Source organism: Benincasa hispida, chromosome 1 (assembly GCF_027475165.1).
Source record: "Benincasa hispida cultivar pf3 chromosome 1, pf3_genome.v1.1, whole genome shotgun sequence".
Taxonomy (NCBI): domain Eukaryota; kingdom Viridiplantae; phylum Streptophyta; class Magnoliopsida; order Cucurbitales; family Cucurbitaceae; genus Benincasa; species Benincasa hispida.
This window is the reverse complement of record NC_143478.1, coordinates 67,609,746-67,681,834: the sequence shown is the minus strand read 5'-3', so window position 1 is coordinate 67,681,834 and position 72,089 is coordinate 67,609,746. Positions and strand designations below refer to the sequence as shown.

The 72,089-nt window shown below is 34.1% G+C and overlaps 1 protein-coding gene, 1 long non-coding RNA gene and 1 pseudogene across 3 annotated transcripts; all 3 read left to right on the top strand.

Moving 5' to 3' along the window:
- The first annotated feature begins 32,991 nt into the window (after positions 1-32,991).
- On the top strand, positions 32,992-33,658 carry LOC120078435 (uncharacterized; annotated as a pseudogene).
- Positions 33,659-40,001: 6,343 nt separating this feature from the next.
- LOC120090846 (uncharacterized) lies at positions 40,002-42,972 on the top strand. Of its 2 annotated transcripts, XR_005485602.2 has the most exons (3): positions 40,002-40,189; positions 40,661-40,770; positions 40,902-42,972. It is a non-coding gene; the product is annotated as an uncharacterized LOC120090846 (long non-coding RNA). The 2 variants fall into 2 exon arrangements; XR_016528426.1 differs by lacking the exon at positions 40,002-40,189 and having other exon boundaries at positions 40,351-40,770.
- A 22,445-nt stretch (positions 42,973-65,417) lies between these two features.
- Positions 65,418-68,805, top strand: LOC120073463 (receptor-like protein EIX2). The gene is given in 2 exon segments (XM_090310968.1): positions 65,418-66,087; positions 66,090-68,805. Coding segments are annotated over 2 exon segments (3,018 nt in total). The 5' UTR covers positions 65,418-65,512; the 3' UTR covers positions 68,533-68,805.
- The last annotated feature ends 3,284 nt before the right edge of the window (positions 68,806-72,089 follow it).

Below are 72,089 nucleotides of genomic sequence, written 5' to 3'. Positions count from 1 at the left end.
TTTATTCGTGAGTTTTTGACCTCTAAAGGCATCGTCCACTAGGATTTCTATGCTTATACCCCTTAGCAGAATGAGGTGGTTGAGCAAAAAAACCGCCACCTCATTGAAGTAGCATGATCTCTCATGATACCTGTGTTCTTACCCTCGTATCTATGGGGAGATGCTGTACTTATTGTAGCTCATCTCATCAATCGGATGCCCTCCCGTGTGCTTAAATTCCAAACACTTCTAGAGTGTTTTAAAGAGTCTTTCTCGTCCACTCGCCTTTTCCTTGATGTTCCTTTAGGGTGTTTGGCTATACCGTTTTTGTTTATGAGGTCCTCACCAGAGTAAGCTTGCTCATCGGACCCAAAAGTGTGTATTTGTTAGATATCCACTTCATCAATGGGGCTATAAGTGTTTTCAGCCTTCCTCTCGAAAGTATTTTGTCACCATGGACGCTATCTTCCTTGAGGACAAACCCTTTTTTCCTGTTAGTCCTCTTCAAGGGGAGACTGCTAGTGAAGAGGCTAACACATCCACTTATTTTGTTTCTATAGATCTGTTTCCTGAGCCTATCCCTAAGACAAATGACCCTATCCTTCCTACGAAACAAGTGCCCTGGATAACCAACTATAGGAAGAATCTCCAAAAGGAAATAGTTCCCGAAATAGTTCCCCTTATTGCTCCACCGGAAGTTGTCCAAAAGTCAGAATCGGAACCAGCTCAAGGTGCCTCTATTCTTGATGATAATGAATATGTTGAAGGTGATATAGTGAACTCTGACAAAATCAGGATCGATGGTGGTAGTGAGTTATTAAGTGATACACAGGAAACTGAAAACGTGCAACAGTCGAGTATAGATAAATAGGTGAAAAAGAGTGGTGAGTTTGATGCTGGATTTGCCAATTACCTTACGGAAAGGTACTAGAAGTTCCTAAATGGGAGCCAGAGGAAATGCGTGCACTTGAGACAAACAAAACGTGGGATCTGGTCACTTTTCCCAAAGGTCACAAAACAGTCGGGTGCAAGTGGGTATTCACTATTAAATACAAGTTTGATGGGACTCTCGATAGATACAAAACCAGGTTGGTTGCAAAAGGGTTTACTCAGACATATGGGGTAGATTACTTAGAAACTTTCTTTCTAGTGGAAAAACTTAACACGATTCGAGTTCTTCTCGAAGTTGCTGTTAATCAAGACTAGCCCTTACATCAATTGGATGTAAAAAATGCATTTCTGAATGGTGAGTTAGAAGAAGAGGTCTATATGAACCCAACTTCAAGTTTTGAAGCACAGTTTAGTAATCAGGTTTACAAATTAAAGAAATCTCTGTATGACCTAAAGCAGTCTCCTAGACCCTGGTTCGATAGGTTCACTACTTTTGTTAAGTCCCGGAGGTTTGTTCAAGGGCGTTCTGATCACACCTTGTTCACTAAGAGGTCGACACAAGGGAAAGTGATTGTTCTTATTGTCTATGTTGATGATATCATCTTGTCAGGGGATGATTCAGCTAAGATTGGCAAGTTTAAACGAAGAATGGCAGATGAGTTCGAGATCAAAGACCTTGGTGACTTGAGATATTTCCTTGGAATGGAAGTAGCAAGATCAAAGGAAGGGATCTCCGTGTCTCAGATGAAGTATACACTAGACTTGTTGAAAGAAACTGGAATGACTAGGTGTAAACATGCAGATACACTGGTGGAAGTTAATAGCAATCTGGTAGAATTTGTAGAAGATGTTCATGTTAACAAGGAAAGGTATCAACGTCTTGTGGGGAAGCTGATTTATCTTTCGCATACCAGGCCTGATATATCATATGTAGTTAGTTTGTTCAACCAGTTTATGCAAGCTACCTCTGAGAAACGCATGGAGGCTGTTACATGGATTCTAGGACATTTAAAGTCTACTCTTGGAAAAGGCTTGATGTTCAGAAAACATGACAAAAGATGCATTGAGGCCTACACAAATTTAGATTGGGCATGTTATGTTACTGATAGAAAGTCCACCTCGGGGTATTGTACGTTTGTATGGAGGAAATTTAGTTACCTGGCAGAGTAAGAAGCAAGGTGTCATTGCTAGAAGCAGCGCCAAAGCTGAATACAGAGCTATGAGCCTAGGAATTTGTGAAGAAATTTGGTTGAAAAAAGTTCTAGTAGATCTTCATTAGGAAAGTCATGATCCCATGAGATTTTATTGCGATAATAAGGATGCTATTAATATCACTAACAATCCTGTCCAACACGACAGAACCAAATATGTAGAGATCGATCAATACTTCATCAAAGAGAAACTGGATAACGGTAGTATCTGCATTCCTTATGTTCCGTCGAGTCAACATATTGCTGATGTCTTCACCAAAGGGTTATCGAGATAGATTTTTGACACTGTGTTATCAAGTTGGGTCTTATTGATATCTACGCCTCAACTTGATAGGGAGTGTTGCAAAACGTTGTTTAGCCCTAAGGGCATTTTAGTCTTTTACTTGGTGTCTACAGTCTAGGGTTTCTAACCCATGACTATTTATATATGTTCTTGTACTGTGTAGTGCGTATAAAAAATTAATAAAAACTCTTATCGTGGTTCTTTCTCCCTGGCCTAGGGTTTTCTACGTAACTTTGGTTTTCTTTCTTCTACTCTTTATTTTCAATAAACTTGATCTCAATTTTGAGCTAACTATGAACTTCTGTTTATTTGGGATCATCCTTTAATCTACATGGGTGAGAATGGCCCAACAACGCCGCTTAATAAGCCTCCCATTTTAGGGGTAAGACCAGGTAGATAACTGGGGACATAGTCCTACAAAATGAAACTCACTCTTACTCGTTTTAGGGTTAGTAGATAGATAATTCTCTTAAGTAGTGACTCTTAGTCTTGAACAAAGGAGCCCCACTCTCTCTATGACTGAGAGAGATTTGGTTTATTGGTAGGATCATAAACCAATTGTTCATCCGTGGATCAGTGGAGACTTAAGGAGCAATATGTATTATAGGGGTAACGATAATTTTGATCTAGTTGTTAATACGAACAACTTGTGAAGGATCGACTTATTGATCATGGTTAATTTTGATCTATGATTGAGAGTGCAACTACTGGATTTTAATGGAGTGACTCGATAATTAACGAATGTTGATTAATTCGGTTAAAAGAGTTTAGCCAATTAATCTTGGATCGTTGGAGCTCATGATCTGTAGGTCCATTAGGTCTCTTTACTAGCTCACAAACAGACTAAACCTTAGAATAGCATTATGTGAAAACTTGAAACATTCAAATTCGATTTAAAGGAATTATTGATTATATGCAATATAATTAAACGTTTAATTATCGAATTAAATGTTAATTATCGAAGTAAACGAAATTGGAGAGTCAGAAATATTTAATATGATTTAAATATTTTACATGAATAAGGATTCATGATTAGGAATTGGTGGTTTAATAATTTGATATTTGATATTAAACTATTTTAATTAACTAAAAAATAATTATTAGAATTAATTTTGTTTAATATTAATTAATATTAACTATTGAATTAATATTTTAAAAAATTTAATTTAATTTTTATTTTTGAAATGTGAAATTTCAAAATTGAGTTTTAAAGAAAATCCAATTGAAAAATGGGATTTCCCACTATGTAAACCACCTCACTATTCCATCCAGATTAGAATGATTTAGATATCTTCCTTTAATGCAATCTGATTGCATGAGCATTTTCTTGATACATAGAAGAGAAATTTGCTGGAATTGATTGATGCATTTTGAGTTTTGATGAGAGAAGGGTTCTCTCTACCACTACACGCCAAAAACCAAAAATTTTATCCAATTGCTCCATGTATTCAACCTCATTTTAGATTTCACCATCCAATCTAAGGTCCCAGATAATAGTAGGGAAAATCAAGTACTACTCTTCAAGCATTGGAATGGAGAATTGCAGCTGGATTTGGTGAATTCAAAGGTAATATCTTGAAACCCTATTTTTTTGAAAATTGAGCTTGCATGCTTGTTTACTCAAATTTATGTAATTAGAGTGCTTAATGATTTTGTTTGCTTCCAGTTATTGCATACTAACTCTATCATAAAAAGTTTTGATTTCTTTTTTATTCCCATTTCATTCAACTATAATCTTGCAAGAAATGTAGTGGGTTAATTGTTGTTCATTACCCAAAAAGAAAGAAAGAAAGAAATATAGAAAGAAAAAAAGAAAGAAAAAAAACTTTAAAAATTAAAAGAAAAAATTGCAATCCATATTTTATTCAATACAAAGATGGGTAGAGTTATTGAATAAAAAAGTTTCAAAACGAAAATAACTATCATAAAAGCAGATTATTTAGAGTTCAAAAAACTGCACAAGATATCTCAGACATATGAACTCAACCCTACACTCCAAACACAAATATATGAACTCAAACCAAATAACTCTGCATCCCAAACACAGACATATGAACTCCATAGATATATGAACTCCATAGACATATGAACTTTAGACATCATATCTCAACTCAGCATTCCAAACAATATCTTAAAAAGTTAATATAAACAGTTGGTAGCTTAGAAGGGAATTAGATGATTTGTGATTCATAGAGATTGACTTTCTAAGTACTTAAAAACTTCTTCTGGGACACTTGCATATACAACAATCAGATCCAAAATATTAGTAGATATAGAATTTTCAAATATAGAAAAAGTTAGATTCAACTCTCAAGTCTATCTATGATAGGCTATATTACTTGTAGGAGTTTATCAACGATAGAATCTCATTAATAGGAGTCTATCAGTGGTAGATTTTATCATTATTAAATTTTATCACATTTACAATTCTTTTAGAAATATTGCTATGTACTTAATTATTAACCCTTAAAATAATATCCGTTGTAATTATTTTTTTTTTTCAATTTAAAATACTTAATTAACCTTCCATATGTCTTGGCCAACAAGGCGAAATGGGAATACCAACCAAACAAAACCATTTCTTATTTTCAATTCCCTTGTTTGCTTCATCTTTCAACATCTAGTTTACAATTTTTCAGCCCCCGACTTTCCTCATCATCATTCTCAACATACATTCAATTGTTCCCATTTATTTTCAATCTGGTTGAATAATTAAATAAGGCCCACATGAAAGTACATAAAATATCACTTGTTATGGACGACCTTTTTAAAATAAATTATTATTTATTATTTTTTAAATAAAAAATAATTGCACGATCTAGTGTGTATACAATTCCAAGATATTTGGTAATTAAGTACTAGGTGAGCTCAAGGTCGAAGCTTGGAGTGAGGCTAGATGCTATCAAGTGGGTCATTGCTTAATAAGACATTAATCCATAAAAACCAATAAACTAAGTACCAGGGGTGTCTTCTGTAACTTAAACATGCATGTGGAGAATTATAGGTGGATCATGTTTAAGTGATAATCTAAACGGTCTGTAGTAGATGGACAAGGCTGGGTAACTAATCGTTGTAACACTATGAATACGACTCGTATTGTAGTTGTTGCAATTGTTGTAAAGTGCTACAAATAATCTGATCCTGATCATTCATATGAAGAAATATGATTAGGGGTATTCTATACAAAATGTTTGTATAAGATTGGACCATGAAATGAATAGTTTCTCTATATATAATACCGTTGCTAGAAGAGACTTATATTTCACCAAGATGACCATAGGTGACTTAATCAAAATCTTGAGCGGGTTGTGAACTCCTGAGTATGAAGGCGGTCCTTTGATCTGCATGTGTGAGAGTGCCCAGTTTCATCGACTCGATAAGCCTACCATTTTGGGGTTTCTACTGATTAGGGAGCTGGGAACACAACTATATAATAAGGAATTCACTCATTCCCTAATGTCAGGGTAAGTAGAAAAGTTGTTCCCTTTAAAGGTTGATTCTGGGACTTGAACAATGTGACAACACACTCTCTCTTGGCTCGAGAGAGGTTTAGTTATAGGTGGACTATAACTTATTGTTCATTAGAGGGATTAATGATATATAAGTAGTTATATGTAATTATAGGGGCAAGTTTTGGCCCAGCTGTATTGACGAGCAATTTGTGGAGGGTTACCGCGTTGTTGTTTGATTATGTTCAATGGACACAAGAATATATCTATAGTACGATAATGCAGGTATCAATCTTTAGTGGAGTGACCGACAATTAATGAAAGTTGGTTAATTTAACTAACGAGTTTAATTAATTAACAAGTACCATTGGAGCTTCAATCTATAGGTCGATAAGGTCCCTTCGTTAGATCAATTCGGATTAATAAGAATCAAATTAATTTTGGATTAATTTGAATTTTCAAATTAATAAAGGAAATTAATTATATGAGATATAATTAATATAAAATTAATTATATGAGATATAATTAATATAAAATTAATTATATGAGATATAACTAATATAATATATATGATATATTATAATATGATATTTTATTTCAGAGAAAATAAATATTTGAATATGATTGAAATATTAATTATATGAATGTGATTCATATAAAAACTATAGGCTAAAATTAATATGAATATGATTCGTATTAAACACTATAGGTTAAATGAGAGAATATTAAACTATAGGTTACATTGTATGTGATATAATACAAACTAGAGGTTATTGTTATATTAGATATAACATATAGTTTTAACATACGATATATATGTTAAATTGTGTGTGTGTATGTGTGTTATTAAAATTTTATTTTAATAATAATTCAATTACTTTAGGAGTTATTGGATAACCTCCCCCCCAAATCTCTCATTTACTTATAACTCCCCCTCAAATCTCTCATCTACGTGGAGTGAGGCAGAGAGAGATAAAACTGCTTCTTCTTTTTGTGTTGCATTAGATGACCAAAAGAAGAAGAATAAGAAGAAGAAGAAGAAGAAGAAGAAGAAGGAGAAGAAGAAGAAGGAGAAGAAGAAGAAGGAGAAGAAGAAGAAGGAGAAGAAGAAGAAGGAGAAGATGAAGAAGAAGAAGAGAAGAAGAAGAAGAAGAAGAAGAAGAAGAAGAAGAAGAAGAAGAAGAAGAAGAAGAAGAGAAGATGAAGAAGAAGAAGAAGAAGAAGATGAAGAAGAAGAAGAAGAAGAAGAAGAAGATGAAGAAGAAGAAGAAGAAGAAGAAGAATTATCAATCTCTCTGAAATTTCTCTATAATTTAATCTAAAAAAAGAAAAAAAAACTCCCTTTCTCCCTTCCAAGAATAATACCTGAATCCCACATAACTCTCAAAGATTCTCTACCCTTTGAGAATAACAAGGTTTTCGTGTGGTAGTATCCAATTTTGGGTTCTATGTTGCTGTGTTCATGAGTTTGAAGGGAAATCGAAGAGTTCATGACTTGGAGGGGAAATGTGAAGAATTCGATCTTCAAAGGTAAGTGATCTTTTGATCTTTTATTCCTCTTCAAATTATGTATAAAGCATACTTGTTTAAAATATTGATTTTGTGTTTTGTCCTCTGTATTTTTAGAAGTTTTGTAAAATAAAAATTGAGACATGATTCTTCCGCAATGTGTATTCACATACTCTTTCAAAGGTACCCAACTTTATCCATTATCTAATAAAATAAGAGGTATTTTATTCGATATTTAGTTGCATTAATCCACAAAAAGAAATAAACTGAAATCAAAGATTATATTTTATAACTTAAACACGCATGTGGAGACATTCAGGTGGATTATGTTTAAGTGATAACCTAAACGGTGTATAGTAACTAGATAAGGCTAGGTACCTTATCCTAGTGACACTACGACCCGACTTGCTTTGTAGTTGTTGCAATTGTTGTAGAGTGTTACAAATAATCTGATCCTTGAAGGAAACGAGATATAAGATTTCCATGAGAAGTGGAAGAAAGATAATTCCAAATCACAATCATGAATGAACAATACATTTACAGTCGACTTCAAACAAACGGTTATACAAATAATACAGAAATTACAGCATGAAAAACTCAAATGAACAAAGAGAGAAACTTTACGAACATTTGAAGTTACGTCTCTACGCTCCGTTGCGCACGACCACTCGAACTACAGCAACCTCAAACACTCAATCTACACGACCTCAACACCACACAACCACAGCATGAACACTTCGTGCTTGTCCTACACGATCATTTTGACTATGAACTTCTCAGCAACACAAACAGCCTCCACAGAAAACCTCGACGGTGTCGAGTTGAGTCTGACACCACCAACAAGGCTATCTTGGTACTCTCGGTGTTAGAATCTAGAGGGTGGGCTCTGTTCGGATTTGGTATGAGGCAGATGAAGGAGGAAACACCGATCGCATACACGATTGGGCAAGTGGGAGATGGTGGAAACCTATCGTATAGGTCGATGCCCAATCGTTTAGATAAAGTTAAAAGATCGTCTAGCAAAAGCTATACGATCATTTAGCTTATCGTTTAGCTCGGTCTGTCACCTACAGACACTACACGATCATTTACTTTGGGCAAGCGATTGTCTAGCAAAACTATGCGATCGTTTAGTAAATACTGCACGATCGTTTAGCTCACCACTGCAAGATCGATTAGCTCCCCCAACCGTCGTTTAGTAAATCCATATTTACTTGACGACTACCATGAGATCCCTTTTTTTCGCCGAGAGAAATCTCAAAAACTTTTATAACCTTTTGTAAAAAAAAAAAACTTCTTTTCAAAATAGAAAAACCACTTTTCTTTTAAACTCACGGTTACCATGAATTCAATAACCATCCACTAATTTAGTTATTAAAGAAAAAGAATTAATTATCCAATAATTAATATTATTATAAATATAAATGATAACCAACTTATCATACTATATTTATAACCTATAGTTTTAATATTTTATCTCATGAAAAATATAAACCATAGTTCTTTTTCTATTCCATGATACTTAATGTAAATCTCATTTACATCAATCCTCCATTAGATGTATCTCATAATCATATCGATTATATCATATATAATCAAAATACCTCTTGTCAATTTGAACATTTCAAATCAACACCAAGAACTGATCCTTAACTTAATCCATTGAGCTACTAAGGAGACCTTATGAACCTATAGCTTGAAGCTCCAACGGTACGTGAATAACTGACTAAACTCTTTAGTCACAGGATCCACCATCCGTTAATTGCCAGAAACTCCACTAAAGACCAACAGCTGAACTCTCCTTACCACAGATATATTATGTATCCATCTTAACCAATCAACAGTGCGGCAACCCTTCACAGATCGCTCGTAAGTACAACTGGGCCAATAACCTTTATGCCCCTGTAGTTACATCTAACTCCTTAAGTACCACTGATCCCTCTAATGAACATAAGTCATAGTTCTACTATGACTGAGTCTTCTCTTCCAAAGAAAAGTTGTGGCCATTATTTTCAAGCCCCGGAATCAGCCCTTAAGGGAGCAATATCTCTACTTATCCTTTCGGGAAAGGAGTGCATTCCATCTTGTGGATTGAGTTCCACACTCCTATATCAGATAAGTCCCTAAAAAGGTAGGCATGTTGAGTTGGAAATCTGACCACTCTCACCCATACTAATCAAAGGACCGCCCTCAAAGGTAGAAGTTTCCAAAACACTCAGGATTGAGGTCGTGTCACCTATGGTCATTTAGGTGAGATGTAAGTCTCTAGTATCAACGTCGTTATATACAGAGTCTAATCATCTCGTGGTCTAGGTCTTATACAAACTCTTTGTATAGGACACCCCCGCTCACACGTCTACACATGAATGGTCAGGATCTACCATTTGTAGTAGTTTACAACACTTGCAAACCTCTACAAAGCGGGCCGTATCCGTAGTGTCACCAGGATTAGGTCTTTTATTAGTCCATTTAATCCTATTAAACTGATTAAAAGATTAAACTTACGTTTTAATCTCATTAGAACCGTGATCTTAGGTCTATCTCAGTCAAATTTTAAAACTCTTTTAAAACCTGGTTAAAGCTAAGTTTGCATGCATGTATTTCTTATTAATTTTAGTTATTATAACTCGTATAAAACAAACATCTAAAACCATCCATATTGCTTGGCTAGACTAGGTTTTTATAACTCTTATAAATTAACTTTTGTGTCATGGTTCATGCAATGTCCATTCATGACTATATATAACTCTTATATAAAATGTAATGAACTAAGCATACATGCTTCCATACACCCTTATACTATAACATTTATAATATAAAGAAGATACATGAATATGCTTAATGCATGCATACATATAATTCTTATATTATATGATGTATGAGCATGCTCTTATGTAATTTAATCATGCAAGCTACTATATCATAACTCTTACAATATAGAGATAATGCATGACAAATGTATAACCTATGGTGGGATTCAAAACTATATGGCATACTATATGACATAATTTAAACATACATCTCATGTACATTGATACAAAATTAATGGACCGGGATGATTAGCCTAGAAAACTGGAAATAAAAACTATCTATTACATAAACCATCGAGTAAATCGGTTCAAACAGGCGAACCGAGTCTTGAACCGCCTGGGAAAAGCCTCGCTCCCTAATCGTGTAGCTTTTCCTTATGATTGTCTAGTAAAGTTTGTCGAGTAACCATGATCGAGTACCTTTGACTATATGATGAAGCATGAAGGCCATTCGATCGTGCAGCGCACCAAATATAACACTTGCCTAAACGATCGAGTAGACGACAACTATGCGATAAAGCATGATCGTCTAGGCGATCGAGGAGCAAATGCCATGTAACACTTACCGAGTGATCGAGTAGCCAGTGACTATGTGATGAAGCATGCTGGCCTACACAATCGTTTAGTGTGCGCGCCGACCATGCAACAAGTATCTCATACTCAATGATCTTTTACCCCCATCTTTTACATGATCGAGTAGCCAACACGAACCGATTGAGTAAACATTTTACTCGTTCGTTTAGCATCAGCCATATGATCATTTTGTAAATTCTACACGATTGAGTTAGAACTTCTCTACTCGATCGTTTAACGAAATCTAAACGATCGTTTAGCCTTGGCTACACAATCTGACCAACCTTTGGTCTTCTTCTTCCTCGAAGTAAACTGCATCTCCATGCCTTGAGGCTTCATCACGAGCGACTCTTACGTACTCAAAGTCTTTGAATACAGACTCGATAGCAAGTTAATATGTCCAAAAACACAGGGGCCCTTACAATTAAATTCTAAATGTTAAAAAAAAAAAGGGCAGTAAACAGAGACAAACATCCCAGAAACTCCATTAAAGCACATCCACAAATCATTTAACACTTAAACATAATGTAGACATGCTTAAAATCCACCAAGAATGTAAATGCAATTCAATACATCGTGATCCAGTATTATACAAACTCTTTTGTATACGATACCCCTGCTCGCATGTCTCCACATGAATGATCAGGATCATATCATCTATAGCACTTTACAACGGTTGTACCATCTACAAAGCGAGTCGTATCCGTAATATCACATGTCACCAGGATAAGGTTTCGCTCCTTTATCCATATACTACTGACCATTTAGGTTACCACTTAAGACATAATCCATATATATGTCTCCACATAAATGCTTAAGTTACAATGATAACCAGGGACCTTAGTTAATTGGTTTGTGGTTAATGCAAGTAAAATATCTTATATTTCATAGACAATACTGAAGAAAAAATATTTCATATTATTACATCACAAATGTTTGTTCATACATGTGTTTACAATTATAGCACCCTACGAGACTTAGAGCATCAACCCCAATACTTGTAGATCAATCAGAAGGGGTAAAACCCATTAGTTGTAAGTGAATCTACAAGACAAAACGAGACCAAGCTGCAAAGGTAAAAACCTACAAAGCTAGGCTTGTGGCAAAAGGGTTTACTCAAAGAGAGAGGATGGACTATGAAGAAACTTTCTCTCTGGTTTCCATGATAAAGTCAATTAGAATACTCTTGTCTATAGCTGGATTTTATGATTATAAAATCTTGCAAATGGATGTCAAGAAAGCCGAGAATGACTATCTTGAGAAGAGTATCATACAGCTCAACTAAAAGGATTTATTGAATGGGGTCAAGAGCAAAAGGTTTGCAAGTCTAATTGATCCATTTATGGATTGAAACAAACGTCTCGATCCTGGAATATAAAATTTGACACTACGATCAAATCTTATGACTTTGACCAAAATGTTAACGAACCTTGTGTTTATAAGAAAATCGTTAACAAAACTGTCACTTTTCTGGTTCTATATATTGATGATATTCTACTCATAGGAAATGAAGTAAAATTTCTTGCTGACGTTAAGAGATAACTTGCTACGAAGTTCAAAATGAAATATTTGAGTGAAACACAAGATGTTCTTGGGATCCAAATAGTTTAGAACTGAAAGAACAAAATTTTAGCATTATATCAGATATCTTATATAGACAAGATGTTGTCTAGATATCAAATGTAAAATTCCAAGAAAGGAATGTTGTCTTTCAAACATGGAATTCATTTGTATAAGGAACAAAGTCCTAAGACACCTCAAGATGTTAAGGTTATGAATCGAATTCCATATGCATCAACAGTAGCGAGCTTAATGTATGCTATGTTGTGTACTCGTTCCGACATATGCTATGCAGTCAGAATAGTCTGTAGATTTTAGCCCAACCAAGGATATGATCATTGGACTGTCGTTAAGAACATCCTCAAGTATCTTCGGAGAACGAGGAATCATATGCTCATGTATGATGCTAGGGATCTGATCCTTATTGGATACATTAATTCTGACTTCCAGACCAATCTTGATTCAAGGAAATCAATTTCGGGGTCAGTATTCACTCTGAATAGAGGAGGAGTAGTGTGAAGGAGTATCAAGCAACGTTGTATTACTGACTCCACAATGGAAGCTGGGTATGTAGTTGCAAGTGAAGTAGCAAAAGAAGCAGTATGGTTTAGAAAGTTCCTAACTGATTTAGAAGTGGTTCCAAATATACACCTGCCAATCACCCTATATTGTGATAACAGTGGAGCAGTTGCAAACTCAACGAAACCTCGAAGCCATAAATGTGGAAAGCACATCAAGCGGAAGTACCATCTTATCAGAGAGATTGTGCACAGAGGAGACGTAATTATCACATAGATAGCTTCATAAGACAACTTAGCTGATCCATTTACGAAAGCCCTCTCGGCTAAAATGTTCGAGGGTCACCTAGTAGGACTAGGTCTATGAGATACTTATAACTAGAGCAAGTGGGAGAATTTAGGGATATCTGATGACCTAGTTTATTGTATTTATACTTTTGTTTTTATTCTCTCATTGTACTCAACATTGTATATATATATATTTATCAACTGGATTTTAGTCCAAGTGGGAGTATTGTTGGGTTTTATGTCCTAAAACTCGCAGTTTTAAAGTTAAACATATTTTTTTATCAATAGAGATGTTATTCGAAATTACTTCAATAAAGTTGTTATTGAATCTATAAATTGAACTTATAAAGTCTAAATCCAATAAACTAAGATTCATGGCTATTATATGAATACTTGAACTTTATGTGGAGACATAAAAGTGGATTAGGTTCAAGTAAATAGTCAAAATGATCTATAGTATACGAATAAGATTGGGTGCCTTATTCTAGTAACACTGGATGCGTCCCATTATGTAGTTGTTATGAGTTGTTGTAAAGGTGCTACAAACGAAGTGATCCTGATTCGTTCATGTATTGATATGAGGAGTAGGAGCGTTCTATGCAATGAGTTTGCGTAAGATCGAATTAAGAAATAAGTCACTCTTACTTTATAATGTTGTTTACTATCTAAAATTGATTATTTTCGTTAGATGACCTAGGTAACTCAATTTTAATCCTCAGCTAATTATGGACTCTTGTTTATTCGGGATTATCCTTAGATTTGCATAGATGAAGATTGACTCAACAATGCCGGCTCAATAAGCCTCCCATTGCAAGGTAAGACCGGGTAGATAAATAAGGACATAGGGTGCAATAAGGAATTCACGCCTACCCGATTGATGGATAGAAGAAATATTGTACAGTGGTGCGACTTGATAGTTAATACTGATTAATTTGGTCTAAAAAGTTTTAGTCAAATAATCTTAAATCGTTAGAGCTCATGATCTGTAGGTTTCCTCTACTAGCTCGTAAAACATGAACACCTTGAATAAATAAATTGAGGGAATTTGAAATGATATCAATTTGAAGTGTTCAAATTGAATTTGAAATTGAAGTGTTCAAATTGAAAATAGGGTTTGAATTTGAATAAATTCAAATTCTGATTAGGGTTTGTATAATTATATTTGATAAAATTAATTAACGTTTAATTGATTAAAGTTGAACGAAATTGGAGAGTTTATAATATTTCAATGTTGATTTAAATATTAATTACATGAATAGGATTCATGTTTAAAATTAGGTGTGTGATTAATTTAATATTTGATATTAAGTTTTTATTTAATTAATTAAAAATGTTTAATGAATTAAAAATTAAATTAAATTTTAATTCAATTTGAGAAATTGAATTTTGATGGTTTGAATTTAATTAATTATGAATTGATTAAAATAAATTTTAGTTAATTTTGGAATTAATAAAAATTAGTTTTTGAAAAACAAAATTGGAAATTTATAATTTAGTGGGATTTTCCCACAAAATCACTTTGGAGAAGTTGTTTCCTCCTAATCACACCACCTATCCACTTGAACAATCAATTTTAGTGCTGGCATTTAGATGGTCCATCAATGGTTCAATGTAGACAGCTGATAAAAAGCTCTCCATTTTTGCTGAAGAATGGTGAATGTTGCTGGAAATTGGTTTCTGCTACAACTATCATCTTCACTTGAAAACTCATCCAATTCCCTTTACAAATACACTCCAATCTGAGTTCCACCACTCATATTCAATACTAAGAATATGAGAGAAGATTTCTTGGTGGTTCACTGTTGAATTAGAGCTGGAATCACGTGAAGAGCAGTTTGGATTTTTGAGAATTCGTCAAAGGTATGTATTTTAGAAACCCTCTTATGAAGTTTCTGTTTAAGCATACTTTTAGAACTCAAATTGAATGTAATTAGAGTGCTTGATTTTGTTTCCTTCTGTTGCATGCTAGTATTTTCTAACAAACCGTACTTAAGGTCCCGACGCTTTTCTAAATCCAATAGTGACATCGCTTCTCACCCGACTTTCCTTTATGAACATAGAACTCAAACCTCCTTTTTACACTATTTTTCACCCAAAATGCATGAATTTTGTAACATACGTCTAAACCATGCCTTATGCCAAAACGATATGATAATTTTAACTTTAAACATATGTATATATACAAACATCTTAGCAACCGCAAGCTTGTGTTCACATAAACACATAAAAGCCTCAACATATTATAGATTATTCAGGTTAATGGAAGAGCATTAAAGCATGAGTAATAATCATATCAGAATATATCACAAACAATAAGATATCATAAGCCACAATTATACATAATGGAAATGAAAATACACATCATGCTAGAACACAAATAAATAGATCCAACTGATCGAAAGTTCCTGATCTAACAAAAACAAGGCTCCAAAGTTACAGCTTTGTTCGAATCCCTAGTCGAAAGCTTAAATGGTGTTTGAAATGAGTAACACTACGACACAAGGCAGAGTTGGATCGCGTGCGTGCGAGAGAGCGTAATGCTGGAGTAGCAACGCTCAACCTTTTATGCTGCAAGGAAAAAATGGCTTTTAAGGTGACATCGTAGCTATGCTCCAAGGTGCGTAGCATTACGCTGCGGTAGATTCAGAACAGCATAGTTATATTGGCTTTCTTTATTTGAAGAATCTGTGGTTTTTGGAAAGATTTTATGCCCAAATTTCTCATCCTCTATAAAATTGGACTCTCTAATTACTCAAGGGGGTGATTCTGACCTAAATTGAAGACATTTTGACCTAATTTTCAAACCTAAAGAGGTTCCTACCAAAGAGTAAAATGTGTGAAGAACTATTGTAGAGAGCATTCAATTTCTGATATGTCAATGCAGAGAAGAGTGGCGAATTTTAGTAAAGGAGGAGCATTATGGATAGGGTTTTCTCTTTTTTTTTTTTTTTTTTTTTTTTTTTTTTAATTTTTTTTCTTTACTAGGATGCCCACAAGTTTGTATGCAAATATGTTTTTGAGAACCATGATTGGCTAGACTCTTTATTTTAGAGTGTTGTTAGTTTTACATATGGATTTGAATTAATACTTTGGAATTTTATGGAATTGCATTACTTCTTATCTTGTAATGTTATTTCTCTTAATTTATATTGATTCACTATATCAATGAATGTTAGATTGAATGTTCAATTCAATAGGTTGCCTATTTAACTGGACTTGTAACATTATATTTCTATTAATCTATCACGTGCGTAGTTAGGGGAATAGTAAAAGTTGTTGATGACAATGTTTAATGCCATGAGTATTGATTTTATATCACAATGTTAGTTTTCATTTTGGATTGCATGAGAGAGAATTATTTTCGAATGACTATAATTCAGAATTTAGATTCTAGACTTAGATAAATGGTTTTGATAAATTTTATGATTGCTCTAAATATTGTTCAATGAAGTATGTAATGACATCGACACCCTAAAATGCTCTTTTATTTTGAACTACATTCTTTTGTCTTCTTATCTTGTTTTATTGCAATTCAATAGAAAAAAAAATCATTCAAATCAACTTTTCAATTCTCTAGCTAAAGTTGATATGGTTCTAAATAGATAAGTAATAACTGTTTGTTTGATCTCTGAGGATGATAGTCAGCCTCTAAAGCCATTTTATATATCATAACTTTGACCCCATTTGCTTTTGCGAATAATTTTCACATCATGTTTTTGGCACCATTGTCGGGATCAAAATAACGGTTTTTTGCTTAATATTCGATAATTGGAGAAGTTTTAGACTAGGGCTTAATTTTGTGCTAACTTTATTGGAGTTTTCTCTTGTGCATGCCCTGTGATAAGGACACACCTCTTTTGCCTCTTGATCTTATGATTGAACGTACATTTAGATGAAACCTTAGAGACAAGCAAGAAGTAAAAGAAGTGATGGTCGGAGAAGCAGATAAGGCCATTAGGGATTATTTCCAACCTCCACTTCCCATAGCTTAACTCGGGATTGTGAATGCACCTATAAATACAAATAACTTTGAGTTGAAGTCGGGGTCGATCCAAATGGCGAGGGACTGTTTTTTTTAAAAGACGCCTTACTGATGATCCTTACAAGCACTTGACATCATTCCTTAAGATTTGTGGAACGATAAAAATTAATGGAGTTTCAAATGATGCCATAAGACTGATATTATTTCCTTTCTCTTTGCAGGATCAAGCTAAGGATTTCCTTGAAACAATCCCACCGAAAAGCATTGAAACATGAGATGAATTAGCTTAAGTCTTTTTGAACGAGTACTTTTCATCCATCAAATCCTTTAAATTGAGACATGAGATTGTAGCTTTCTCTCAACAACTTGATGAACATTGATATGAATGCTGGGAGAGATACAAGGACCTATTGAGGAGATGCTCACAATATAGATATCCAAATTGATTGAAAATTCAATTTTTCTACAATGGGCTAAATGGTAAAACCAAATTCATCCTAGATGCTACTACTGGGGATATATATTTGGAAAAACTGCTAATGAGGGTTATGCTATCTTTGAGGGCATGACCACTATGAGTTATAATTGGCCAAATGATAGAGATTCCACCACTAAAACTGCCGAAATGTACGGAATTGATGAGGCAAGTGCCACTTAGCCTCAATTGACCACAATTACTAACACATGGTCTAAATTAATTACAAGAGGAAAATCATTAAATTCACCATCAATAGTTTTTCAAGAAGCCATGACAGCAGAAACTGAACAAGTTTGGGGTGCATAGGAAAGTGAGATGACCAATTATGTTGACAATGGATATTATACAGGGAAACAACAAATTCCTACTCACTCATCAATAGCTTCTTAATAAGCCATGACAGTAGAATCTTAACAAGTTTGGGGTGCACAGGGAAGTGAGATGGTCAATTATGTTGATAGAGGACATTATACAGGCCAACAACAAATTCCTACTCACTATTATCCTTGTTTAAGAAATCATGAAAAATTTTCGTATGCTAACAACAATAATGTTTTGCAAGCACCCCTTGGATTTTCTGGTATAGGTTCATCAAATGTTGAGAGGAACTCTTCTATAGAGGAGACAGTGTTAGAATTTTTGAAAGAGTCTAGAGACAAAACTACAAATTTGGAGACCACAATTCAAGTTCATAGGAATGTAATTCAAAACATGGAGGTGCATCTTAGTGAATTTGCCACTTCCCTTAAGACAATGTAAAAAGGTATATTCCTTAGTGATCTTGAGAAGAATTGAAAGGATGAATGTAAAGCCTTGACACTGAGTAGTGGAAAAAATTTGGCCACTCGTTTGAGAGATGATGATGATGATAAGCCACTTGAACAAGAAGTGGAAGATCTCAATGATGAATATAATGAAATACAATAGTTTGAGGAAATTACCAAGGAAGAGCAACCAATAAAAAAGGTAAGTGAACCAAAATCATCTTCAGGTAAGTTTTCTACTCCTATACCTTTTGTACCTAATATTATTCCTTATCCCTAGAGGTTCCAGAAAAAGAAGTTAAATGAGCAATTTTTAAGTTTCGAGATTTTTAAGAAGTTATTCTATTCTTAGAACAAATGCCTAAGTATGTGAAATTCATAAAAGATATTCTGTCAAAGAAAAATATATTTAAGAAATATGAGATGATTGGTCTGACTAAAGAGTGCAGCGTGTGCTGTAGAAAAAGTTATCACAAAAGCTTAAAGATCCAGGGAGTTTTACTATCCCTTTCACTATTGGTTCATTGATTGTTGCTAGAGCTTTGTGTGATCTTTGTGCTTTTATTAATTTGATGCCTTTATCCTTTTTTAGGAAGTTTGATGTTGAAGAAGTGTAACCCACTACGATCTTTTTATAGCTAGTTGATAGATCTTTGACATATTCTAGAGGTATTGCTGAAGATGTTTTAGTCAAGGTATATAAGTTTATTTTTCCTACAGATTTCATAGTGTTAGACATGGAAGGGGACTCTGAAACTCCTATCATCTTGGGTAGTCCATTATTAACCATTGGAGGAACTTTAATTGATGTTAAAAAAGGTGAATTAACTCTGAGGGTGATTGATAAAAAGGTAGCATTTAATATCTACAGGTAATTGAAATACCATGATGAGGTTAGTTCTTGCAATATGATAAATATGATTGATAGGACTGTTTTGGAGCATGCTAATATGTTACTTGTTAGAGAATTATTTAGAACAATGCATTGTAGATTTTGGATGTGATGATGTTGATACATGTTTGGATGACGTTGCTATGTATTTTAAATGGATAGATAGTCTACAAGTTTGTAGCAAAATTTATAAAGTCCATGCCTCTTGGGTCTTTGCATGCAGTGAGTGAGGTAGAGAAACCAGTTATGGAGTTAAAACAATTGCCTACTCATCTTAAATATTCATTCTTAGTTGATTCTTCTTCTTTTTCTGTTATTATTTCTGTGGATCTGAATGCATGTGAAGAAGAGAAATTGTTGAGAGTGTTGAGGACAATAAATTTTCTATAGGGAATTAGCCCATCAATCTGTATGCACAGAATATTGATGGGAGATTCCTTTACTCCTTTAGTAGAACACCAAAGGAGATTAAACCATACCGTGAAGGATGTGGTTAAAAAGAATGTTTTGAAACTTTTGAATGCAGGGGTTATTTATGCTATTTATGACAGTTCCTGGGTGAGCCCTTTGTAGGTTGTCCTTAAGAAAGGTGGTATGACTGTGATTAAGAATGATAAAGATGAATCCATATCTACTAAACTAGTGATAGGATGGTATGTTTTTATTAATTATAGGAAGTTAAACAAGGCAACTAAAAGATCATTTTTCACTTCCTTTTATTGATCAAATGCTGTTAGGCTTGATGGTTATTCTCACTATTGTTTCTTATATGGATATTCAGGGTATAATCAGATTGTTATTCCTCTTATGGATCAGGAGAAGACTACCTTCACTTGTCCCTATAGGACATTTGTTTATAATGGATGCCTTTCAGTCTATGTAATGTGCCTGCCACTTTCCAAAGGTGTATGATGACAATTTTAGGGGTTGATAGAGGAGATTATGGAAGTGTTTATGAATGATTTTTCTATTTTTGGGTCTTATTTTGATTCTTGTCTTGCTAATCTTACACATGTTTTGTAGAGATGTCAAGAAGCCAATCTTGTGCTGAACTGGGAAAAGTGCACTTCATGGTGAAGGAAGGCATTGTCTTGAGGCATAAAAAATTTCAAAATGGTTTAGAGGTGGACAGGGCAAAAATTTCTACAATTAAACAATTGCCACCTTCTACAAATGTGAAAGGAGTTAGAAGCTATCTAGGACATACAGGGTTTTACAGGAGATTTATCAAAGATTTTTCAAAATTGCTAAACCGTTGAGTAACTTGCTATAAAAACATGTTAAATTTGTTTTTGATGATGCAAGTTTGAAAGCTTTTACTTTTTTGAAAGAGAAATTGATTTATGCTTCTATTGTCGCACCTATGTGGTCCGAGCCTTTTGAAATTATGTGTGATGCTAGTAATTATGTATAAAAGGTTGTCTTAAGCCAATGTAAGAATAACATTTTTAGGGTGATATATTATGCTAGTAAAACTCTTGAGACTCTTGATAGTACTCAGAATAATACTACTACTGAAAAAGAGTTGCTACCTAATGTGTTTTCTTTTGATAAGTTTAGATCCTACTTACTTGGTTATAAGATAGATCAGGAAAGGATTTACCTTAATGCTAAGTTTAGATCCTTCTACTAACCATGCAACTTTGGAATATTTGTTTTCTAAGAAAGAGTCTAAACCTAGGTTGATGAGATGGGTTTTTCTTTTGCAGGAATTTGGTTTTGCTATCAAGGACAAGAAAGGATTTGAAAATGTAGTTGCAGACCACCTGTTTAGGCTTGAGCTTGAGAATAAAAAACCTTGTTCATCTATGTTTTTATCAGGTAGAGGACAGGTTGCATTGGGTTCTTGATATTGTTAATTATCTTGTAGGCAAGGTGTTACCTCCTGATCAAACACTTAGCAAAGGAAGAGGTTTTGGTGTCAAACCAAACTCTTAAAAATTTATAAAAAATGTTCCTCCATTGAAGGGAGGAAAACCTTTATTTATATAAAAATAGAGTATAGGTTCTGTTTACATAACAAAATTACAAACAAAACTAAAAAAAATTAAAACAACAATCAATTCATAACAAACAACTATTAAACTAACTAGCTATCCTTCAAAGATAAAGGTTTTAGTTACACCATATTCCACCCCCTAAAATTAGACTTGTCCTCGAGGATGAAAATTATGACGCCAACTAGAATTCATCAGGAGCAAAATAAGATTTGGGATCGCCAACATTGAATATTGGATTAATATGTAGATCACAAGGCAAATCCATGTGGTAACTTGGTTTGGTCATCGATCTGTGAATAAGAATAAAGCTTCAATGCAGCCTTCCATTCATCCCTCGACCTTATTCAAATATGGTGGTATTCACTCTTCACTATTCATGTCCACTTTTGAGAATATTGAGGCTCCTTGAAGTTAGTCAAGCAAATCGCTTATTCGAGGTACTGGAAAGCAATATTTCACTATGATTCGATTGATAGCTCTACTATTCACGCACATCCTCCAACTACCATTTTTTTTTTGTGTAAGTAGGGTTCACACTGCACACGGACTCAAGATTAGTTTAATATGCCCGTTTTTTAGTAACTCTTTAATGTGTTGATGAAGAATTTCATGCTCCTTAGGACTCATCCTATAATGAAGTAAATTTGGTAGTGTATTCCTAGAATTAGATCAATATTATGTTGGATGTCTCACAATGATTGTAGTCCCTCGAGTTCCTTTCTAAGTTGAGGGAATTCCTTAAACAATCTTTGCAGTTCCATAAAAACTTCATTTTCTTGAGTTTCTTTGGACTTTTCGGCAACAACTAGTCCTAGAATATCAGCCTTCCTTTTCTTCATCAAAATCTGGCCACTGATTGTCATGAACAAGTGGTTGCTATCTTTTTTCTATCAATTTACTCCTTCCTCATTCTTTTTGTTCAATGGGAGTAACACCACTTTTTTGCCCATCTAATTGAATTCATAAGTATTTTCTCTTCCCTTGTGCAAGGTTCGAGTGTCATATAGCCATGGTCTTCCCAATAGTATGTGACATACATTCATTTCTAACACATCACATACTATTTTGTCTTTATAACTATTTCCAATTGACAAAGGAATGGTGCAAAATTCACTTACTTGTGCTTCGCCACTTTTCTTCACCCAACTAATCTTGTAAGGGCTTGAACAAAATTCTACCTTGAGGTTCAAGGTTGTCACTAGCTTCTTGGAGACGAAGTTCTCACTACTTCCACTGTCTATAATCACGTTGTAATCTTCCCATTGATTGTACATCTTGTCTTGAAAAGAAAATTTCGTTAAGGGTTAGGGTTTCCTTTAGAAGCAATTAGCATCCTTTGGAGAACACTAGATACCCTCTCACCATCATCCCGTTTAATGATATCAACTTCTTCTTCAACTTTTTCACTATTTTTAGCTAGGATTTCTTCATCATCTTCCATGTAAGCTACTGTCTTCCTTTGAGGGCACTCATTGGACAAATGGCCAACTTGCCCACATTAAAAGCATTTTCTCAATGAAGGTCGATTGTAAGGAGTTTGGGTTCTTTTTGTTTACTGCTTCGATGTTCTTCTCCATGGTTCCTTTAGGGTTTTCTTTATCCTTTTCTTTAGCCGAGGGTGTTGATGCTGGTTGGTTCATGATTTTATTTGAGGAGTTTGTTCTCCTACTTGAAGCTTTCTTGGAGCGAGTTTCATTGAGTTCCTCCACCGTTTCAAAAAAAAAAAAAAAAAAAAACATCAGTTAATAAATGGAATTGTTATTTACTTTCTTTTTGATGTAATATCAAAGGACCAATTTTGAATGAATATAATTCTCTTCATCCACATATGCTGCCATTTTTTTTAGGGACACTCATTAGACAAATGCCTCACTTGGCTATACCTCAGCCACTGTTTCCGTCTCACTAATCTATTCTTTCTTTTCTTTATCCTTTTCCTTGGATGGAATTAATGGAGTAGGATGCTCCAAGGTACTGTTTGCTCTTCTACTTACATAAGCGTCCCAAGGAGCTTTTCTTGATGTTTTATTGAAGCTTAAATCATTCAACTCCTTTATTGTTTCAACATAACAAATTGCATCATCCTAAAAATGTAAGTATTGTAATTTTACCTTCTCTTTGGTGTACACTCGTAAGCCGCCAATGAATCTTGTAAGTAAATGTTGTTCATTCTCCACCAAGTTTGTTCTTGCTCTCAGTTAGTGGAATTCTTCCACATAATCTGCCACTTATCATGCCCCTTGTCTATAGTTTTGGTATTGATTGTAAAAGGTCAGCTCATAATTGGGAGGAAAGAACCTCTATTTCATCAGCGAATTCATTTTTCCCGTGCTCGATTGGCCTTTTTCCTTCTCATTATTGATTGATCTCAAATTGATCCCACCAAGTGGAAGATCCCTCTTTCAACTTGAATGCTACTAAACATACATTGTTGTTGCGAATTTTTTTTTGGTGTTCTTGATTCAATTCGAGGAATTTATCGATGTCATGCTTCTTAGTGAAAGTTGGCAAGTCAATCTTCATTTTGTAATCATATTAGTCACCTCTATCTCCATATCTCTCTTCTTATTGCCTCATTGGAGCATAAAACTCTTCTTCGTGATCATATTGATTTAAAGAATCCCAGTCTTAGAATTCTTGCTGTCATTCTTACCTATTCAAACGTCTTCTTGGATCTTCTTGAAGCTGCCTATGCAATCTTGAAACTCTTTCTTGATGAATTCTTGCTAAAATTGGAAACTTCTTGGATGTCCAGCACCACGCTTACCACCACTTCCCCATTCTTGCACGAATGGTTGAGTGTTTTCTTGATTGCAAGGTGCTACTACCAGCCTCCCAACCCTACGAGTGAGGGTTTCTATACTTTCTTGAATGCTAGTCACCATTCCATGAATTCCCTTCAAAGAGTTTTCAACGGATAGTAAACGTCGTGTTGTAGTTCTTAGAGAGAGGGTGGGGGTTTCTTACACCTCTTCATCTTATCACAGGTTGTCTCTTCCTCTCGAGTGGGCAACCCTTCTTCCTACCATTAGCCCAGATTCTTGGAGTGCTTTGATACCACTTTATGTCAAACCAAACTCTTTAGAAATTTATCAAAACGAATTTCTTCCTCCATTGCGGGGAGGGAAGCCTTTATTTATAGGAAAACAGAGTATAGGTTCTATGTACATAACAAAATTACAAACAAAACTAACACATTTAAAACAAAAATCACTTCATAGCGAACAACTATTAACCTAACTAACTATCTTTCAAAGACAAAGCTTCAAATTATACCAGGTTTTTACACAAAGGCAAATCTTATCATTGGGAGGATCCTCTTCTTTACAAGGTATGTGCAAATGGTCTAATAAAAAGATGTGTCCAATAAGAGGAAGTGGTACGTATTTTGAACTCTTGTCACTCTTCACACTATGGAGGTCACTTTGGACCAACTAGAACTACAACTAAGGTACTTCAATCAGGTTTCTATTGACCTTCACTTTTTATAAACTGCTATACTTTTTTTAATTCTTGTGATAGGTGCCAACGTACTGCAATATCTTTAGGTAACGTGAGCTTCCTATGACTCATATTTTGGACGTGGAGCGCTTTTATGTATAGGGTATTTACTTTATGGGGTCATTTCCTGTGTCTCAGGAGGTCATGCATATATATTAGTTGTAGTTGATTACATGTCTAAATGGGCAGAGGCTATAGCTACTGAAAATAATGATGCCTATGCTATTTTGAAATTCTTGCATAAAAATATTTTTACAAGGTTTGGTACACCCATAGCTATCATAAATTATGGAGGGGTCTCACTTTTGCAATAAGTTGTTTGATTCCATGATGTCTATGTTGGGATTGGTGTCCTAATTCTCCCAGAGTCTCATTGTTTTGTAAAGATACATATTGTTTGATGAATAAAATAAATGTTATTTAATTATGGCATTTACTCATATCCAATAAACAAAGCTCCTTGGTTATCTTATGTGAACTTAAGCATGTATATGTGATATACAAGTGGATTATGCCTTAAGTGATAACCTAAATAGGTATGTAGTATAAGGATTGAGGTGGAATACCTGTCCTGTTGACACTATGGATACAACCCGCTTTGTAGAGGTTTGCAAGTGTTGTAAACTACTACAGATGTTAGATCTTGACCATTCATGTGGAGACGTGCGAGTAGGGGTGTTCTATACAAAGAGTTTGTATAAGACCTAGACCACGAGATGAATAGACTCTGTAAACGACCTAAACGACCATTTGCAGAGCTTGAACATAGTGGCTTTGGCTGAACGGCCATAGGTTACACGACCTCAATCCTGAGTGTTTTGAGAAATCCTGCCTTTGAGGGCGGTCCTTTGATTAGTATGGGTGAGAGTGGCTAGATTGCCAACTCAACATGCCTACCTTTTTGGGGACTTGTCTGATCTGGGAGTTGGGAACTCAATCCACAAGATGGAATTCACTCCTTTCTCGAAACAGGAATAAGTAGAGAGATTGCTCTCTTAAGGGCTGATTCCAGAGCTTGAACATAGTGGCTACAGCTTCTCTTTGGAAGATAGGACTCACTCATAGTAGGACTATGACTTATGTTCATTAGAGGAATAAATGGTACTTAAGGTGTTAGATGTAAGTATAGGGGCATAACAGTTATTGGCCCAGTTGTACTTACGAGCGATATGTGAAGGGTTGTCGCACTACTGATTTGTTAAGATGGACACATAATATATCTGTGGTAAGGAGAGTTCAGATGTCGGTCTTTAGTGGAGTGCTTGGCAGTTAACAGATGGTGGATCCCGTGACTAAAATATTTAATCAGTTATTCATGTACCGTTGGAGCTTCGAGCTACAGGTCAATAAGGTCCTTTTGGTAGCTCAATGGATTCTGTTGAGGATCAGTTTTTGGTGTTGATTTGAAATGTTCAAATTGACATGAGGTATTTTTATTATATATGATATAATCGGTATTATGTATGAGATACATCTAGTGGAGGATTGATGTAAATGAGATTTACATTATGTACCATGGAATAGAAAAAGAACTATGGTTTATATATTTCATGAGATGAAATATTAAAACTATAGGTTATAAATATAGTATGATAAGTTGGTTATCATTTATATTTATAATAATATTAATTTTTGGATAATTAGTTATTTTTCTCTAACAACCAATTTAGTGGGAGGTTGTTGGTGGTTCATGGTAATCGTGAGTTAAAAGGAAAATTGTTTTCCTAATTTTAGTAAGTTTTTATAAAATGTTGATAAATTGATTTTGAGTTTTTTCTCTCTCGCAAAAAGAAACTCACTGGTGCTTGTCAAGTAAATACTAATTTACTAAGCGACAACGTGTTTTAGTAAACGATCGTGTAGTGTTTTGTAGGCGACAGATACTGAGCTATGCGATGAGCTAAATGATTGCTTAGCTTTTGCTAGAAGATCGCTTAGCTTTATCTAAACGATTGGGCATCGACCTATGCGATAGACTTCTGTCTTCTCCCACTTACCCAATCGTGTACATGATTGTTCATTCCTCCTTCGTCTGCCTCATACCAAGTCTACACAGAGTCCACCCTCTGGATTCTCACATCGAGAATACCAAGGTAACCTTCTTGGTGGTGTCATACACAACTCGACACCATCGAGGGTCTGTGGAGGTTGTTCATGTTGCTGGAGTGTTCGTGACTGAGGCGATTGCTGAAGACGAGCATGAAGTGTTCGTGAAGTATTGCGATCGTGGTTGCCGCGTTCGAGCGTTCGTGAGCAAGGAGCGTGGAGACGAGTCTACAAATGTTTGTATCTTTTGCCTTGTTCATTTGTAGTTATCATGTTGTAATTTCTGTATTGATTGTATAACCGAATGTTTTTGTTTTTTATTGTAATTTGTAATGTTCATTCATGATTGTAATCTAGAATGATCTATTTTTCGCTGCTCATAGAAATCTCGAGTTCAATTTCCTTCAATCTAAATATGGTGTAAACTATAAGATTGCCACAACATACCATCCTCAAACTAACAGGAAGGAATGGAAATCAAATAGATTCTTGAAAAGATAGTTTGAATTAACAAGAAGGATTGGCTCTCAAGCTGGAAGATGCATTATGGGCCTTGTTACAAAAGGACTCGAAATCAAGAAGAACATTGCAACTGGTAGTTGAACTATTGTCGACATCTTTCTGTTATATGTTGTAACCATCAGAGCTTCATCGTTGACTGTTTCGCCTGCATATAAAAGGAAAACAAATGTGAGATTAATGTAAGAGTGAATAAGAAAACGAGAGAGTAAGGCATTCGTCTTGTAATACTTTGAAGAGTAATAAAAGAGAACAGGCATTCGTTCTGTAATACTTTGAAGAGTAATAAAAAAGAACCTTTGGATTTGCACAGTGGACATAGGCCATTGGCTGAACCACTTAAACTGTTGGGTCATTTCTTCTTACCTCTTCGATCATTTAGAATTTACTAAAGTATTGTTTATACGATTGTGTAGTTCCTATCTCATCGTGTACATGATTGTTTAGCTCAGCATCCAATCGTCTATACAATCATTTATCTCATCAGCTATCGTCTACACGATCATCTAGCTTTAATCATCTGTCATCTACACGATCGTTTAGTGCTTCATCCAATCGTTTACATAATTGAACTATCGTTTTGTTCTTGGCGCTTCATCTACACGATAGAGCTGTCATTTGGTAAACGACTAAAGATTTTCAAGCATCAACATATTACTTCCCCTGATTCTTGAATTTTCAGTAACCGTTACGTCTGAGTGTTTTGTGATTGTTAACGTGAAGATCTTGTCATCTGGGACAATAAATGGTAGCAGAGCTCAGTGAATAGTTCAAGACAGCTCCATGATTTGAATTCTTGATTCAGAATAGTCAATCTTGAAGAACAAGAATGACAACTACCAGATATGAGACTAAGAAGTTCGATGGTAAGACAGATTTTGAACGTTCCCTACTGACATTCTCAACTGACATTCTATTCATTTGCAGGGTTCGTAATGGCTAGGAGAGCCTTTTGCTGCCCTAAAACTCATGAAATTCGATATATTTGAATGTTGTAGACCACTTTTAATAAACATCTCGATCCCTAAACCATACTTAGCTAACATTTTATTCATTTTCATCCATGACTTATCCATAATTTTAAAATATGCAACTTAATCTACAAAAAAAAAAAAAAAAACAATAACGAGGGAAAATTTAAAAGCATAAAATTATGATTGTAAAATATGCAACATCAACAAATTTAGAACAAATAGACTTTTAAGATAAGCATCTTATAAATATTATCTTGTACTTGTTATTAATGTTGTTATGAAATTTTTTTTTGTGTTGGGTGCACCTTCTCCACTTGTCAACCTTCTTGAAACATGTCTAATGCTATCTTCCTATCTTCCTTTCAAATCCACAAGAATTAAAATTTAGCCTTACACGTCAAACTTGAACCTAACAAATGAAAAACTTCACTCAAAATCATTTCATTATTGCTCAAATGAGTTAACTCAAAGATTCTAATTCAACACTTTCCAAAAGAACCTTACTCTTAATTCTTATCTCAATTTAACATATTCAAATAATGAATCAACAATCCTAAAAAGAAAGTCTAAGAATTTATACTATCATGTAATGTTTGCCTAATAATGGAGGGCTTGAAGATTTTACACTTCATTATAAGTAAGGAAGATCTCCATAGATTGATAAAAACTTTGCTATATTTGTTAATTGTAAAAAGAAACACCCCCAAAAGACAAAGGGAAAAGGAAGCCAAAAGTGTAAAAAGTGAAGGGACATTGCATATTGTTGTGAAATGTGTTTTTAATTATCCTGTTTAATGTTTAAGTGATAATGGTCAGCCAAAAAGTTCTTTATTTTGTGGTAAAAAAACCAGCCATGAGAAAAGATTGGTTGTTTGGATGTGCTTTTTACATGAAAAATAGCTTCTTTTTTAGCCATTTTCATTTATTTTTCTTTTTTCTCTTTGATATTGGATCTATGGTTAGAGATAAAGGGTAGACAGTTTACGGTCAGCCTTTGAAGATCTCCATAGATTGATAAAAACTTTAATATATCAATTACAATATCAATTAACATGAAGATTTTGCACTTCATTGACTACGTTCCCAGCACACCAGATCGGAAGTGAGAATAATATATCACAAGTTGAAAAAAAAAACCGCTGGCAGATTTGTACCCACGGCTACAGATCTGAACACTGACGCGATGGAGATTGACGGTTGGAGACTGATGGAGACCGATGGACGGTCGATAGACAACCACGAACGAACGGACAGTGAAGGAGATCGGTTAGGGTTTGGGTAAGAGAGAAATGGAAGCCGACACGTGCGATAGGGTATCCAATTTTGGAACTGGGTAAAGATGAAAAGGATAAAATTAGCGGGTGCGTATGTTTAATTTTTCAAGAAAAAAATAATAATTACACCTTTAATATCGGTTTAAAACCGACATTAAAGTCCATATTCAATGTCGGTTTGAAAGCAACATTAAAGATCCATTTTTTTTTTTTTTATAAAAAATTGACATTATACATCCGATTTCACTTTTTCCAATTGACATTAAAGCCCGAAATTCTTCTAGTGTTATATGCCTTCGTTCCAATAAATTCCATGGCAACTTGCCTCGCATATCATCTGATATTGGCCATCTTGATCTTTCAAATAATTCATTTTTTGGAAACATGTCTCATTTCTTATGTCATCGCATAAGCCGAAATAACCAATTGAAGATTCTTCATCTTAGAAACAATATTTTGTCAAAACATATCTCAGACTGTTGGACAAACTGGAGGTTACTAGAAGCTGTGAACTTGGATAGTAATAATTTATCTGGAAAGCTACCAAGCTCCATGGGATCTCTAATCAACCTAGAGTATTTGCATTTACGCAATAATAGCTTTTTCGGAAAGATCCCTCATTTTCTTAAGAATTGCTCGAGCTTAATCACTTTGGATCTTGGTTTAAATGCATTTCATGGAAAAATTCCAACATGGATTGGGACAAATCTCTCAAATCTCAAGGTTCTTGGACTTCGATCTAACCAATTCAGTGGTTTAATCCCAAATGAACTCTGTCATCTCTCGTATTTGCAAATCATGGACATTGGGAACAACAACTTGATTGGGTCTATACCCCATTGTTTTGGAAATTTTACAGCCATGGCTAGTACCGAATATGTAAGGTATGATTATTACATCTTCGTTCGTTTTTCTATTTACACCGGTGATCTATTACTAGAGACTGCATATGGGATAGCTAAGGGCGAAGAGTTTCAATATGACAAAATCCTATACCTCATGACAAGCATGGATCTTTCACACAACAACTTATCAGGAGAAATTCCCCAAGAAATCACCAATCTTATGAAATTGAAATCTTTGAATCTTTCGGGAAACAATATGAGACTAAACATTCCACAAAAAATTGGAAGCATGACAAATGTGGAGTCTCTTGATTTATCAAGAAACCAACTCTCAGGACAAATACCACAAAGCATCTCCAAGTTACCATACTTGGGTTACTTGAACTTGTCTTACAATCACTTGTTGGGTCCAATTCCAACCACTACACAACTCCAAAGCTTTGATCGGTCAAGCTTCCTTGGCAATGAGTAATGTGGACTGCCACTGACCAACACTTGTTCAACAGACAAGACGACATCCAACACAGAAAATGAAGATCAAGCAAAAGAAGGTGATGGAAATTTCATTGACCAGTGGTTTTATTTGTTGCAATTGGCTTTGTGGTTGGATTTTGGGGGATTTGGGGTCCACTATTAATCAGCCAGACTTGCAAACATACATATTTTAGGCACATGAGCTCCTTATGCCACATCAATTAGTGGAAATTTTGTGATTAGAAAAATTCGTTGTAATCCATTAATTATTATAGTGAAAATTTTGACTTCGATTCGTGGTTTTTACTTCTAAGTTTTTTTACATTAAAATTATTTGTGTTGTGTGCTTTACTATTATTGTTGTTCCTACTCCATCAATTTTCTATTAGATTCATCCTAGTGGACAGTTGGTCCTTTGATTATATTCTACTAGCATGATTATGTTCATAGAATAATAGGGAAGATAATATGATATATAGACAATACAATAAGAGTTGATCATTACTATTGTTATCTTTTAGTTTTACAAGGGCATAGGATCATACCATTGATTTTTTTATGTGATAATTGATGATGCAATAAGCTACACTTAAATTTGACTACATGATGGTTGTTAAATAATTCTGTATTATTTTAGTTTTATTCTCTTTCTTCCACGAGTGCCATTATTTTCTATGGTTTGAACCTTCAGCTACAAAATTTATTTGGTTTATCCAGTGTCCGAATTTGTACTAGAAGATGTTATTCCTCTGCTTTTTTCTTGATAAGAAGCAAATGCTAATATAGTAATCAGATTTAAAATATTAGTAATTTGTATAATGCAAAAAAGTTTGCGAAAATAACAAAATTTAAATTCAACTTTTAAAGTCTATTAATGATAAATCATATCGCTAAATGAGAGTCTATCACTAATATAAATTTATCAACGGTAGAATATATCACTGTTAAATTTTGTTATATTTGTAATGTTTTAAAAATTTTGCTCTATACTTTTATTATTAACCAAAATGTCACCTATTGCAATTACGCATGTGACATTCAAAGTCTTTGATAACTCCTCATTTGTGTACCAATTAAAAGGAAGCATTTGAAATTTCAAATGATCTTAGAGAAGATTGAATTTTTGAAATAAAGAATTTTAATTTGAAGGCACGTTGGCATCATTTTGAGGGTCATCTTCAAAGTGGATTCAGTGTTGGTGTAAGAATTTGTTGCATTTTTATGCTAATTTGATTTTAAAAAGGAAACATTTAAAGACCAAGTCATTGCCTCCTAAAAATAATATTTAAAAGTGTCCACCTGTACGTCTCTACATTATCCAATTACAGGACCCACGAGATTTAGAACATCAACCTCAAGAAAAATGTCTATCTGTATGTTTACCACATACTGTTCAAGTATCATAAAATAACATTGGATCTTTCTTTAATGGATAATTGCACATACAAAAATAATCAACCATTATTTGAGATAGCTTATTAACTATGAAGGCTTTAGAACATACATCTTAACAGTTTTTTTTTTCTTTAAAAATATTCTAGACTATTGGACAAACGGGATGTTGCTAGAAGATGTGAACTTGGGTGGTAATAATTTATCTGGAAAGCTACCAAGCTCCATGGGATCTCTAATCAATCTTAAGTCCTTGCATCTACGCAACAACGACCTTTTTGGAAAGATCCCTCATCTAAGATTTGCTCGAGCTTAATTACTTTGGATCTTTGTTTAAATGCAGTTTATGGAAATATTCCAACATGGATTGGAAAAATCTCACATCTCTTGTTTCCTGGACTTCAATCCACTACAACAAATATAACTTATTATAGCTTCTACATATAGCCTTTTAAAATATAGGCTATAGGATTTCATCTAAAAAAAGAGCGCTAAAATGTTAAGAATTCAATTTGGGGACGTGCTTAAAATTCTTGAATTATCCACACGACACCATTGCTCTCACCCCTACTTCAATGCACAAAATCCAAACCTTCTTTCTCTATTTCTCATTTCCTTTCTTCGTCTCTAAAAGTAAAAGCCAAACCTAAATCTTCTTTCTCTCAAATCTCAACTATTGTTTATCTCAAATCCCAACTTTCAACACTGAAACACACCTCTTCTTCTCTTAGAACCCAATTCTTCACTATTCATGAGTATGTTAAAACTGCACCTCTTGTTTACGCTACTCCTTTTCTAGGGCAAGCCTCAAATCCATCACCACTGATCTTTACGATGATATGCTCGTCCACTATTACGTGCCCAAATTTAGAAAAGAGACAAAACCTAATTTGCTTATCAATGGATTTGGAGCCAACACAATGGAGCTAGGATTCGATTCTTCAATGTCTACGTTCTAGAACTAATTTTCTTTGGAAAATTGTACTTGCCCAAAGAGGTTCGAGTCCTTTAGACTTGTTGTATGAAGTTTAATGGTTTCGTTTGATGTTCGGAAGGTGAATGTCACTAGAATTAGCTACAATGGCTTTGTATTGAACAATATAGTCGTTAAATTTTCTGAGCAATTGGAGAAATTGGTGCTTTATTGTGTTGGAGTTTGCTTAGAAGATAAAGATATGACAGACATAATGTTCATCGTGAAAATTGTTTATGGGGTCGTTAGCATTTTACTGCCTTAAATGCCAACAAAGCTAAAAGAAACTCATTCATCTCCTCTTCGTTAAGCCTGTTCAAATTTTGCCCAGTTGTATAATTGATGATTTCATCCATGTGAGCAATTATTGTGGCTCTGAATCTTTTTCTTGTTTACTCGTTTGGATTTCGTCTATTTGTCAAATTGGGAAAATCGCCATTACCAATCAGATTTCAAATTATTTTTTTGATTAGGATAGCAGAACTGATCATATTTCAAGAATAATAATGATTGTAGTTTAGTCAATTTTACTTTGATATTTTCATCTTGGGTTTATTTCACTTTTCTTTAGCGATGGGAAGAGGGATATATTGTTCCTCCAGATTCATTATTTCTTAATCCGAAACTTCTTCTTCCCCTTACTGAGTATTAATCACTCATCAGCATCGCCAAACAACCCCTCGTATATAGGAATTTGTTGCATATTTTTCTTGTCTACATAATTTGATACCTGGGGGCAATTCATCGTATTGAAATAGAAGAGAAAGAAGACGACAAAAGGAGTTTACGTGAAAAACTCTAATTCAGGGAAGAAAAATCATGATAGAAAAGGACTTATTATTTTAATGTCATTCGTATAATAGACCCAACCTCAGATATAAATAGAATAAGGTGAAACCCTAATTTAGCAAATATAGTATAAATTACAAAAATGCTCTTAGGGCTAATTCAACGTATTTCAACACTCCCCCTCAAGTTAGAGCGTAGATATCGGCAAGACTCAACTTGCTAATACAAGCTTCAAACGTCTATCTCGATAACCCTTTTGTAAAAACATCTGCAACCTGTTGGACTGAAGGTACATAAGGAATACAGATAGCTCCGCGGTCTAACTTTTTTTTAATAAAGTGCCTGTCAATTTCCACATATTTGGTTCTATCATATTGCACGGGATTATTCGCAATACTGATGGTAGCTTTATTATCACAATACAGCTTCATGGGCCCCACACTACTCTCGTGAAGATCAGATAAAATTTTCTGCAACCAGATTTCTTCACACACTCCCAGATTCAAAACTCTATACTCTACCTCAGCATTATTCTTGGCCACTACACCCTGTTTTTTACTTCGCCAAGTTACCAAATTTCCCCATACAAAGGTACAACACCCTAAGGTTGACCTTTTATCAGTCACAGATCCGGCCCAATCTGAGTCAGTATATGCCTCAATGCTCTGTGTGTCATGTTTTCTGAACACCAAGCCCTTCCCAGGGGTGGACTTCAGGTATCTCAAAATTCGAGTCACAAGTTCTATGTGCTCCTCATATGGACTCTGTATTAACTGACTTACCACACTCACAGCATAGAAGATGTCGGCCCTAGTATGAGATAAGTAAATCAGTTTTCCTACCAAGCATTGATACCTTTCCTTATTCACAGGAACTCCTTCTGAAATGCTTTTCAGTTTGCTATTGACCTCAATAGAAGTGTCAATAGGTTTGCATCCAGTCATTCCTGTTTCCTTCAACAAGTCCCGAGTGTACTTCCACTGAGATACAAATATTCCTGCTTTTGATCTTGCCATTTCCATCTTGAGAAAATACCTCAAACTACCAAGATCCTTGATTTCAAATTCCTTGCCATCCTTTGTTTTAGCTTAGCAATTTTTGCCTTGTCATCTTCTGATAGGATGATGTCATCAACATATACTACCAATACAACAATCTTTCCTAAGGGTGATATTTTGGTAAACAAGGTATGATCAGAATGCCCCTGAACAAACCCTTGGGACTTAACAAATACGGTGAACCTGTCAAACCATGCCCTAGGGGACTGCTTCAACCCATATAAAGACTTCCTGAGTTTGCAAACATGATTCCCAAACTTAACTTCGAAACCTGGAGGTGGACTCATATAAACTTCCTCTTCTAACTCACCATTTAGGAAAGCATTCTTTACATCTAGTTGATGTAGGGGCCAATCTTTATTTACGGCGACAAACAGAAGAATACGAATCGTGTTTAACTTAGCCACTGGGAAAAAGTTTCTGAATAATCAATCCCATATGTCTAAGTGAACCCTTTGGCAACTAACCTGGCCTTATATCTCTCGAGTGTTCCGTCAGACTTATACTCCACTGTGAACACCCATTTGCAACCAACTGTTTTGTGACCTCTAGGGAGAGCTACTAACTCCCAAGTCTTATTCGCCTCGAGAGCTCTCATTTCCTCCATTACTGCTGCTTTTCACTCGGGAACTTCCATGATCGCATGTACACTGGTAGGTATTGCTAGAGTATCTAGCTGAGTAGTGAAAGCCTTAAAACCAGGAGATAAGTTACTATAGGTCAGAAAACTATGCAAAGGGTACTTTGTACATGACTTGGTTCCCTTTCTCAGGGAAATTGGCATATCCAGAGTGGTATCATAGTGGTCAGTTTTTTCTGTCCCTCTTCAGTATCAGACTTTTGAGACAATTCTGCATCTTTTTTAGGATCTTTCAGCACCTCATTACCTCCTGAAGTTTCAACATTCTTTGAGCTCGTCTCATCATTTTCTATGTTCCCAGACTTCTCTTTAAGACTCTCCTATGAAACAACGGGATCTTGAACCTAAGTTGGTTTCGACGCCGATCTGACTCGACTCGACAGCTGGAGCAAACCCACGATCATCTGAAGCAGATCCGGTATTGAGCGAAGTCGAGGGACCGATCGGCTGCAAATTGCTTGCGAGCGCCGACTGGAGAACGTGTGAAGCTAAGGGACCTTCATCGATGGTGTTAGGCTGAAATGGCTGAGTCTGGAAGCTAATCGGCGCACCGACTAGATCAAGCCCACCACCTGCTGTTCGGCTTGCCGGCTGGATCTTTTCGGCTGCGCCACCTGGGATGATGGTTCGGAGATAGCGGTCAACTGTTGCTTGAATCACAGCCTCATTAGTCAGTGTACCTTCACCTATCAAGTTTGATGAGTGAGTTTCTTTTATCGGGGCTAGGGTTTCATCACCTTGCTCTGATACCATATTGAAATAGAAGAGAAAAAAGATGACACAAGGAGTTTACATGGAAAACCCTAATTCAGGGAAGAAAAAACACGATAGAAAATGACTTATTATTTTAATGTCATACGTACAATAGACCCAACCTCAGATATAAATAGAATGAGGTGAAACCCTAATTTAGCAAATATAGTACAAATTACAAAAATGCCCTTAGGGCTAATTCAACGTATTTCAACACATCACAAGAAGGATTCATGAAATCATTAGTTTTCTTTAAAGCAAGGAATGGGGTTGACTCCATGTTGTGATAAGGTTTTCTTTTCTCAATGACTCTCAGTTCCTTTTATGATGCAACTCCATGCTATCTACCTTATTACTTGGAAAATAACTTGTTTACAGATTGACATGAAATTTGTACTATGTCTAATCTGCATAACATTCTGTTTAAAGTATGTCATCAAGATAGAAATACCATTAAGGTGTTTGCATATAATTGTATAGGCACTATTATATGTATATTGACCAATAAAACCCACATTTCCTAAAATAGTTTTGTCAATTTTGTATATTCAATATGATAATTACACGAGTTTTCTTTTAATTTCTTTGCTATAACCTCTTTTTTCATTCCACGTTGCTTATACGTTTAGACAATTGAATGTCAAATATGTCAGGAAGAAGATAGCATTAAGAGTTTGAATATTTCTTGTACTTACAGTGGCAACTTGGAGGTACCATTTTACTTACTTCTATTTTGCAATGGTATACACAGTTTAATAAAATGGTTCTTAGGTCCAGAGATATTTAATAAGAAAAAGAGTATATTTTGTTAATATGGAAAAAACAATGATTCCCTGGTCAAGTGCGATTCTTCATAATTCACAATGTATATGTTATTCCTTAAATTTTTGTTCCCATGTCCATATTTTCCTTCTCCACTTGTTTGTTCTTTTGGGGGGTGGTCACCTTTTTTAACTTCACAACATTGGAATCTGACAATCAAAATGTTTGTGAAAATTTTGAAAATCTCTTGAATTCTTTTTTCTTGTAAAATATTGAATATTGTGTTTGAACTATACCTTCATCTTCTATACAGAAGTTTAGAGTGATCACTTTGTGGAATTGTTTGCTTCTGAACTTGACAAACATGGTTAGCAGGCACTTTATTGAAGAAAAATCAATGAGGTTCATTTCACATTTATCATTTGCAGTATACTCCTAATCTATCTATCTATATATAAATATAAATCTGAAAGTCAATCTATATTCTCATCCTCTGTATTTATCTTTTTCAAGTTTATAATGGGAGTATTCAAACTATTGATGCATGTGCAACAATTTTTCATAGAGATAGATTTCCACATGTAAACAAAATGAGGTTAAGAAATGTTCGAGGAAGTGTTTTTACTTTTTTACGATGTGTGTATTGCTACATCCTAACTATACTTTGGCATGTTTGTAGGTTGAGTTCAACAAAGCTGCACAATCTTTGACTAATCCAACGACTATTCTAACTGCTCAAAAGAGAAATGCTTTAAACAGATTAATCATGATGATTTTCCCTCTTATCTAGGCATTTTGATTGCACATGGTGTTGTGAACTAATACGTTATTTTTTATGGAGTAAACATATACACAGCAAAAGAAAAACGGATATAAAGTACTCTAACTAATTAGGTTAATTACAAAGGATAAGCATGGAATTAAATCAAATAAAAGGGGAAAAAGAATACAGCCTTTGTAGAAGTTGAATCTTCTCAAAATTAGCTTTGATCCCCTCATGAACGGTTCGTAGACCACCACGAGAGTCTTCCCGACTATTACATGCAAAACATGTAACTTTGAGTTTGATGAGAATTTGACAATAAAAAATCCACTAACTCGAAGTGGGATTTAGTGGGACAAATGTCTTCAAATGAAGACAACACTTAGTCATGCAAAAGCTGACATTTTCCTCTCACAAATATTGGATCTTTCTACTAACTTGGTCAAAGTTTGACCCTCAAAGTCTAAAGTCAACAAATCTTAATTTTTGACTTTCAAAGTCAAAAATCAACAATTTGATTTTCATTGCATTTTTTACCTAGTCAATAATTTGACTTTTAATGCAATTTTGACCAATTCCATTTTAATTTCAAAATTGATTCTAATAATTAATTTTAAAACTAAATTAATATTAAATAATTAATTAAATAATTTAATTAATTTAGTTTGATATTAAATCGAACAATAATGTCAATGAATATGAATCCATATTCATAATTTAAATATCTCATATTTTCTCCCTTTCTTTATGTTTAATTCACGATTAGATTCAGTTCAAATATATCATATATATTTAACGCTTTGCTCTAAAAAACCGAATTTGAACACTTCAAATTCATTTGTCACACTATTCTAAGATTTAGTCCGATATGAGCTAGTAGGGAACCACATAGGCCTACAGATAATGGGCTCCAACGATCTGTGATTAACTAGCTAAATTCTTTAATCTAATTAACCACCATCGTTAACTACCAGGTCACTTCACTAAAGCCCAGTAATTGCACTCTGCTAACTGTAGATATATTATATAACCATGATTAGTAAGTTAACCCTTCCTCGGTTGTTCGTAATAACAGTTGTGTCAAAAGTTATTTTACCCCCGAGATTACATCTTGCTCCTTAAGTCCCACTAATCCTCTAATGAAAATTTGGTTTGTGATCTAATCACTAAATTGAGTCCCTCTCGGGCCAATGAGAGGTTGGGGCCCCTTGTTCAAGATCCAGAGTCTGCACTTAAAGGAACAACATATCTACTATCCCTAAAAGTGGGAGTGAATTTCATCTTGCACCCTATTTCCCCAACTATCTACCCGGTTTTACCCCTAAAATGGGAGGCTTATTGAGTCGGCGCTGTTGAGCCAACCCTCACCCGTGCAAATCTAAGGATAATTCCGAATAAACAGAAGTTCATAATTAGCTAAGTATTATGGTCAAGTTAACTAGGTTATCGCTTTGAAATAGTCAGTCTTAAATAGTAAACAACGTTATAAAATAAGAGTGACTTAATTATTGGTCCGATTTTATGCAAACTCATTGCATAGGACGCTCCTACACCTCATGTTAATACATGAACGAATCAGGATCACTTCATTTATAGCACTTTACAACAAATTGTAACAACTATAGAGTGGGTCACATCCAATAGTGTTACTAGAATAAGGTACATAGCCTTATTTGTATAATATAGACCGTTTTGGCTATTTACTGAACTTGATCCACTCTTATGTCTCCATATAAAGTTCATGTATTCAAATAATAGCCATGGATCTTTAATTTATTGGATTTAGTCTTTACAAGTGCAATTCACATATTCAACAACATGTTTATTGAATAAACGTCAATAACATCTTTATTAATAATAAAATATGTTTAACATTACAAACGGCGAGTTTTAGGACATACAACCCAATAATTTTGTGTTACACTTGTTAGGATGATATTGTGTTGTAAGAGTCATTGAATAGTGTTAGTCTATTAGGCAACGTTTCTATTATATGTTCTTTTAGAATCTTTGTGGTTTGCAATTTGTGTACCTTGCTTTACCAATAGAATGTTAGTAAAACTAATGACAAATACCCCTTAAGAAAAATACACTCATAGTGAATCCCTTCCTTGTTAATAGAAATATTGTGTCCAAGGTTATCGAGTATTGCAACAATTATATTGATTCCCCCAATTAAAAAAAATTGTATTGGCTCCATTGACGACGACAAGAAGACTTCGCATAGAAATTCATAAAGGTTGGCTAGCTGACCTTATTTGATCTCATCTTGGTTTGTCTATTCTATTTAATGGTTTTCTTCCTTTTTCTTAAATTGTTTATCTTTTTCATATATATATATATATATATATATATATATATGCCACATGATTGTGAATGTTATTGGCTGTTACGCTATTTTTGTGATTAATTTGGAATTTAGGGTCTTCATACTTCTTTAATGTGGAATAAGGTTCTTTGATTAAATTTAGTTTTTGATTCAATATCCACTCTCTATTAAAAGAATGTAGTTTCTTTCGTTTGGCTTTTCTTGGTTTTTTTTCTTTTAAAAAAATATTTTAAAACAACGATACTTCACTTACTTCTATGCATACACTTGCAAGTTTGATATTAAAACGTTGAGTGATCAATACTTTTTTGTATGGTCAAATTTGCATCAACATTCCGATCTTTGAAATGAATTTTGAACTTTAATTTGTTGTATCAATAGTGCTACCGTTTGGGTGTCGAAGACTTGTAGCTTCTTTCTACAGAAGAGCTATATACGCATAATTCATTTCTTGGTATTTTTAATGGATGGATTCTCGGCAAGCATCGAAGGTAATAGGTCAAGAGATTCTTGAACTTTAGTTTGTAGCTTACATACCTTATGTGATTTTAAAGATATATGTAATATGTTTGTTGATTAAAATTTCCATCTTATTCACACCTTGTCTGCTTCTTCTATTTAGTATTGTTCTATTGGTATGAGAAGGCTGAGGAGAGTTGGAAAAATTGGCAAGTTTGTAAGGGTCTTTGTGAATGAGAAGTAGGTGAGTTTCTCTTTTGCTCCTATTCCAATATGCTTAATGTGTCAGCTACTCTAGGTTTGCTCTTATGTTACAATGCTTGAGTATAGAATTGAGCAGTTATAGATTACAATATGCGGTGGTTTTTAGCATAAAGTTTTAATTCATACATGTATTGTTGTAGTATCTTTAATCCACTTTGTTGAAGGAATTCAAGCAACATATTTAATTTTAAATGGCTTAAGCCGAGAGCAAGGGTATTATACTCTATGTATCAATCATATTGCTTTGAAATTCGTTTGTATATAAAAATGTTTGATAATATTTCTGCTGAAGAAGCTGAAAAAGATTGCATTTTTTTTTTGGCAGTGAAATGTTACTTCCTATGTATTCATGTTTACATGTAATTGAGATACTAGTTTTACGAGACCATGTTGCTACTTGACTAGGCCTATGATTTCCTTTTTCATTTTAAATATCATTCCTATTTTCCTAATATTTATTATATTTGTGGATTCTTAATGGTATGAGAGCAGAAAAGAAGCATTTTTCACAACTTTCTTGCCCCTTTCAATTGCTGGTTGTTTGTGTTTAAACTTCATTTATTATTTGAACGGATATTTTAGCAGTATTTGAGTATATAACTGACTAACGTAAGAGATATTATTGTGATAATATGCCTTGTTATGATAAATATGCCCTGGTCTACGAGATCGATAACTTCAGAAAGGTGTAAAGGCTTAAGAAGGAGTTCCCGAATGTTGAGTATGGCGCTTGAACTTTCATAGCCAACCACTTTGACTGCTACTACTGGAAAAAGTATGGTTCGACGTACATTTACAACAAAGCTTATGTGATTAGATTTATCTTTTGTTTTTAATCACGTTTTCGATTAATCTAAAACATAGGAAGATGGTTTCATGTTCAACTTCATAGGAACACAACATCGTGAGTTTCAAAACAGAAGGGTTGCAACAGAGAATAAGGTTGCAGCCTCTATTTTAAGAGGACAACTAGGGCATTGGATTCAATTTTTAAAAGAGGTCTGCGACTTCGATTTTTAGATGTTGGTTTCAATTTGCAGAGGTGAGGGGAATTTAGTTTTGATTTTTAATTGAAGAATAAGTTTTAGGTTTCGATTGTCAAAATGCGGCATATTAGACCAATTGACTTTTTGATATTTGGAGGTGAAACTTTGAATGGGCTTTTAGTGTGGTGACTATTTATTTTCAAGCATTTTATTGAATTCTCTAATGATTGGGTTTGTGTTTGTTAAGTGTAACAAGTAACTGGTGGGGCAGTGAAGAAGGCAATGGTAAATGAATGGATCTTAATTCTGAAAGAGCGACCCAAGTGATTGCTTTTAATTTATAGCTTTAGGTTAGTTTCCATTTTTCTTACAATTCGATTTGATCTTTATAATCTCAACTTATCCATATAAGAGGATGAATATATTTCTTGAATTCTTAATAGAACTAGTTTTATGCTGAACATTTTAGCCATTGGCTATAATAGCTGTGTTGGAACTCAGAGCCTTATGAGCATGGAGAGGTAAAAGTTTCACTATCTGTTGAATCTAGAGTTTCACAGGAGAGTTAAAAGTTTGTTTTACAATTATAAAGATTTTTGTTTTGGTGTCTCTACATAGATAATTTCCAACTTCTACCATAGTATGTTTTCTATTTAGGGGAGTTTTAACCCCTAGAGATGTTAATCATGTTCATAAGTCATGCACAACACTTGTGGAGATATATCTATGCAAATAGAATGAGCATCTTAAGAATTGAGACATGGATCATGAGGGATGACTATTGCTCAAGTAAAACGAAATAACATTCCAATTAACGTTATTCTAGTTAGTTTGGTTTAGTTCATGATGTTCAATTTCCATGTTGTCTTTATTTTTATGATTGGTACTAAGTTATTTAATTTTGGTTTTGATCATGAAATTCAGTTGGATATTACATGGTGTAATGTATTGATGGCAGTTGAAAGAGTAATTAATTACACATATAGATATCTTGAGTTATTTGTACTTTTTTCATATAATGAAAATTGGGAGCCCCGAATGTTGTAGCTAGAAGAAGTAGCATAGTTGAATATAAAAATGAGTTATTTAAATTTATAAAAAGATTTGTTGCAGTTTGATGAACATGATCTTAAAAAGAAAACACTGTTGTGTGTGCAGGCTTCTTTTTCTTCATTTTTCGACTATTGTTCGAGACTATACTCCTTGCATTATGATCATAAGTGTTTGATAGACATCAATCCCTTGTTTTAAGTTGTTTAAGGGTTAAGAGTGTTTGTGGATAAGGAGTAGAGTAGTGAAATTTGGAGATGGAAGTTCATATCAACTATTAATTTGGTATGTTTTGTTCACTCTATGATAATATATCAATGAATAGGAAAAAAAAGGTTATAAGGCTCTTAAAACTGGAAGTTGGTTCAGATTTGTATTCTTTTGTCTTACCTCTTATTTGTTATTTTGTCTGTTAATATAATAATTCTATGGTAAATTTAGCGATTATTAATGAAGCACACATTTTTAAGTTGTTTTGAGTGTCAAAATAACAATATTATACATTTTTTGTGTTGTTTTGAGATTCAAAATTATACTTAGACACTTTTCAAGTCATTTTGGAAGTCAAACTAATGCTAATTCACTTAGACACTTTTATGGAAAGCTCAATTCTATGATGCTATAATCCTCAACATTGATAAATTTTGTATTTTGTGAACGTTGTATAGATGCAAATTGCACTTGATGATTTCTTGTAGATATTGGATAATTTATTTAGTTTCTAATGTAAATTGATTACTAAATTTCAATAATGAAAAAGAAGTCATCGTATTTAAAGCGTACATTATATATATATTTCATGTGTTTATTTAGTTGAAAACAAGTGATTGTAATGTAAATAGGCATAACTTCAATGTTGTTTGTTATAGTTGTTGCGAAATCGACAATTAAAGAACACAAAAAAGGAACGTAGAGTAGAGAAGATCAACACACAGGTATACGTGGTTCACTAACAGTGTGTTACCTACGTCAACGGGCAGAGGGAGAACAAAATTTTCTCAAAATTACATAAAAAACGGCGCCTCTAGGTTAGAGAGTTTATATATTGCATTGCTCTAAACCCTAGAGTCAAAATCATAAACAACTGCAAATAAACCCTAGCAAGACCCCCGTACTAGGTTGTTCGAAGCGCCAGCAAACAAATTCAAGGCATTTCAACAAATCTCCACCTTAACTTGAATTTTCTCCCAGATAACAGATGTACCAAATGCAACATAAATCAATATCGTCAGATTAACCCAGACTTCTCCCTCATGCCTCAAAGTGTCTCACTAAGGGGACCACTAACAATTCAAAATATTCAGCAAGTCTAAACAATGTTGGAACTTGCCTTGTGGAACTGGTTTGGTGAACATATCAGTAGGGTTATCAGTAGTATCAATTTTCATCACTTTAACTCTCTGCTCACCTCTTAAGAAGTGATATCTTACATCTATGTGCTTAGTTCTCTCATGATGAATTTGATCCTTGACTAGGTATATTGCACTCAAATTATCACAATATACAATAGCTTGGTCATGATGTAAACCAAGATCACCAACTAACGCCCTCAGCCATATTCCCTCTTTAGCAGCTTCTGTCAAGGCCATGTACTCTGCTTCAGTAGTAGACAAAGTAACTATAGGCCGTAAGGTTGCCTTCCAACTAACAACAGAACCACCCAAAGTGAACACATAGCCAGTCATAGACCTCTACTATCAACATCTCTAGCATAGTCAGAATCAGAATAACCAGTCACCAAACACTTTGTGCAACTCCCATAAACAAGACCAACATCAGATGTACCTCCAAGGCAACGAAAAATCCTCTTAACGGCTTGTCAATGCTCCTTCCCAGGTTGACCCATGAACCTGTTGATAACACTAACAGCATGGGCAAGATCAGACCTAGTAAAGACCATAGCATACATTAAACTTCCCACTGCACTAGCATAAGGAACTTGAGACATGTACTCCTTCTTAGCTTCAGATTGTGGTGAAAACTCAGATGAAAAACGAGCATTTACAGCACAAGAAGTATCTATAGGCTTAACTGATGACATACCAAACCAAACCTGGACAATATTTTTTGAATATATCCTTTCTGTGACAAAAAGAGCTTATTCTTACCTCTATCCCTATAAATCTCCACACCTAGAATTTTCTGAGCAGCACCTAAATCCTTTATACCAAACTCAGCACTGAGAAGATTCTTCAATTTCATAATATCAGATTTGGAGCTATGAGCATATCATCTACATATAAAAGTAGATAAATCATCGAACCATCATCAGCTTTGTTGTGATATACACAACAATCATATAAACTCCTGTTATAGCCAAGTCTAATCATATAGCTGTCAAAACGTTTGTACCACTGCCTTGGAGACTATTTTAACCCATACAAAGATTTCTTCAACTTGCAAACATAATCTTCTTTACTTAGACACTGGAACCCATCTGGTTGGGTCATATAAATATCTTCCTCCAACTCTCCATGTAAGAAAGTTGTCTTCACATCTAGTTGTTCAAGTTCCAAATTCTGATGTGCTACTATAGCTAGTAACACCTTGATAGAAGTATGTCTGACTACTAGTGAGAAGATCTCATTGTAATCAACTCCTTCCCTTTGTGTGAACTCTCTAGCAACAACTTGAGCTTTATATTTAATGCCCTCTGAAGGTAATATTCCCTCGTTTTTCTTGAAGACCCATTTACAAGTGACAAATTTTCTCTCCTTTGGTCGTTTAACTAATTTTCAAGTCTGATTTTTGTCAAGAGATTCCATCTCATCCCCTATAGCAGAAAGCCATTTAGCAAACTCACCATATGACACAGCTTCTCTATAGGTGGATGGCTCATGAGGATCCACCTCTTCAGCAACCTGCAATGCAAAAGTAACCATATCTTCAAAACCATACCTCACAGGAGGTCCAACACCAACTCTTCTAGTTCTGTCACGAGCTATACTCGTTTGATCTACTCGTGTCTAGAATTCTCAGGCAAATCAATTTCTGACGTTCTAGGCACATTAATTTTTGGTTGCATATCAGTTTCTGTAGTAACGTGTTGATCTTCTCCATTTTGATGTTGTAATTCATTCACAGCTGAAGTGAATTGCATCTCCACCTGTTTATCAACACTACTACTTTCTTCCACATCAATAGACGTCACAAAAGGCTTTACAATTGAGTTAAGCATGGAATTTTCATCAAATATCACAGTCCTACTAAGTATGACTATATTCTCAGAAGGTGACTAGACCCTATATCCCTTAACTCCATCCCCAAAACCCACAAATATACCCTTTTTAGCTCTTGGTTCTAATTCACCCTCATTAACATAATAGTAGACAGTACAACCAAAAAATTTTAATAAAGAATAATCTGCAGGCTTACCAGACCATACCTCATAAGGTGTTTTACAATCAATAGCTGTGTGAAGTCCACAATTGATCAGATAACATGATGTATTCACTACTTCTGCCCAAAACTTTCTAGCCAACCCTACATTAGAGAGCATGCATCTTGCTCTTTCCAACAATGTCTGACTCATATGTTCTGCAACCCATTTTGCTGTTGAGTATTCCTAACAGTATAATGGCGAATAATCTCCTCAACTTTACAGAACTCATTAAATTCATATCCACAGAATTCCAGACCATTATAAGTTTGCAGCCTTTTGATCTTCTTCCCAGTTTGATTTTCAATCAATATATTTCACTGTTTGAAATTCTTGAAAGCTTCACTTTTATGTTTCATCATAAACACCCAAGTCATTCTTGAGTAATCATTAATTATAAACGAACAATATCTACTGCCTCCAATAGATTCAACTTTGGAAGGTGCCCAACAGTCTGAATGAATATAATCAAGTGTCCCTTTTGTACGATGAACACCTCTTAGAAACTTGCTACGATGAAGCTTCCTAAATACACAATGTTCACAAAATTCAAAATCCTGCATCTTATGCCCACAAAGAATATCTCTTTTTGACAGAATTTGCATCCCTTTTTCACTCATATGACCAAGTTTCATATGCCATAACTTAGTCGTATCATCCTTGTTAACGACCGACGATGCAATAGCAGCATAACCTGTTATTGTGGAACCTAATAGAAAATACAGTGTTCCACGCTTTATGCCTTTCAGAACTAACTTAGAACCCTTATAGACATACATTGCTCCACCTTTACCTTCAAAACTGTAACCCTTGCAATCGAGTACACTAAAGGATATCAAACTCTTCTTCATTAGTGGAACATGCCTAACCTCTTTTAAAGTGTAGAAGGCACCATTATGTGTTCGTATCTTGACTGAGTCGATTCTAACTATCTTGCACATAGCACCGTTAGCCATGCTAACATTCCTTCCATCTATTTGCTGATAGGTTGAGAATCACTCTCTATTTGGGCACATATGATAAGATGCCCCAAAATCAAGAACCCACACATCATCAGAATGTGATTGTTCATTCACAACTAAAGCTAGATCTCCTTCATAATCAATCTTGACTTCTTCAGAATCAATCTCAACTTGTACAATAGAGTCGGATGCTTCCCTTTTGTCACTCTTTTTCTTCTTTTCCTGATTCCTTTTTATCTTAGGACATTAGGTTTTCCAATGCCCCTTTTCTTTACAGTAGTTACAAATATGATTTGATCTAGAACCCTTTGACTTCAAAGACCTTTTATTCCGGTTCGACTTTTGTATACCAAAATTCCTATGTCCCTTGCTTCCTGTAGTAGCTAATCCAGATGCCTGATTTTCTGTAACTGAACTTCCTGCATTCTTACGGTCCTCTCTCATAAGCAACGTAGACTTTGTATCTTCTAAGGTCAGAGTTTCTTTTCCTCCAATATAGGAGTCAAAGAAAGTCTCATAAGACGGCGACAAAGATGTCAACAAAATTAGGGCAGAATCCTCATCATCAACCTTAACCTCTGCATTATGTAGATCTAATAAAATTTTGTTGGTCTCATAGAGACGTACCTTTCTGCATACATAGATGATACAAACGTTTCTCAGAAACAACTCCTTGGTTAAAGATTACGTCATGTAAAGACTCTCCAACTTCAACCAAAGACCAGCGACATTTCTTCATTTGTGACCTCGTCAGCCAAACATAGCATGATCGTCGAATGAGCCTTCTCCTCAAGAGTCTGTCACTCTTCGTTATCCACGACAGCCTTCTTTGACTTACCCGTCAATGGTGCCCACAGCCCCTGCTGCTTTAGCAGGGATCGCATCTTGATTTTCCATAAACCAAAACTGTTCCTCCAGATAAATTTTCGATCTTTACGTTCATGCTAGACATCTTCAATTGTCGAACAAATGTGGAATTTCAAAAAAAAAAACCCTAACAAGGCTCTGATACCATCTTGTTGCGAAATCAACAATAAAGAACACAGAAAAGGAACATAGAGTAGGGAGGATCGATAGACAGATATATGTGGTTCACTAATACTGTGTTAGCTACGTTCATAGGCAGAGAGAGAACAATATTATTTTGAGAGAATGTTTTTAGAATTACATAAAAAACGGCGCCTCTAGGTTAGAGAGTTTATATTTCGCACTGCTCTAAACCCTAGGGTCCAAATCATAAATAACTACAAATAAATAAATAACTGCAAATAAACCCTAGCGAGACCCCCGTACTAGGTTGTTCGAAGCGCCAGCAAACAGATTCAAGGCATTTCAACAATAGGATAAGATTAAATCTATATATATATATATGTGTGAAATAGTAGCCTTAAGAAAAGGTTACCATAGGTCAAAGAAAGCATTAAGAAAATGTTATTATATAGTGAAGATAGCATTGAGTCAAGTTATTATATGTTAAAGATAGCTTTGAATGACTAACAATATTGAATGTTTTCATAGCTATATATACATGCTATATCTTCATACTTTACTGTAGCATCCATTATAGCTTTACAAAAAGGCAGACTTTTAATAGCATGAACTATCAGACTTTCGAAAAAGACTATAAAAAGTCTTTTATAACCTTTTTTGTTAGTTATCTTAACAATTATTTCTTGTATTGGTTTCTAGTTTAATCGAAAAGAACTTTGTCATCTCTAGTCTTTGCAAATCATGGACATTGGGAACAACAACTTGATTGGGTCTATACCCCACCGTTTTTTGAAATTTTACAACCATGGCTAGTACAAAACATATATTAGGTATTATTACTGCTTCATCCCTTTTCTACTTATCCCTTTTTGAAATTGGAAGTATGATAAACATGGAGTATCTTGATTTATCAAGAAACCAACTCTCAGGACAAATACCACAATGCATCTCGAAGTTAATATTCTTGAATTACTTGAACTTCTCTTACAATCATTTGTTTGGTCTAATTTCAGTCTGAAGTATAAATAAGCTCAAGCATTCAAACGAATATTCAACAACCTTTATATTTTTCTTTACAATTTGTTATGTAACTACTTGTATCAGCTAAAAAAGTATATAAATATGCATCATTTACAATTTATAGTAATAATCTTACAGAAGCTTACAAGAAAGCTACAAGATCTGTAAAGAAAAGTGTGACTTAGCTTTTGAATAAAAAATTCTTCTCCTTTTCGTGGATGTAGGCACTGTATTGCCGGACCACGTATATCATCGTGTAGATCTCCTTCTCTTCTTTCTCTTTACAATATTGTATGTTCTTCTTCTTCTTCTTCATTCACACAACAAACTCACGAAAATAATTAGAAAGAAAGTTTGCAAGAGTTTTCTGCAAACAGAGGAGAGAACGTGAGAAAGAATGAAAATTAATTTGTTTGAAATTCATTTCTCATCAGAGCAGAAGTCATCACTTCCATCAGGCAGAAGAAAGTGGATCTATCATATGTTGTACATCAGTTGGAAGATCGTGGAGCAACATGGACAAACTTTTCTACCTACCAAAAATTATTTGGGGCAAAATAACTTCCGTTGATCATGGTTTAGATCAGTAAAAAAGGTTAGCTTCATCATTTGGGCTTTTTCATTCAAGAATTACAAGTGTGTAGGCCCAACACAATCAGTACAAAACCCCAGAGCTTTAACCCATCAAGCTTCATTAGCATTGACTTATCTAGACTGCCACTGCCAAACAATTGTTCAATAGACTAGACAACATCAAACACAAAAAATGAAGAAGCAAAAGATGGTGACGAAAATTTCACTTAACAATGGTTTTATTTAAGTGTTGCAATTGGTTTTGTGGTTGGATTTTGGGGTGTTGGAATGCCTTGAATTTATTTGTTGGCACTTCGAACAACCAAGTACGGAGTCTCGCTGACCAAGCTATTGTATATTGTGATAGTTTGAGTGCAATATGCCTAGCCAAAGATCAAGCTCATCATGAGAGACTAAGCACATAGATGTAAGATATCACTTCTTAAGAGGTGAGCAGATAGTTAAAGTGTTGAAAATTGGTACTGCTGATAATCCTACTGATATGTTCACCAAATCGGTCCTACAAGGCAAATTCCAACATTGTTTGGACTTACTCAATGTTTTGAATTGTTAGTGGTCCCCTTTGTGGGACACTTTGAGGCATGAGGGAGAAGTCTGGATACGTCTGGCAATATTGATTTATGTTGCATTTGGTACATTTGTTATCTGGGAGAGAATTCAAGTCAAGGTGGAGACTTGTTGAAATGCCTTGAATTTGTTTGTTGGCGCTTCGAACAACCAAGTACGGGGGCCCCCGAAACCTATTCAGAATTCGTATTTAGCATATTTATTTATTTATAGTTATTTACGATTATGACCCTAGGGTTTAGAGTAGTACGCTATATAAACTCTCTAACCCTAGAGGCGCCGTTTGATGTAATTTTCTGAAAACATTCTCCCTAATAATACTGTTCTCGCTCTGCCCGTGGACGTAGTTAACACATTGTTAGTGAACCATATATATCTATGTATCCATCTTCTCTATCTCTACGTTCCTTTTTGTGTTCTTTAATTGTCGATTTCGTAACATGGGGGATTTAGGGTCCATTGTTAATAAGCCAGACATGGAGACATACATATTTTAGGCATGTGAGCTCCGTATGCCACAACTTCAATTAGTAGTATATGTTTACCTTTTCCTTTTTTTGAAACTGAGTAATATATTGTTTGTTGTAACAATGTAATATGTTCTTTTGTGTTAGATACTTAAAAGTTCCACTTTGAGTGCGATTTTCTTGTTTATTTTTTTGTAATATTTTTGTTTATTATGTAGATTTATTATTTTGAGATATCTATTGTTGTATGCATCTAATCGTGACTAGGAGAACTCGTAGCTCATTATTGATTATAGTAGAGATTTTAACTTCGTTCCGTGGTTTTTTACTCCTCATCCTAGGAGATTTTACAACATTAAAATTATTTGTGTCATATGCTCATTTCTATTTTATTAATTTTCTCTTACATCCCATCAAAGTGAACATTTGGTCCTCAAATTATATTCTACTAGCATGATCTATGTTCATGTGTCAATCCAAAATCTATTTGCAACTTTATGGGTAAAGTCTTTCACAAAGTACTCAAAAAGTCGTTGTTTGGTAGGAAAAATTTTAACCCCACAAAGATGAGCGATGACTCTTAAGATTCTTATCTTTCCAATGAAAAGAAAATTGTGGTGATTGTGAGTTTTCAAATCAAAACAAATATTAAAGACCAGTCATCGACAAGTCTTTCACAAAGTACTCAAAAAGTCTTTGTTTGGTAGAAAAAAATCATAACCCACCGAAGATGAATGATGACTCTAAGATTCCTATCTGTCCAATGAACAGAAAAATGTGGTGGTAGTGAATTTTCAAAACAAAACAAATATTAAAGACAAGTCATCGAGACAGGTACATCTCCTAAGATAATTTAAAAGATATTGCAAGCTATTTGTGATTTGATGTGTAAAGTCTTTTACAAAGTCTTCGGTAGCAGAACCATAACTCCACTAATGATTAGTGATAACTCCATGATTCCTAATAACTAAAATTAAACCCAGCTTTTGAAAATTAATACCACATACAATTTCTTTTCTCACTCTCCAAAGATGTAAAAATAATGGATAAAAGCTGATTTCACATTTCTTCAATATTTGAAGCATACAAAATAATAAGAGAAATAGTAACTAACCTATACTTTATGTGTTTATTTGTTGTTTGGACATGTTGGGTTAGGCCCAATTAATCAAGATCAACACTAAGATGGTGAAGAAACGGTTGAGAAGAACTATGTTAAATCCTCGATGTTAAAAACTCGATATTCGATAAGTTTCTGCTTGATACTTGATGGAAATTTCCTTCTATCCTCCATGAGTTTTTGTTCTTCGCTCGATGGAACTCAAAAAGTGTTGATCGTTACTCGATTCTACTCGATGAGTATTAATCTTTACTCGAAGCAACTCGGAGATGAAACCTCTTGACTCGATGCTGCTCGATAGAAGAAATTCGATACTCGTTCCGACTCGATACTCTGATAACAATATGATTTTATAACAAGATTGTGTTTTTCATGATTTGCATAAAGATTGATGCCGATTGAAAGAAGAATATAAAGAGAAGAAGAAGAAACATATAGGATTACGTGATTCGGCCAATAACCCTATGTCCACTGGAAGATTCACTATCATTTTCTCTTCAAGATTGCTTACAGCTTGTTGTAGTTAATAGAAAAATAGAAAGAATGGAAAAACTCTTAATTTTGTGATCTGATTAGTGATATTTATAACACATACAAACTAACTGTTACGAGATAAGGTTGGTTATAAAATTAAACTAGCTGAATAGGTATTTGAGTTACGATTTTTTTCACTAGACATTAATAATTTTTAATTACTTTTTTTCATATGTGATTTATGGTTCTACATCTAATTTTGCTTGGTAACAAAGTTAATAATATACTCATGATAAAAATGAATAATTTGGTATGACACATGACATTTTTTGTAGAACAAGTTGAACTATTAAAAATAATAGAATAAATCATTGTAAGCATTTATAGACAAAATTCATCGGTGAAGGAAGAAGACTTGAAGTTCAATGTTGCATAAGTCATTTGAAAGATATTCAATCGGTTTGTGATGGTAATAGCATTTCTACCTACTAAAAAATGTCTTCATTATCGAACGGAATGTGAAGCTATAATTCATTGATAATGATCACTTAAATCTGTTTACCTATTAAAAGAAAAACCCTTTCTGAAGTTTCAGAATGACAAGATTGATTTTTAAAATAATTAATTAAAGTTGATTATATTAAAAATATAGGTAAGTAAGTTATATTCATAACCTTTAAATTTGGAGATCTATCTTTTCAATTTCTAGATTTTGAAAAGTTCTCACCTTTCTTCGTTTCTTGAATTACCTTTTTATATTTAACATTGTTGTTTACACCGTTATGAACAAAATACTAAAGTGAGATATGTTACCTAAAAACTATTCAATTTTACATTACATGTGACATTTATAAGAGGCCAAACAATTAGATAAATGGTCATTTATCAAGTTAACACCCTATGTTTTATTTTAAAATTTAGATCAAACTTTTATTTGATGGAAGAATTAAATTTGTCTAGACACTATATCCATCAACTTAAAAATTAAAATGGTATGAATTTTCGTACTCATATGTTGAATTAAAAAAAAAATATTAGAAAATTGAAGTATAAAAAGAGAAATTTAAGATAATATGAAAAATTAATTGTAAAGACACTTGAGTGGGATTTAAAGGCTAGGTCACCTATCATTATTCATTTGAAAGATATTCAAAATTATTTGTGATGTTTACCGTTATAGTCGTCTTTCAGAGTAATCAATAAGGTCTTCATAACATGTACTAGAAGGCATTAGCCCTAGCCAACCTTTCAAATTTCAAACAACGTTTTTGGAACTATGATATTTAACTTCTTTTAAAAGTAATTATCCGAGATTATATCTAAATATAGGTATATTATATACATGTTCTTCAAATTTAGAGCATCTCTCTTTCAAGTCTCTAAATTTTATTTTAAAGTTTCATACGAGCACTTTTAATTGTAAATTATACGTTTATATCCAACCTTCTTTATTCACACATTTAACTAACATGCCATGTTTATTACTGATTAAGCACCAACTATTTTATCATGATATGTGACATTTGTATTTGGTTAAACAACTAGAAAAAGATTTGTTTTCAACTTCTACTCATTATGATCCTTTAGTCCATCAAGGTCATCGCTCCATGTTCTATTTATAAGTAAGATCAAACTTTAAATTTAAGAACTAGACTGGTTTAGACATAATATCATTGACAGAGATAAAAGTTCAAATCTTCATCCTCGCATGTCGTTGTATTAAAGAAAACATAACAAACATTTTAAGATGAAGTCATCCAAACACCACCTCATTTTTCTGTAAAAAAATCTTAATAAATTAGAATAAAGATTTATAGATCAAAGTCACTAGAGAAGACGTAAAGCTTAATCTATCATAATTAAGTCATTAGGAAGATATTGCAAACCACGTTGGTGATGCAACAGTCAAAATCTTTTCGAGCAATTCAAAATTCTTTCTTATGTTTATCAAATGGGAAAAGTTATATAATCTATTAGATATTATGTGGTTGGAAATATTTGTTTAAGTGTTACAGATGTTATCTGAATTGTCTCTACATTTGTGGTTTTCTGGCAAAAGGAATGTTCTACAAAAATGAAGATTATGCAAAATACTTTCCTTATTGGAATTTTCCTTCTGCAACATTATTTGACGATCCCTTTCTTTTTCAGTGTATGATTTTTTGGAAGTTATGGTTGTTCTTCCTTGTATCCGGTGTTCAAATTTAAAGGACATTTAGTCCTTCGGCTGGGATGGCCATTTGTTTTTCTGAGAGTAACACTGAGTTAAACAATAGTGTTTACTCGGTTGATTTGTAGAGAGAAGAAATAGTTGAACCTCTTGGAGACATACTTCAAGTTACTCACATTTTGTGTGATGAGATTCATCTGGGAATGGATTCTCAAGCTTAGAGGGAGCCTAATCGAGCAAAGAGGACTTTGTTCTGAGGAGGGAAGATACAATTCAAGTGAAAATGAGTCTCCAACTTGAGGGGAGCTCAAGTATTGCAGAGAGAGGGAGTCTCAGTCTTAATGGGAGTCGAAGACTTTCTTCACAGATACTACAACTTAGGGGGAGTCTAAGTTACTGTGAGAGGGAGTCTTACTCCCAGGGGAAGCCTAGGTGATCGGTTGAGTGATAGAGTTGTATGAGAGTCACTGTAATCGTGTAACTATTATAGATAAGTACTACGTTGTATTGCTTATTATTGAAGTTATCTTTCCTGGCCATATTTCACCTCAGACATAGGTGGTTTACACCGAACCGGATTACCAATTATTGGTGTTCATTTATATGTTTACTATTTCTAGTAATTGTTTTGTGGAACTTTGTAACATTGTAGATAACATCATTATATTTTTTCAATTAGTATTAGAATGTGTCACCATTATCTCTAGTGTTGTGATCCTATCACTCCCTGACGGAATGAATAAAGGAAGGAGGATCTACCACATGTCAACTTGTATTAGATGAAACTAACTATGCACACTGAAAAGTGAGGATGATAGCCTTTTTAAAATCTTTAAACAATAAATCTTAAACAATAAATATTTAAAGTCCATTATTGTTAGCTAGTCACATCCTCAATTAGCAAATGAGAAAGGGAAATTGAAACTCAAGCCTGAAATCGAGCGGATTGAAGAGAAGGATGAAGCCTCCTTTGGAAACTTAAAGGCTTTAAATGCCATATTTAATGGTGTTGACAAAAATATCTTTTGCTTAATCAACACTCGTGTTTCTGCCAAAGAATCTTGAAATATTCTTGTTGTTGCTCACGAAGGAACATCCATAGTTAAGATATCTAGATTGCAGTTGCTTGCTACAAAATTTGAAAATTTGAAAATACAAGACGATGAGACTATAGTTAAGTTCACTATTAGGCTACTTGACATTGCAAATGAATCTTTTAGATTGGATGAAAAGATCTCTGAAGAAAAAATTGTTTGAAAAATTCTCATATCTCCACAAAAGAGATTTGATATGAAGGTCACTGTAATAGAAAAAGCCCAAGATATCTCCATGATATAATTGATGACCTATTTGGATCTCTACTTACATTTCAATTTTCTCTTAATGACAAGCCTGAGAAGAGAAAAAGAGAATTTCTCTACAGTCATCAATTGAAAAACATTAACTTGATCCAGGAGAGGAGCCCGAAAAAAATCTTGTTTAAGCAATCTTCTTATTATCATAACAGTTTTCTCCCGTGTTGAAAAAAATTGAGAAAAAATCAAGGTTCTCCTCCCTAAGAATGGCTAAGAATGGCAATAACTCATGATCAAACATTTAAAGATCTCAGCGATTTAAGGACTTTGACAAACTAGGTGGGCAACATAAATAAGGATAAATTGTTTCGGTATCGAGAATGTGAAGGGTTTGGCCACTATCAGTCAAAATGTCCAATATTTCTAAAGAGGAAAAGCAAGAGCTATATTATCACTCTCTCTAACGAAGCGTCTGATGATTGTAGTGATCCGAAAGAAGATGTCAAGGCATTTGTCAATTGCATTTCATCTAACAATTCAGAAGCTAAATTCCCTTTTGATGAATTTGTTGCAGTAAGTGGAGATGATGAATCTCATGACTCATCAATTGCAACTGCCTATTGTGATCCTTACAAATAGAAGTGTGAGGATGCTAAGGCTTTGGATGTTTAGAAGGTAAGGATAGAGTCTCTTATTGCAGAAAATGCTCGACTTTTGACTGTTATTACTGACTTGAGGCGTGAACTCAACAAAGTCAAAGCTGAGAACGAATCCATAAGTAAATAAGTAAGTATTTTAAATTCAGGAACTTAAAACAAATCCTTTTTAAAGTAAACCTTCTAGAGATGTGTGTGGCAGGCGATTCCAATTCTACGAGTAGAAGACATAGTTTAGACAAAGGGAGATAGTAAATTGTGTTTGTCAAAGAGCAAGAGCCATGTAAAAAATGCATAGTCAGAATATCCTATCACAAGTCGATTTCAAAGTAAGAATTATCGTAGTAGAGTGCAATGGATCTATTATTTTTGTGGAAAAAGAGGCCATTTAAGACCATACCGCTACAAGTTGTCTCATTATCATAAACATAAATACCGCTCAAAGTCTTCTGAGTATATCAGCAACAAACAATCTAATTCTTCTATAGTGAAGAAAGTCTGCAGTGTCAAAAACAATCCAAATCGTTGTAATGTCAAAAACAATCCAAGACACATGATAGAAGAAAAAACCTATGTTTTTTTATATCAAGGAAATTGAGCCAAGACGGGTCACTTTTGGTGATGGATCCATAGGAAAGATTTTTGTAAAAAGAAAACTCAAATATACAGGATTGTCTATGCTTGATGATGTGATGTTTCTTGAGGGACTCACAACAAATGTTATTAGTATATGTCAGTTGTGTGATCAGGGATTGAATGTGAACTTTCTAAAAGATGGGCGTGTTATCACAGATAATGCTAACTAACTTATCATGAGAGGTAAGAAATCTTCTGACAACTTCTATTTATGGACTCCTACAGACTCTAAGTAGCAATTTTTGATCTCTAAGCAAAATGAAACTACGTTATGGCATAAACAATTGGGTCATATTAGTATTAAAGCTATACAAAAAATTGTGACTAAAAATCCAGTGATTGGTCTTCCAAAAGTTAGTAGTCATGGAAGAATTAAATGTGCAGAACTTGAAGCTAGAAAACAAATAAGAGTGTCCCACAAAAAGATGTCAGTAATAGTTTCATATCGTATTCTTGAACTTATTCATGTGGACCTTATGGGTCCTATGCAAGTTGAAAACCTCAGTGGGAAGAAATATGTCATGGTATGTGTTAATGACTTTTCAAGATACACTTGGGTTAAATTCATAAGGGAGAAGTCAGAAACTTTCCGTGTTCTCAAGGCTCTTTGTCTACAACTGCAACTGGAGAAACGACTAAATATTGTTTGTATTCATAGTGACCACGGTAGGGAGTTTGAAAACATTAAATTTACTGAATTTTGCACCACTAAAGGCATTCATCATGAGTTCTCTACTCCTATCACTCCTTAGCAGAATGGCATCGTTGAACGTAAAAATCGCACTCTGCAAGAGATGGCTTGGTTTATGATCCATGCGTATGATCTACCTTATCAGTTCTAGGCTAAAGCATTGAATACTGCGTGTCGTATTCATAATAGAATTGCACTTCGCCCTGGGACTGACTGCATAAAGTATGAAAAATTGCACTCTGCAAGAGATGGCTTGATCTATGATCCATGCATATGATCTACCTTTCATAGTTTTGGCAGTCCGTGTTACATATTAGCTGAGCGTGATCCAATGAAAAAATGGGATTCAAAGACTGATGAAGGGATTTTTTTTTTTTTTTTTTTATGTATTTTGCCAATAGCTAGGCATACAGGGTCTATAATAAGCACACAAAATGTATCATGGAGTCAATTAATGTTATTATAGATGATACAAATGGTGAAAATTTTGTTACTCACTCAGAGGAAGATGTGTATGAGACATATACTATAGATGTGTGTAAGTCAAAACTGAAAGTCATACAAAATGCTAATGGCAATTCTTTTGACATTACAGCTGGTGGGAATTATCAACTTATGATTTTTTTAATAACGTACACTTTTTTAATGATCTTTTTTATGGTTATGCCGGCGATGATAGGTGGATCTGGTAATTGGTCTGTTTCGATTCTTATAGGTGCACCTAACATGGCATTTCTACGATTAAATAATATTTCATTCTAGTTGTTGCCACCAAGTCTCCTGCTCCTATTAAGCTCAACCTTAGTAGAAGTGGGTAGCGGCACTAGATTCTGATAGGTGCACTAGCGGGACTCAGGCTTGTTGAATTGGCAATCTAGCCACTCTCATCCATACTAATCAAAGGACCACCCTCAAAGGCAGGAGTTCCCAAAACACTCATGATTAAGGTCATCTCACTTATGGTCATTTAGGTGAGATGTAAGTCTTAAGTATCAACAGCGTTATATAAAGAGACGAATCATCTCGTGGTCCGGTCTTATACAAACTCTTTGTATAGGACACCCCCGCTCGCATGTCTCTACATGAATGGTCAAGATCAACAATCTGTAGTAGTTCACAAAATTTGTAAACCTTTACATAGTGGGCCGTATCCGTAGTGTCACCAGTATCAGGTATCCCTCTTTAATTCTTATACTACAGACCTTTTTAGGTTATCATTTAAGGCATGATCCACTTGTATATCTCATATACATGCTTAAGTTTACATACAATAACCATGGAGCTTTGTTTATTTGATATGAGTAAATGCAAAATAAAACAACTATTATTTTATTCATAACAATGTGTACAGTGTTTACAAACTACAAGGCTCCGGGAGAATTAGGACACTGATCCCACAGTTGAAGGACCAGCTTGATCAACAACTCTTGTTGATTTATATGTAGATGCTCTAGACATCTCATCCAATACTAGTTTATTGCGAGGTTGATGATTTCCAATGTGATCGTCATCTAAGAATGAAACATTTGTCAATACAAATACCTTATCTTCTTGAGGATCATAAAATAAACCACTTTTTGTTTCTTAAGAGTATCCTATAAATAGGCATATTGGGTTTTGCACCAACAAGTATGTCGGGTATCCCCAAATTCTGAAGTAACATAAACTACCTTTACAACCTCTCCATAACTCACACGGTGTTTTTGAAACTCTTTTTGAGGGAACTATGTTTAGTATATGTACAGCAGCTTGTACTGTATACCCCCAAAAGGACTGAGGTAACTGAGCATAACTCATCATTGAACGAACCATGTCTAACAAGGTTTGATTTCTCTTGTCTGTTAGACCATTTGGTTGTGGTGTACCAGGTGCTGTGAGTTGGGATTGAATTCCATGTTCTATTAAATAGTTATGAAATTGTAAATCCATTTACTTACCACCCCATTCTGATCGAAAGGTTTTTATTCTTTTACCTAATGGGTTCTCAACCCCAGTCTTATACTCATTGAAATTTTCAAGAGTCTTAGACTTTTGATGCATTAGGTAAACTTAACCATATCTTGAATAATCATAAATAAAAATAACATAATATTCAGATCCTCCTCGAGTGTTAACATTCATCGAACCACAGAGGTTTAAATGTATAAGTTCTAGAGATTCTTTGGTTCTAAGAACTTTTTTCTAAAAAGATCTTTTAGTCATTTTTCCCTCAAGAAATAATTCACATGGAGGTAAAGATCTGTTTCTAACTGATTTAGATGACCATTCTTTACCAATCTTTCAATCCTGTTGAGATTTATGTGACCAAGTTTTAAGTGCCAAAGATCAACATTAAGAGAAATCTTTCACTTCTTATTTTAGGTTCCTGCTGTTTTAAACATCTCTATATTTAAAATGGCTTTTGCCTCAGTTGGTTTTAACACATACAAGTTATTTTCAAGTTTAGTTGTACACATTTGAACATCTTTTGAACTAATGAACACTTCATTTACATCAAAAATGACTTTATACATATGTTCCAGCAAACAAGATCCAAAGATTATGCTTCCTTTCATTTCAGGTAAAAAATAAATAAATAAATAATGATATTCTAGTAAAATGTAGGGATCTCCAAAATATAACTTGATGTCTCCACTACTTCTGCTGAAATGACTTCACCTGTTCCCACCTTGAAAGTCATTTCATTTTCTGATAGTTGCTATCAGGAACTACATTCCTGTATGAATGTGCAAATAATAACTTGATGTGCTCCTGAATCTAGTATCCAGGTTAAGTGAGAACTTTCCACTAAACATGTTTCTATTACAAGTAAATCGAATTTACCTTGATTTGCCTTCTCAACTTTCTTTTTCGCAAGACACTTAGAGCAATTGAAACATTTTCCTTTTGAATCTTTCATCTTACTCTTTGTAATAGGAGTCTGTTTCTTCCCTTTTCTCTTTTTCTTCATTTGGATACTCTTATCCTTCGAAAATCCAGATTTCTTTTCAGAGGGTTTTGAACTAGATGAAGCACCCTTCTGAAATTTCCTCTGGAAAACAACATTTGCTTTCTCTTCTTTATTTTTTTATTAAAGATTGATAATTCTGGAGTTCATTGAAGAGAGTCGTCAAGTTGTAATCAACTTTATTCATTACAGCATTTATACAAAAGATTGGAAAACTCTTTGAAATGGACAATTATGTCCAGGACATGCTCTCTACAGAGGTCCTCTTCTTCATAAGCAAATTATAAAGATATTTAATAGCATCGTGTCGTGCTGATGATGATGGTTTTCCAAACATCCCTTGCAACGACTCCATGATCTCTCTAGCACTGACCATGATTTCATGTTTTTTGGTGAGCACATAAGATATGCTTGCCAAAATATAGGCTCTGGATTTTTCATTAGCTTGAACCCATTTGTCATAGATATCCCAAACATTTCGAGTTGCATTAGGCTTGGGAAGATGAGGATGTTCCTCCATTAAAACGAATCTTAAATCATCAACTACTAGTATTGTGTTTACGTTTAACTTTCAGTTTGAATAACCCTCTCGATTGAACTTATCGGAGGCTAAGAGTTATATAATCGAGTTTGGCAAGTTGAAACATAAACAAATTCTATGAGTAAATTGCATCTAAATTGAATTTTTGTAAAAGTAATAAAGTACTCATTTTTCTTTATTTATTTGCAACAATATTTTTGTGAGTCAGAATAGATGCCACCAAAGCCTTCACGCCTTTCAACCCTTTCCCCAGCTTTCCTTGCACTAGTCCACTTCTTTCACTCAGCCTCAGCCCACTCCCAATAGGCTCGCTCACCCCAGCTCCCTCAAGGCCCAACCCAACACCTCTCATAACCCGATTTACTTTCGGGCCCCCAAAACCCTCAAGGCTCCCAGACACACCCCTCACATTTTGGTCCCCAACTCCATTCGACCCAAAATCCCCTGCCCATCCACTAACCCAAAACCCAGCCCATCGGTTCATCCCTCACAACCTGATTTTCTTATGATTCTATGATCAACCCTTCGACCACTACGAATCACCTACCGACAACCCCCCAGCCTAACTTTGGCAACACTCCTTGTACCAGACCCATTACCCTCCTCAGAATGACCGTCAGACATCCCATGACCCTTCACCTCCAAAGAACGAGTACCCAATCCCAATTTGATCTCCGATCTAAGCAGACGAATGGGATGCCGAGTAACTCGACCTCCATTCTTCTCCTTTAATCTTAAAGGTGATCGCTTACGTACCATCGTCACCTGCTCTCACCGTGGTTAAACCCACACTACAATACCTCAGAACTAACAACCCTTGAATCAACGTCGGGAAGAATAATCAACAAAGCCCATGGCATCGAAAGAACCTACCCACAAATAGAACCTCCAAATGGCACTTGCCCACGAACCACAAAGAACTTAACCTGCGCGGAAGAAATGACCGAAACGAAGGCGACCAAAAGAACCTGCATGAACCGCAGCGTTGGATGGGTGAGAGCGAACGACAGAGGATGAATTGAAGGGTCACGGCAACTAGCGCCTACACATGACAAACAGTGAACAGTTTGCGTTGGCTAAAAACAGCGGCCCACCTAGGTCAACCGCCTTATGCGCTACTTCCCATTACTTCAAAGAATTCCTTTAATAGTAGAAGCCTATCAACTTCTATTTTATATTTGTTTTTTTTTTTATTTCTAGTTTCTTTAACTTCTACATACATTACCAATCTTGCTATGAAAATAAAATTGGGTGCTTAAAAGTATTATTTTTAGTTTCTTGATCATTTTGATTGGAATTTATTTGTATGAAATTCTTGCTAAAGTCAACTGCTAGCAAAAAGTTCATAAGTTTGTTTAATTAAGCCCACACCATTAAAAAGTTTTCGATATTTTAAATAAACCTTATTCGCCCCCTTTAGGGTTGTCGTACCTATCCTACAACTGGAACGTTGGATAACATTTTCTTTCCCTTTTGTATCTTGGATTACTTTTTGTATTTGCATCCCAATTATAGTTTTGTCCATGGAAGTCAAGTTAGGCTAAATTCTCATTTGTTCTAGGGTTGGGTGGATTTTGTGAAATATTTCTAAACACTTTTGAAGATCTTGAATCTAATTTACATTAATACTTTCTAGCTTTACCGTTCTTAACGCTTTTGAATGTTTGATCAACATTAGCATGATTTCATGATTTAAATCAATGAGTAGGTTTTATATTAGATCAAGCATGCTACATTATTTTTTAAACATACTAGAATAGTCGCATAATGGTAAAGATTATTGATAAAGAGTCTTTACAGGTTTGTTTACTCAACTAGTTTCAAGTGATTAGTAATTAGTAATTAAGTGAAAGAAGAAATCGTTTTCAAAAGATTCAATATGGATAAAAGTCTTCTAGATTTAATGGTTGCATTAATTAGTTCTAGAGTAAAACAACTGAGTTTAGTAATTCCATGAATGAATCCTAGAACATCTACTTGTCAATAATCTACCTTGTTGATCACTTTTATTTGCTTTATTAGTTTGGTTTATTTTATTGACTAACAAGTTAGTCCTCTAAACAAAATTAAACAGACAAGAGAGAGCGCCTTATGAAGATGTCTGTTGGTTGCTCGACCGTAGATATGGTTTGAAGACGTAGGGGTGGAACTTTGAAGATGGTGGCTGATAAAATGGCAATCATGCTCAAAGTGCTTTGTCCATTCATGGAAAACATTATTATAAACAATCTGAATAGCACTACGATTGTCACAATGAAGAATAGTGGCAGAGTCTTGGGGAACCCTCATGTCTGCGAGGATCCAATGAAGCTATAATACCTCTGAATTAGCATAATGTCAAACATATTCTCTCAAATTCTCAACCTTTTATTCTCCATGTTAGTCATTCATTGGATCCCACCATCCCATTCTAAGGTCGGATAATAATCAGGAAGACTTTCATTGTGGTCTATGAACCATTCATGAGGAGATTTGAGCTAGTTTGGTGATGACTTGAGACTACAAAGGTTGTATATCTTCTATCCATTTGTTCTTAATTTAATTGCATGTTTATTCTTTGGAATTAACCTAATTAGAGTACTTTAAATCCGTTTTTCCTTCAGTTGTACATATGTTCGTTCCATCAGATTATGTGTATATTACTCAATATACTAACAACATATGCAATATCAAGTCCAGTATAGTTCATTACCATTCTTGATTGACATCTTTGAATTGTTGAATTGGGCATCACGAAAGTTGTTGCGCCGTTGAAGAACCCCTGAACTAAAAGCAAATACGGTGCGACCTCGGTGCTAATCGGAAAGGAAAGGGAAATTGAAAGGTCCGTTAATGGATGGAAACCAACGGTTTGAAACTCAATGGATGAAAATAGTCTAGACAGTTAAGTAATAAAAATTACAAACCCAACTTGAGCAAACCCATTCGGATGGATAGCAACGTGTGCGTGTGGTAAAAGGGTAATAATTCCACCACCAACTCACTTTGGATTCTCAACTAGAATGTCTTGATATTTATACCGTCTACACAATTCTAAATCTATCTATGTGGGACAAAACTTCCCACTCTCAACCTTACCTACGGGCCTAAGCTCAAAAGTCATTTCCAACAAAGCACTTTGAAATTTCAATGGAATTTTTTCAGGATTATAAGATGTTTTATAAAAGATATATAACCAAACCAAATAATCAAGATAAGTTGTCTCCAAAGATAATTTTAAATATATCACAAGCTATTTACCATTTGACGACTAAAGTATTCAAAGTCTTCATTTGTAGGGGCATAACCCCATTGATTATGAGTGATAATTCTAAGATTTTTACTAATAATTAAACCAAACCTTTGAAAATTACTTCCAATTACATTTTTTCCCCTTTTCTTTTGAAATATGGGTAAAAAATAATGGACAAAATCTTATCTCTTCTTCTTTAATTTTTTTTTTTTTTAAGCATACAGAATAATCAGAACACATGGAATAGTAACTAGCCTTTATATTTTTAATTTGTTTATTTGTTGCTGGGGATTTTTAATTACCTTTTCCAGTTTTGATTTATGATTAATTTGTTTTTACATTATTTCAGTTTCAACATTCTTTGAACTTTAAAAAAGAAAATTGTTTGTTTTGTGGCCAACTGCTTACCCCTTTAATATGTCAAATAATTTCATTGAATTTGTTATTTTGTCTATCACATCTTGTTAAATAAGTCAACATTTTATCTAATAGGTAGACGTGAAACTAAAATTATAAAATTAAAAATGACTAGTAGCTTATATTTTAGTATTACCAAAACTAATTTGAAGAAGACATCAAACTTATAAATGCTCTAAAATTATAAATGCTCTAAACTCATTGATGGTAGAGTTTCGTTTGACTAGTACACAACTTGTTTTTTGGTTTTAGGCTGAAACCTTATTAAATAAGATGTTCAACCTCCATTTGAATGCACACACTTTTTCATATCAACATGGGTGGAGTTGGATTTGGAAGAGGGTTTCAAATTCTCATCTTCCTATCATTTTTCTTTCCAATCAAAACGATATCAAAAAACAATTCACCATCTAATGCACTTTGCATTGAAATGGAGAGAAATGCACTTTTGAGATTCAAGAAAGAGCTTCAAGATCCGTCAAATCGTCTTTCATCATGGATTCTTGAAGTAGATTGTTGCAAGTGGATTGGTATTCATTGCGATAATTCAACCGGCCATGTCAAGAAGCTTGATCTCTCAAATGTTCAATATGTTAAATGGCCAATTGAAGAAGAGTTTATTTCTTTTAGAAACTCCCCGTTGAAGGGAAATTTAAGCAACTCAATCTTGAATTTGAAATATATAAGTCACATCGATTTGAGTTATAATGATTTTGGAGGGACTCAGATTCCAAAATTTTTTAGATCACTTATAAGTTTGAATCATCTTGTTCTCAGAAAGTCGATATTTCAAGGATTGATACCTCATCAGCTTGGAAATCTATCAAACTTGCAACGACTTGATTTGCGAGGTAATTATTTTTATAGTGAAAATCTACATTGGATTCAAAGTCCCATTCATTGGTGAGCTTGGATTTGAGCGGTACAAACCTTATCAAAGCATTTGATTGGTCATTGGATATCAATAAGCTTCATTTTCTAGAGGAATTGAGATTGTCTGGCTGTCAATTGAGTCATACTACACCTTGGAGTCATGTTAATTTCACTTCTCTCTCAGTTCTTGACATTTCATACAATCTCTTCAACACACTCATACCCAAATGGATATCAAAACTTGGTAAGCTTGTTTCGCTTGATTTAAGGGACAATAATTTACAAGGTCCACTACCTGGATGTTTTTCAAACTTGACATCTCTCAAAAACCTAAACTTAGGATATAATGAGTTGAATTCTTCACTACCAAAATGGTTGTTCAACCTTACAAGCATCTCTTATTTAGTTCTTGTTGGTAATAATTTTGAAGGTTCAATTCCATGTGCTATTCAAAACTTGTCGGCTCTTACATTTCTCGATCTTTCAAAAAACATATATTTCAATTCCACAAACATACTTAGTTGTCTTTATTCTCTCCGTAATCTAATGTACTTGGACCTTAGCTTCCTTCACTTGCAAGGGGAGATCTCAAATGATATTGCCAACCTTACTAATTTGGTTTATCTTATCCTTCATGGTAATGAACTTGTAGGGACTATACCAGGATCGATAACATCACTTGGCAACTTAAGGAAAATTTGTATATCAGGGAATCAAATTTCAGGTCCCATTCCAGAGCACATAGGAAACTTATCTTCATTAGAATATTTGGATCTTTCTAGTAATGAATTGAGTGGAACTCTTCCAGAAAGCATAGGATTGCTGTCAAGTTTAAAACATCTATTGATTTATGATAATCACTTTGAAGGCATTATATCAGAAGTTCACTTTGCAAATCTCAGGAGTTTGAAGTATCTAGTAATGTCAGAAAATAATTTGACATTAAGCTTCTCTGTTGGGTGGGAACCTCCTTTCAACCTTATTAGTATAGAATTGAGATCTTGCAACTTAGGTCCCAGATTTCCCAAATGGCTTAAGTCACAGAAGAATTTTTATTCAATCAGTCTTTCTAATGCAAAAATTGTAGACACCGTCCCAGATTGGTTTTGGAATTTGTCTACATCATATGAATACTTGGATCTCGCTTACAACAAACTGTCGGGTAAAATTCCTGATTTTCTTCTTGATGCTTCAAACACAGTTATATGCCTTCGTTCCAATAAATTTCATGGCAACTTACATCGCATATCATCTCATGTTTCCCAACTTGATCTTTCTAATAATTCATTTGTTGGAAGCATGTCTCACTTCTTATGTCATCCCATAAGTCGAAATAACCGATTGATGATTCTTCATCTTCAAAACAATATTTTGTCAAAACATATCCCAGACTGTTGGACAAACTGGATGTTACTAGAAACTATGAACTTGGATAGTAATAATTTATCTGGAAAGCTACCAAGCTCCATGAGATTTCTAATCAACCTAGAGGCTTTGCATCTACGTAATAATAGCTTTTTCGGAAAGATCCCTCATTTTCTTAAGAATTGCTCGAGCTTAATCACTTTGGATCTTGATTTAAATGCATTTCACGGAAAAATTCCAACATGGATTGGGACAAATCTCTCAAATCTCATATTTCTTGGACTTCGATCTAACCAATTCAGTGGTTTAATCCCAAATGAACTCTGTCATCTCTCGTATTTGCAAATCATGAACATTGGCAACAACAACTTGATTGGGTCTATACCACATTGTTTTGGAAATTTTACAGCCATGGCTAGTACCAGACATAAAAAGTATTATTTTTACTCCGTCTCTTATCATATGTACCCCGATGATCAATTACCAGAGATTGCATATGTGATAGCTAAGGGCGAAGAGTTTCAATATGACAAAACCCTATACCTCATGACAAGCATGGACCTTTCACACAACAACTTATCAGGAGAAATTCCCCAAGAAATCACCAATCTTGTGGAATTGAAATCTATGAATCTTTCGGGAAACAGTCTGAGAGGAAACATTCCACAACAAATTGGAAGCATGACAAACGTGGAGTCTCTTGATTTATCAAGAAACCAACTCTCAGGACAAATACCACAAAGCATCTCCAAATTATCATCCTTGAGTTACTTGAACTTGTCTTACAATCACTTGTTGGGTCCAATTCCAACCAGTACACAACTCCAGAGCTTTGATCCATCGAGCTTCCTTGGCAATGAGTTATGCGGACTGCCACTGACCAACACTCGTTCAACAGACAAGACGACATCAAACACAGAGAATGAAGATCAAGCAAAAGAAGGTGATGAAAATTTCATTGACCAGTGGTTTTATTTAAGTGTTGCAATTGGCTTTGTGGTTGGGTTTTGGGGGATTTGGGGTCCATTATTAATCAGCCAGACTTGGAGACGTACATATTTTAGGCATATGAGCTCCTTATGCCACAATTTCAGTTAGTGAGTAGTTTTTTTTTTCCTTTTTCTGTTTTAATTCTTGAAACTGAGTAAAGTATATGTTTTGTTGTAACAATGTAATATGTAATTTTGTGTTGGATAGTTGAGTTTCACATTAAGTGTGTGTGTGTGTTTTTTTTTTTTATTTTGTTGTAATATTTTTGTTTATCGTCTAGATTTATTATTTTGAGATATCTATTGTTGTATGCATCAAGTTGTGATTAAGAAAACTCGTTGTAATCCATTAATTATTATAATGAAAATTTTGACTTCGATCCATAGATTTTACTTCTCGTTTTGAGAAGGTTTTTCCATGTTAAAATTATTTGTGTCATGTACTTTATTATTGTTATTTCTACTCCATTAATTTCTTATTAAATTCATCATAGTGGACAGTTGGTCCTATACTAGCATGATTATGTTCATTAAGAATAGGGAAGATAATATGATATATAGACAATACAATAAGAGTTGATGATTACTATTGTTATTTTTTAATTTTATAAGGGCATAGGATCAGACCATTGATTTTTTAGGTGTGAACTCGTGGAATCATTTATTTTTTGAGTGTGGATTTGGGAGAGAGGTGTGGTCTGATGTGTTGCGTTAGTTAAGTTCGTTTCATCGGGTGGCGGGTTGGGATGTAGGGTAGAGTTGGTTGTGCCAAGTGGGGTCGGTAAGGTGTACGTAGTAAGTTGTTCCGTGTATTTTAGTGTGCTTCCATATACTACATCTGGCAGGAGAGCAATCAGCGGTTGCATAGAGGTCAACCAAGGTCGATGTCTATTCTGTTTCACCTTATGATCTCTACGGTTTGTGCTCGAGCTACTTCCTGGCGGGTTGATCTTCTTAGTTTTATCTAGTGTGTTTACGGTTGTTTCTTCTTTTTGAACTTGTCGTTGTTCTTTGTTTGGTTGTTGTCCCTAGTTTGTGGGGTTTTGGTTTTTTTTCTCTAGCTTTCTCCCGGGTGGTTTGCAAGTTTTGCATTTATGTTTTGGTTTTGTTCTGATCTTATTTTGTTGGCTTTGTTTTGGTTTTGTTGCTCTTTCTTTACTTGTGCTTTGTTGCTTTGATGCCTTAATCCCGGCTTGTAAGATCCCCTTTGTTGTATAATAATATCACCTATTCTAAAAAAAAATAATTCTATATTTTAGTCTTATTCTCTTTCTTCCATGAGTGCCATTATTTTCTATGGTTTGAACTTTCGTCAACAAAATTTATTTTGTTTCCATAGTGTCCGAATTTGTACTAGAAGATGTTATTCCTCCGTTTATTTCTTGATAAGAAGCAGCTACAAATATAGTAATCGAACTTAAAATATTAGTAATTTTTATAATGCAAAAAAATTTGCGAACATAACAAAATTTAGATTTAACTTTCAAAGTTTACTAGTGATAATTCATATCGCTAATGAGAATATATCAGCAATAGAGTCTATCATTAATATAAATCTATCAATAGTAAAATACATCACTGTTAAATTTTGTTATATTTAGCATGTTTTAAAAATTTTGCTCTACACTTTTATTATTAACCAAAAATGTCACCTATTGCAATTAGGTATGTGACATTCAAAGTCTTTGATAACTCCTAATATTTGTACCAATTAAAAGGAAGCATTTGAAATTTCAAATGATCTTAGAGAAGATTGAGCTTTTGAAATAAAGAAATTGAATTTGAAGACACGTTGGCATCATCTTCAGGGTCATCTTCAAAGTGGATTTATTGTTGGTGTAGGAATTTGTTGCATTTTTATGCTAATTTGTTTTTAAAAAGGAAATATTTAAAGACCAAGTCATTGCCTCCTAAAAATAATATTTAAAAAAAAAAACTTTTCAAAAGAAAATATATAAAAATATATTCTCATTAAAGTACTCAAACAACCTCTGCTGAGTAATAAATCGCAACATTCATGGATGATGTTATAGTTTAGATTTCTATCGATAATTAAATACATACTATTATAATCCAAACTAAAATAATGTACACATCGAAGATAAATAATTATAATCCAACTACAAACACCCCCTAAATAATTAACTAAAGCATACATGCTATATATAAAAATAGTTGTACTATATATGTGTTTGTTTTCACCTTTTTTGCCATTCATTTAACTCATTAAGGTTTCACTCCATGTTTTATTTAAAAATTCAGATCCAACTCCAATAAAAGTTAAGAATTAAATTGGTAATATCACTACCCTTTAAAACGTTAGATGTTCAAATTTTCATTCTCATATGTGATTGAGTTAAAAAAAAAAATCAAAGACAACAAATAAATATTTTATGACCAAGTTACGGAGACACACCCCATATTTATGTAAAAACAATAATCTTAATAAATTAGAGCAAGGAGGTTTGGCGAAAACTTAAAGCTCGATGTCAATATGAGTGTAACTCAAATGGCATATTGCTTGTAATATCAACTTCAAGGTTCAGAGGTTCCATTCCTCCACCCACACTTTGTTAAAAAAAAAAAAAAAAAAAAAAAAAAAAAAAAAATCATTATTCATTTGAAAGATATTCAAAGCTATTTATGATGCGATGTTAACGGTCAAAGACTAGAATAATAAAAAAGTCTTTGTAATGTGTAGCAGAAGGCAAGGCCTTACCCTATTGATGATGATTCATAATTCTAAATTTTTCTACCTATTTAAAGCAAACCCTTTAAAATTTCAAAGGACTTTATTGGGACCATAGGACTTTAACTTCTTTTTTTTTAAGCAAATAATTAACCTAAGTACATTATATTTAAATACCGGTAAGTTATATAAATGATCTTCAAATTTAGAACGTTTTCAGTAAGTTATATAAATGATCCTCAAATTTAGAACATCTTTTGACTCTCTAAAATTTATCTTAATAAATCAAAGAAAATATTTAAATATTAATTGAGACATGAACCATCTTTATGTAAAAAAAATCTTAATAAATCAAAGTAAGCTAGAAAAGACCTAAAACTCACTATATCATAATTCATTTGGAAGATATTGCACATGCAAACCATTGATGATGTTAACAATTAAAGTCTTTCCGAGCAATCAAAAAGTCTTCGTTACATGTATTAGAAGGCAAAGCCATATAACCCAACCTATTCCAAACTATTTGTGATGTTAATAGACAAAGTCTTTCTAGGCAATCAAAAAGACTTTGTTACGTGTATCAAAAGTCAATTCATAACTCATTGATGATGATTCATAACTCCAAAATTTGAATTTTCAAAGGAATTTTTTTTTATTTATTTTCTTTTTGAGACCGTAGGATTTGAATTTGTAAAATAATTAATCAAAACAGATTATATTTAAATGAAGTTAAATTAAATATATAATCTTTAAATTTGGAGTACCTATCTATTAAGACTTGAAATCCTATTTAAAATGTTCTTGACAGTTTTAATTTTGAATCACGCATTTATATCTAAAAACTTTTATTCACGTCATTTGAGGCAGCATAACTCAAATGGCATTATAAACTATCGATCAAAAGTTCAGATGTTCAAATCCTCTACCACACATATTATTGAATTGAAAAAAAAAATGACGTACGTTTATCATAGGTC